Genomic DNA, 72089 nt, shown 5'->3' on the forward strand with positions numbered 1-72089 from the left:
TGAAATATACTCTGTTTAAAAGTAAGCTGCAATTATTATGAGACGGGGAAAGCTTTATGTCCAAGGTTGGGTTACACCTGGGACTGAAAATGATGTTTTGGAAAAGAAGAGCAAAGAGGACCAACAAAGGGAAGGAAACATAAATTTTCCAAAAAAAAATCTACAAAACAAACAAACAAACAACCCAGAAGTACCCTGGAATAAAAACATGCACTTGAATGTTGTAAGTTATTTCAACAGCCAGCTAGTTTTGCAGGTCAGCATGTATTACCCTGGCTTTTAAGGGTTTGAGAAACATTATCAGTGTTCTGAGCTTAAACTGAAATCCTTGAACTTTCAGTACCTGTGAGCTTGCACCTAAAATTCCAGCTCCTGGCAGGCACTTTACCAGTCACAAGGAGCCAGCATTAATGAGTGCCCTGGCATGAAGCAGAACTTATAGAGAAGCTAACACGTTCTGAGAAAGACGGAGATAAACACAGACAGCAAACCACTATCTTTGAGCCTCTTGTCCTTTAAGTTATGTCGAGATCCAGACTTCTAAGTGTCACTTCGATGGTCTCAAAAACAGGAATCTTGTGTTTGCCACTATTCCAGGTAACCATCTCTCTTTCTGGGAAAAGATTTTCAAAGCTACTACTCTAAGGATCTGATTTGTTATAGATTTGTGGTTTGGGTAACAATGACTCCGACAGTTAGAAGATTCCGTTTAAGAATGTGTTACCAGAATCTTAGGGCATTATATATATTGGTTAAACATACAGATAACAAAATGGTTTATGACCTTAGTCCTATGTCTTCTTTATTTAGTTCTATTGCTATTGAAATATGATGTGATCAATATTTTTTTAACTTTGTTATGCTGTAAAATTTTTAAAAATCAGAAGTGTTATTGACATAAAATGCTGTGGCAGGATTAATTTAAGGTATGTTTACTGTTGCCCAAAGCCATACTTGAGGCTCAACAGTTTTTCAGTGCCGAACAGCACAGACAGAACCATCTTAGAGTCTATTTTGATTCCTCTGCTCTAGTATCTCATTCTGACTAATCTCTGCATTTCTGTATCTGTGTTTCTTGAATGCAACGTATCTGAAATATTTAGGTATGAAATATATTAAGACTTCACTCCCCATTTCTTGATAACTGCAAAGTCTGACATTGGAACTGAGGTAGTAATAATGTAACACTGTGTACTTCTTGCTAGGGTTTCAAGGAAGTGACTTGAAAGTGAAATGCTGGCTTTATTTGTTTATCTGTGAAGCTGGATCCTAAATGATTTTATCTGCTCATAAATAAACTTTCTTTATGGACAAAATTTGAACGTTCATTTTCCTCTCAGTTAGTATGCAAGTCTATTTGCAGCATTCTAGCAAAAGAGAGTGCAACTCATTTTCTGTGCTTATAAATTGTTCATTACCACGTTCTCTGATGGCCAATTCATGACTCCATCTGCAACTCCACAAATCTCTTTGCCCAGACAAACTTGGTGGAATAAATATGAGGTGCTGAAGAAGATGAGTTTGGGATTAAGGGGAAAAAAAACGTATCTCACGCAAAATTTCCAAGTCTATGATTTTAAATTTTGTAACTTCTTACTTGTATTGATATTTGTATGTAGGGTCCAGGAAAATAAATACTTCACAGACCTCATCAACACAATGTTTAGGGCTACATATAAATAATATTCAACAAGTTTTCTCATTGTACATGAAAATGGTCTCAGTTCAAGAGAAAGACAAACCTATAAGCAAGTCCTCTAGATAGGAGTACTTTCTTTCCTGTGACGTGAGTTATTGTAACCTATAAGGCTCAACACAGAGGATAAGAAAATTGTGTTAGAATACTTACGGTTTGGGTCTTTTAAAACAAAGCAATCAAGGTTATTAGTTTTCCCCTCTTCTTTGATAAAGAGAAAAATGTAAATCTCAACAGGAATGTCAATGGATCTTAGGTTGACCTTAGCCTTAGAGCAGGTTAAAATCACTCCCTCCTTCGGTCTTGTATTTAATATCCACTAACGCTAAGGGAATGGACTTCAGTTTTCACGTAGGGAACTTGATTCCTTTACGTGAAAATAATATTCACAAGTAATGAAACTCCTTCCTCTAGCTAAAATGTGAAAACAAAGAAAAATGCAAGGTGCACAAAAGCTCTTTAGATAAAGCAAAATCTGCCTATAGAAAAAGTGTTTTCACACCCACCTATGGCGGTGTGTAGGATAGGAATCTGGCTCCCAGTATATATCTCCTGTCACTGCTGAGCTGGAGAATCTACCCAGAGATTTTTTTCAATTACAATTCTTTGCACCAATAGACTCTGCTGCGGAGCTTTTAATTAAAACAGAAAAACAAGCAAAATGATATAAACACACATTGTCTCTAGGCACTGTATTAGAGGATTAGACATGAAATGTTTTGATTTCATTGTTCTAAACATGTGTTTCAGTTGGTGCTATCGGACTCACCATGTGAAGAAAATGAAATGTAAGTAAATAGCAAGAGGCTCCATGGTTCTATTCAGCATTTTCAAAATTCAAAGAATAAAAATGTCTCAAGTCATTTGAGAAGCCCCAACTGAGTTTCAAATGATCATTATAATCATGCAAGAAAAATAAAAAGTAAATTGCTTTTAAATGCAAATGGCTCAATTTTTCTAAAAGCAGAAAATATGCACTTTCATTGTGATCAGCTTTGTTAAATGAATAAGGGACCTAGTTGATTTCTAGGTATTTTTGCTCACTGAATTCTCCACACTTGAAGTTTTAAGTGTCCTTTAAGTTCATGAAAGAATCATGACTTCCTCTATGACTCCATCCACATGTGTAACTCACAGGGATGATGGGAGACAGTTTTCTGGGTAATTTGGTTTCAAATATAAGCCAACTACCAAAGATCTAACCTGTATTATGTGTACCTTTCAAAGTGCCCTTGATATGCTATGTGAATAATTGACACTATTTTCTCACTTTTCGTACTGTAGGCTTAATTCTTCTCAGAGTTCTATTCGGGAGATGGGGAGAAGGTGCCATTAATAAAGCTGCTGCTGATTACCGATAACTGTAATGTACTGAGACTTCGTGCAAGTGTCAGAAAGCACTTCTGCCAAGCCCTGTCTTCTCCTGGGAGCAGCCCTCACCGCCAGCTAGCTGTTTTTATCATTGACTGTTACCCTCAAGGCCGGGGTCTCTGGGCATTGTCTCCAGATTATGAGGCCATGCTGGCTGGGGTGCTTTCCTTGGCCCTGGAATCCTTCACCTATTTCTGATGGATCATCCCATTATTGATCATGTGCTCATTAAATGTGTGCCACTCTTTCAGCTACTGCATGGCGGCTCTCCATTGCTGTTTCTTTGCCTTGATTTTGGACTTGCATTTTCCTCTGTCTTCTGGTGTTGGTGACATAATGGACTTTTGACTATTGGTGTGCTTACCTAACTTTGGACCTCATGGCTGTCTCATCTTGCCCTTTCGTCTTCTGCCTTTGACCCAGAATAATAGAATAAAGAAATTCATAATTGGAAAGGATCAGAAATGTTGAATCTAATTCGCCAATCAACATGACAGGAGAATATGGTATTGAGGAACTTTATAGGCTAACTTTAGAGTCACTGAGGCTACTGGCCTTTTTTTTTGGGTGAAGAAATTGAGGCCCAAAGAGAGATAGTAACAAATTAATTGCAGGACTTAAATTAGTACTTAGGTACAAACTTTTTGGCTACATCATTTTGCATGTAAATGTCTGTTATATTAGTCATTATTTAATATCATTGCTTTTGAATAAAAACAAGAAACCACCTCAAATATAATGCAAATTAACAGAAAATTAAGACACAGAAGGCAAGAAAGTGGCTGATTTTGTGGAGAGCTCATATAAGGTAAGGAAATGTATTGAAGGTAGACACAATATTTCAAATATTTTGCCAACCCAGGAAGGTGTTTGTGAGATCTATTATTAGTTCTAGTTACATTTTTTTTCCAGCACAAGACTAATTTTTTTCTGCTCTAACCCGATCAATTTATTTATTTATTTATTTATTTTAGCATCTTTATTGGAGTATAATTGCTTTACAATGGTGTGATAGTTTCTGCTGTATAACAAAGTGAATCAGCTATTCATATACATATATTCCCATACCTCCTCCCTCTTGTGTCTCCCTCCCACCCTCCCTATCCTACCCCTCTAGGTGGTCACAAAGCACCGAGCTGATCTCCCTGTGCTATGCGGCTGCCGATCAATTTATTTTTATAACTGCATCTTTAGTATAAACATTGCATTGTTAGACTTTTGTGTATAATTTAGATATTATAAGTAATTTAGTGTATGAAATCAAACACGTCAGAGTCCCTCTGAAAAATTACACCTTTAATCTTTTCCCTTTCCCAGAAATAACCACGTACACTGATGTACATGTATGTACATAAATAGGGTATTTTACAAAACATAAATAAAATCATAAGCATATGGGATTCTGTAAATTAATTGCATTAATACATTGCTGATGATAGTCTACCATATTACCTGGCTTGGGGAAGTTAAGTATTTTGTTCAAGATTAAACAAGTAAAAGGCAGAGCTTGCATCTGGGCCTATGACTGATTCCTGAGCCAGGGATTTTCACTACAAATCCACACTGCACGTCCAATATTTAGAGAAAATTACACACCTGGTGAAATACCTAGGGGTACACAATCCAACCATCCTTTTGGGTACTGTACAATTTACCCACCCCAGATTAATTAGGTCAGGCCACTGGTCTCTGGATGATATGATTTGGCACCTGTCCCTCCCCCAAATTATTGTAGCTGAATTGCATTCCGGCTTCTGTTAAGAGTAATTTTTACAGAAAGGACCCATGAAATTTATTATTGCATTTATTCTAAGAGTACTGTGAGAAACATTGTTCCTGTTGTTAAAGACAACCTCTTTATGAAGCCCCATAGTTTGAATTTGTCTCTCATTTCTATAGCTGGAATAGTTGTGCATTTGGTGAATAATGCTGCCTGTTTTTATTCATTTTAGAGGATGCTATATAACCAATTCTCTCTTTCATCCTATTAATTGCTAGAAAGCTTAGATTTACTACATTCAGTTTACAAACTGATCTCACTTTTGGCTTATTTGTCTGCTACTCTCTGTGCTCTCATTTCTAATTTTTTTTTGTATTTTTAATATTTTCTTAAAGCATTTTGGAACACAGAATATTGAATCCATTCAGGCAGTAGTCCACATAGTAATATGAGGCTAGAGATGAATTTTACTCTCCCCAGTTACAATGCTGCATGGTGGTAAGAGACATGAACTCCACAGCCAGACCATTTGGGTTTAAAGCCTGCCTCTGCCACTTCCACCGTCTTATCATGAACAAGTTACTTAATCTCTTTATGACTGAATTGTCTCAACTGTAAAGTGAGGATTATAATAGTATGACCCCACTTTATAGCATTTTAAGTTTGAAAGTGAGTTAATTCATATGAAGTTATACAACTGGTTTAGAAGAATGCCCAGCACAGGAAATTATGGATAATTCTAGTAGAGAAGCCAATGAAACAACTTTGCACTCTTCTTCTATTTATCCAAGTAATGAATTTGCAGTTAATCTTAGGTCCACAGATTCTCAGCACTGAGAAAAAAAAAATTAAGATCAACTAGTTTAACCATCCCTATAGAGCAGGAATTATCTCCATACGTCAAAGTAGGGCACTGGTTGTTCTGGAAGGGACGGAAATTATCTCCTACGTCACCTACTTCTAGAGAGCTCTGATGATTGGAAATGTCTTCCTTAAACGTTATAGTCAGCTCTCACTTCTCCTGGATTTCTTTTTTATCTTTTTGGCATCCCCATCCCAATTTGATCAAGCATAAGTAAATCTCTGGGTAAATAACTTTTTCTACACTGAAGATCTTGCACCTAAAATTTAAATATTTAAAATACTGATATTGTTCAGACACTTTTAATTTTTTTTAAGAACTCAAAAAATTTCTGTTTAAAAATTGAACTTGTAAAAGACATGGAAACAATGGTGAGGAAGGAGGCACATGGAGTCAGAAGACCTCTATTCTAGTTTAAGTTCTTTGGTCAGGTAGTGACCTCCCATTTCCTTTCCCACTGTGAGTGTCTGTTGCACAGTGTGCAAAATCCTAAAGGTGAAATAAATGATCCCAAAGGAGCCTGCAGTTGTGAAATTGTATGACCACTTTGCATTTCTCCAGCTAACTGCTTCCTGGCCATTTTATTGCATATCAGTAACTTCACCAGTGTGTGCACAGGGTCAGAAAAAGGAAGTAAAGTAAATAAGTTTGGATAATTGTTAGCACTTGAAAAAAATATTGAGTGGCTCAATAAGAGCCACTTAATAATTGACACTTATTGAGTGTCAAAAAGAAATGACATAAGGTAGTTAATATTTAGAATTGACATTTTAATAAGTATATGGTCTATTTTTAAATGTAAAGGAGAGAAGCAGAGATTTATATGTGGAGGAAGATAAAGCAATCCATACTTTTTTCTGGTCATAAGCTTAGATTTCAAGACTCAAAACCAAGAACCTTGAGCTGTTTTATTGAGCCAGGACACCAGGAGTATTTCTCTACATACATCTTTAAAGTGGGATACTACATTTTAAAGATTTTTTGTATTTATAATATACTATGTGAAAATTTTATGACTACAAAAGTGATGTATGTACATTATAAAAATTCAAAGAATATAGAAATACTGAAAATATAAAGTGCCTCACAATACCATCTTCAAGAGAAGCAAGCATTGTTAGTAATTTGGTATATATGTATACATACTAACTGTATAATACCTATGTAGTGAAATCATTGTATTTACATAAAAGAAAATATACAAAGTAGAATTGAGCTCTCTGTATTATTTTGTTTAATTATAAATATAAATCTATATTCTCTTTGATGAATGGATAATATTCCTTTATAAGGATGTTCCATTAATTATCTTTATAATCCTTTATTGATGATCACTTGTTTTAGGATGTTTTTGAAATTTATACTTCAGTTGCCATTTTCCCCCCTGCCATTTATACCTATATACTTGGCTAAACCCTCTAGGTGCACACACACAAAAAAATCTTGTCGTCGGGGTGACTGACGTTTGTCTTAAATGTTTGTGGTAAAATTTTTGAGTTGATACTTCACATATGTTAAAAAGTCATTTCTGACTAGTATAATAATAAACGTGACACACTGCTTCCTTAGAGATGCTGAGAGCAATAAATTAGCTGACATTTAAAAATGCTTTCAAGCTGAAAAGTACTAAGTATTATTTTAACAATGGCCGAAGAAGACATGATTAAGTACAGCTCTATCTCAGAAGTTTATCAGGCTGTGATGAACGGTTTTCCACTATTTAATGCTAGAATACTTGAACAGCGGCCCATACACTAAGGTGTGAAAAAAGTCCATCAGCAAACATACATTTAGTGCCCGTGTCTGATATAGTGAGGGACTCTGGAATGAATAGCGCTTGAGTGTCTACCCCTGGGGAGTTAAACCTCCTGAAAATTACACTGTGAACTTTGTTTTTGTGTCACCTTTTTAACCTAAACCCAGGAATGACTGAGTTGTGCCTAGATACAAAAATGGTTTAACCATCCTAATGGAAGATCAACTTCTAACTCCTTGGTAAATGGTATGTGTGACCACACACACCCATTTTACTTTTATTCTAATTTTTTTCTCCAACCAGTCTACAGGCCTGGTTTAGTAATATCTTCCTTACCAAGATATTAAAGGATAATAGAGATTATGAAATTTCCCTGGAGAATTTGCATTTTGAAAAACTCTAGGTCTCTGAATAAACAGAATACTGCAATGGTTATCTGCCTAATGCCTAACACCTATGACATGTTAGCCCTGAAAATTAGTCACTACCTTCTCAATGCACAACAGTATTCATAACTCTAGAATCAAGCCTATTACAGTGCAATTATCTGCTTACATATCTGACAGTCTCACATTTACCTGTATTCTCAGTGCCTTAAATGAAGTGGACATTCAGTAAACATTTGTGTAATTATGGGGGGTGCAGTGGGTAGGTGATTGTTGAGGAAATAAGTGTGGTCAGAACAAATACTACAGTCCAGAAGAATAATCCTTGTCCCTCTAGAGGTCCAGCACTAACTGCTCTTCCTTTATTACCAGGTGCACAAACTATAAAGATCAGTACACAAATGGCTGGTATATCTGGTAAGGACACCCTCAATTTGTGTTATAAAACCTTTAGTGGTATATGACACTCCTTTTCCTAAATAATTGAGATAGAATATGAAATCATAGAGCATAAGAAAACTTTAGGGACCATGTGGATCAACAGAAACATCACTTTCAGGTTGTTGGCTAGTGTTTACTTAAACACTTCCTATGACAGGAAACTTACTTTTTTTTTTTTATTTTGCGGTACGCGGGCCTCGCACTGTTGTGGCCTCTCCCGTTGCGGAGCACAGGCTCCGGACGCGCAGGCTCAGCGGCCATGTCTCACGGGCCCAGCCGCTTCGCAGCATGTGGGATCTTCCTGGACCGAGGCACGAACCCATGTCCCCTGCATCGGCAGGCGGACTCTCAACCACTGTGCCACCAGGGAAGCCCGGGAGCTTACTATTTTTAAGAATAATAGTTTATTCCCAAGTTGGATATTTTTAAAGGTAAAATCATTGTTCTTTATCTTGAAATCTCCCAAAATGACTCCTCCACTGATTTTAGTTCTGACCCTAAAAGCCATTCAGAATATGACAAAAAAGGATTGTTATAACTTCCTAAACCTTGGCTTCTGTATTTTCAAAACTAAACATTACCAGTTCTCTCAATTAGATGGTTAGCTCCTCAAAGACAGAGACCCTGTCTTGTCAACCTGTGAATCCCCAGCTCCAACATCTAAAATCTATTTGGTCACTTACATTCTAGTAGAATGAATGAATGGATGGCTGAATGGAAGGAATAATGGATGAATGAGTTAAGGAATCAAGATGATGCTCTTTTGAACCACTCTCCAATTTCTAAAGAGAAAACAGTTAAGATTACCTGGCAAGACTGACCCCCTGTAAGCTCAGTGAACATTCCAGAGTCAGTGAAAATGTATGAGTGGTGGTGGGAGATTGCTTAAGGAATTTGGCCTCCCAGATTGCTTGTATCCAGTCTTGTTGAGTTTTTGCCCCTTTCTGGGAAGTAGCAGGGGCTCTTAACTTCCCAGAATGCTCCACCTCACTCCTCCCTTTCTTCTTCTTGCATAAGGTTCTTGCTGCTGATTTTCCTGGTGGCTCTTCTCTGTGGAGCAGTGCTCTTCTGCCTCCAGTGCTGGCTGAGGAAACTCCAAAATGGTCCCCGAAGATGCACCATGGCTGTTTTTGCTGTTGGAGACTTGGACCCTGTTTATGGTAAGCTGTCTACACACTTCTAGACTTCCTCTCTGGAAACCTTATAGTTTTGTGTGGGTTGAAAATCTAATCTATGAAAAGCAGATTTGTAAACATAGAACGAGACATGGTTTATTGAAGACTCAAAGGCATGCACTGGGGAGAGAGTCTAAATGAGAAAACTTCAGAAGAAAAAGACCCCAAAAGAAAAAAAAAAAATGTGTCCTGGGGAAGTGACTCAGAGTTGAGTATGGGGATAGAACCTAAACATGTCATTCAGTCAACAAGCAGAAGGGAAAAGATACACAGGGCTGGACACTCCAAGTGAATGGTAAGGTTTAGGGTACAGAAGAGAAGAGCATCTCTGGGATTTTAATATCCATCTATCCTACCCCGTGTTCATAGTCTCATTTACAAAGCTCTCCATGTCTCACTTACCTGCAGTAATATTGAACAACAATTTATAGATTGTCTGCTGCCACTGCAGAGCCTGAAATACTGGAATTAGACAGGCAAGTGTCAATACTCATGTCCTTTCTCCCCAGACATATTGGCAGCATCCTGATCTTGTCTGCTCCCAAACCCCACCCTCCAAACCATGCCTTTCCTATTATTTTCCAGTCTCCATTAAGAGGTATGAAATGGAGGAAAGTATGGTCTTGAGTTATGTGTAATTGCTAGCCTCAGCTGTAAATAGAAAAATGACAATTTTCTGATTTCTGGGAAGTGACAATTGCTAGTTTATTTCTTCATGTTAAGCAGTGTCCTCATCCAGAGACCGTCTGTTATGAAACTTTCCTGTTAAGGCACTGCATTGTATACTACAGTTGCCTCAAGAGTGCTTGGTAGAGATTAACAGCTGCCCTTCAGAAACTTGGATCAGCATAAGATTTTCAACAGAGCAGGAGATGTCCTGGAAAATCTAACAGCTAAATAGGAAGTGGGGTAAAAATAAACTAAAATGTTTTAATATCAAAATTCAGTACTTTTTTTTTTTTTTTTTTTGCGGTACGCGGGCCTCTCACCGCTGTGGCCCCTCCCGCTGCGGAGCACAGGCTCCGGACGCGCAGGCTCAGCAGCTATGGCTCACGGGCCCAGCCGCTCCGCGGCATGTGGGATCTTCCCAGACCGGGGCACGAACCCGTGTCCCCTGCATGGGCAGGCGGACTCTCAACCACTGCGCCACCAGGGAAGCCCATCTGTGTTGTAACATTAGTAAGGATAATGATTAAATCATTATTTAACCATTAAGATAGGAAAGTTTGGGAAATACTATTGTAAATAAAAGAAAATGCATCATACTCTTAGCATAATACAGTTCTTGCTATATAGTAATAATGCTAATACTATTATCACTACTAATAATAGTGACAATCAATTTTAATGTGCGTCAGGCTTTGTTTTAAGCACTTTACATTCATTTAGCCTTGTTTTTATAAATGCAGATACCATCACTAGATTTTTATGGCACAACAGCAAACTGAGGTGTAAAAAAATTGTGTAATAACCTAGGAGTAGATTATTCAATTAAATAAATAACCCCTTAAGAAAAGTGTTGAACCAGGAGGTGAGATTTATATTCTAAATATGGTCCCACCCTTCACATATTATAATAATATTTGAATTATTATATTATGGAAATTCATGATTCTAAATAAATAGAATGCACTCCAAAGCAATAATTTTGAGTAATCTACATATGGATTCCAGTGAGGCAGCTATTGCCTGATATGTAACTACTCTTGGAATCATTTTGATAACTGTGGCATGTTCTTTGGAATCTTCTCAATGGTATTGAATCTTAACCCTTTAAGAAAGAGGTCAGCACATTTTTTATATCAAAGGCCAAAATGTTTGACTTTGCAAGTGTGTGGGGATGACTCACTTCTGCAATTATAGTAGAAAAAGCAGCCAGAGACAATATGCAAATGAATGGACATGTTTGTGCTATTTCAATTTAATATACAAAAACAGTCAAAGAGCCAGATTTAGTTTAAGGGTGTAGTTTCTTTTTTAAAGGTGAATTTATGGTTGTTATTATTGTTTTGGGAAGAAGAAGCCAAATCATTCCCAGAAAGGTAAAGACCCTTGTGAATAAAAGAAAAAATATAAAGAGAGAAATGGTTATAAAATATTACTGTTGATTTCCTGTGTGACTCAAAAACAGTCTTTCAAGCCAATACTAATAGAAGACTTCCCAAAGAACTGTTGGAATAAGTGCATGATCTCTCAAGGTGATCAGTTTCAGGAAGAAAATGTTTGTTTTTTGATATATAATGGCTTGTAGTGTGCATAATCTAAAGTCAAGAGCTTTGATTTCAAAATTTTAAATTTGAGAATTTAAAAATTGAAAACTTTTCACAACTTGATACTTTTACTATTCATCATAGAGATGTTGAAATTAATTAATTGCGTGAGTTGCAGTTTACAGAGCATACATATAAAATAATGAAGTTCAGAGGTAATACTTTAACGTTTCTAGTGATATTTGCGTATCTCATGATGGAAGCATTAGCTAAAATGCCATTAGTGTTTACAGGAATCTTGTCTTCTGATCTTCCAAAAGGGATATTTCTTCTAGTTTCAGCTGTTAAGTTGTAGGTGCTTCTTTATGGCTTAGTCAGTGATGGTCTAATCTGTTCATGAGAGCAAATTTTCTTGCTGTAATGACTAAACTACCGTGGCAGAGAGTGATATGGTTGTAAATTTTTTCTCAAGGGAACAAACAATTTTCTGTTGCTCCAGTGATCCAAGAAATGCCAGATTTTATTAGGCCGTTCATGTGCTTCTGTTTTATGCTGACTAGAAAGATTATGCCTCCACCTTTCTCTTTCCAGGGACAGAAACAGCTGTGAATCCAACTGGAATTGGAATGCACCTTCAAACTCAAAATCCTGAATTGTATCATGTTCCATGTTTTGGTGCTTTAGGCCCCCCACCTCCATATGAAAAAAATTGTAAAATCAAGCCGATTTTAGATCTGGATGATTAATTGAAACTCTTAGAAATATTTTTAATTCCAAAACATAAAATTTAAGAACAGTTCTTTCATTTAGTGGGAATTCCTAGAGATCAATTAATGTAGTCTAAAAAAGGACAAATAGACAAAAGCATGAATGTAGGAAAAGAATTTGGAGCATGGAGATGTCACCGTAGTAAATTAGTGGACTCTTGGTATGTCACTGTTGCTTTATACTTTTATGCTCCTAATCAAGTTTCTCCATGTACTCAGATAGGCAGTACTTAACTCAAGGAGTGGCTTCCATTAAGTTTAGGATTTTGCTGTCGTACACATCACAAATTTTTCTGCCTCAATCTCTATTTTAATTTGACCTCTTCCCTAGTATGGAGTCAATAAAATTATCATAATTTAACAGTGACCCAAACAGAGATGCATACATGTCCAGACCCAGAACCAGAAAGAGAATATTTGAATTAGGGTGAGGGGAGAGAGTAGGAAGAAGGACCATTTGGAGTTGAAGGGTGAAGGATGAATGAAGAGGAAGATTAAAAGTTCAAGGAGTTGTATGTCACAGCCTGAGAAGGGAGAAAGTGTTGATTGAAGCTGAAGGAGACTACTTAAGCTGTGAGGCACGTGTAATCCCACAGTGTGGAGAAGCAGAGGCTCCCATTTTATATGAGTGAGTGCAGACTTCAGAGCCCAAGACCGGTGCCTCAAGACTTGGCATTTCTTAGCAAACCATGGTAAGAACCCTTGGCATAGATATCAGTATTCCCATTGAGGACTCTAACTACAGAAGTAGCAGTGAGATATCATCATGTGACATTTTTGCAGTGGCCATGAGCAAGGGGTCCAGGAAAAGACATCCGTGGCAGACGCCATATGGTCTTCGTTGAACAGAATGGTTGACATCTTCACTTGTTAGTCTAATATACCTTTCAAATTTAACTTTGACCAAGCTTATCTCCTAATATCTTCACAAACATGTTTATCCAAACCTTTCCTATCTTAATTGATGGTAATAGCAAGCTTCCAGGTGCTCAGACCAAATAACTTGAGCCTTCAGTTTTCCGTTTATGTGACTTCCTACATCAGGAAATGCCTTAGCTTGGCTCTACCTTCAGAATAGTTCTAGATTCTAAACATTTCTTATGCCATCTCTGGTGTGAGCCATGTACTGTCAGTTCTTCCCTGAATTACTGTAATAGCATCTAAACGGGTCTGTTTGCTCCCAGCTTTGCCCTCCTATATTCTATTTCCAACACAGTAACTAGAGTAGGACTCTTATAGCATAAGGAGGATCATGTTCCTTAACTAAACTCCAATGACAACATATCTCACTCAGAAAATGACAAAAGTCCTTGACACATGGCCCTAGAGGATCCATATGCCTCTCAGTTCTCCTTTCTAGTGACTCTCACACTTACTCATTTGCTCCAGGAACCCTGCCCTCAAACCTGCCAGGCTGTACCCAACCCCCATTTGACCTTTCCAGCCTTAGCGCTTTCTGTTCCTTTTGCCTGCAAAACTCTTCTCCCGGATATCAACATTGCTTCACGCCTTCACCTCCTGTAAGTCTTTGTTTGAAAGTCACTTTTTCAGTGAGGTCTGCCCTGATTACCCTACTTTAAATTGCAATTTCTCCCAACCCTAGCACTTTCACCTCCTTGTCTCAGGTACACTACTCCTTTTCGCATAACATCTGTTGTCTTCTACTTATCATCTTCTACTATACTGCATAGTAAAATTCGATTTATAATCTGCTGTCAGCCTTCCCTTGCTAGAACATAAATCCATGAAGGAGGGATCTTTGTATTATACACTAATTTATATCCCAAGCCCCTAAAACAGCCTGGCACTTATTATGTATTCAAACAATTTTATAAGTAAAGCTCACTAGTTCTCAAAAGTTCCAAAAATAACTGGATGGGAATTTGATGAGAATGAAGCCTTACAAAAGTGACTGTGACTAAGAGCCAGGGACAGCTGACAGTGCTGTATAACTTTAAGTTATACATGGTAGATTGAACATATCCATTCTCTTCTTAAACCCACGAAGATTATAGTAAAGGAGTAAAAGGGCTTTTTAATTCACAAGAACAAAGAGAGTGGCAAGAAGATGATGAAGAAAATTAGCAACAAGTTTTAGTACATGGAAAGATGTCTAAGATAGATAAAGATAGATAAATCATATCTGACTGGGGTTTCAAGTTTCTCCGCTATGCTAAAGGACCTATGGAAAGAAACTGAGAATAATCAAGCAAATTCCTGCTGAACCAATGCAGAAATGCCCAAGAGTTAGAGGCAAGAGAGGTGAAGAGAATTTTGGGAATGATGATGAACTTCATCTACAGGAAGATAGCATTGAAGCAGCCCAGAGAAAAGCCAGTTCCAATCAGAACATGACAGTGAATAGCTATAAGAGAATAAGAGGTAAGATTAAGGAAAAATCTGTAATGAAAATGTGGTGATAAACTAACGATTGGTAAATGGAAAGTGAAGAAACTGAAAAAACAAGGTGATTATAAATCTATGAAAAACAAAAGTTGGATTAACCGCCCAAATGGTTAAGTTGTGAATAATGTAAATAATTGATGTTGAATTATAAAATGAGGGTTATTCATATTGACAGTGTAGGCAGAGGAGGAAAGTTTGGATGAGGTTAGGGTTAGAAATTAAATCCTAATCTCAGATTGTGTGGAATCAATGAATAATATCTAAATTTTTTTAAAAATCAAGAAATAGTAGTAAAGTACATCATGTGGAAATGAATATCTGAAACAAAATGCCAAAGAGTTGAAAATTATTTCCTCAAGAAATAGTATTTGGAGATAATGCTGTGTGGGAACAGGTAGAGCAGAGATGTGTTGATTTTCATCATGAGCCTATAGTACTATCTGACTTTTAAAACTAAATGCAAGTGTTACTTTAATAAAAATGAAGTTAAACAAATAAAGGTTTGGCAGATTTATACTTTGCAGTTGCAAACAAACAGAGGAAATCATATCACAAGGAAAAATGTTAAACATAAGTGTCTTTAGGTGGTGGGGCTACAGGTGATTTTATTTTTTATTCACTTTTTTAGATTTTTCTAATTGCTCAGTAACATGTGTACATTACTTTTATAATTGAAAATCTCAGCAAAATTCTGTTTTAAAAAAGCACAAAACACTGCCTTAATTTAATAGATGAGAAAAATGGGCTTTGGAAATATAACTGACCACGCAAGGTACATAGCTAAGTAGTGTGAGACAAAACTAGAGACTATTTGATCTTTTAATTCCTGTCGCAAGTATTTTTTCACTATGATCTTTTATCTTCAAAAGTGGTTACAGAAATAAACATCAGAGAATGTGGGTTATAATTACATTTATTTCAAATAAGTAACTCTAACGAAAGAGATTTTGGTCATATCCTATAAGCTACGTATGTTAAAATCCATTCCAGTTACAGAACAGGCAGCGGTTATAATTAACACATAGAAAAATATAAGCACATCTGGAAACAGGGTTAGTGATTCAGCAGCTGGAGTTTGATGAAGACATTAGTGAAAGTCAGGGTTGAAGCCGTCAGAATTCATTTTTAAGTGACTTGCATTTTAGGTGCCAGTGCAAGTCTAACCAAAGTTCATGCTTGGTGTGTGGTTGGTTGGTTTACCTTTGGGGGCTGGGGAAGAAGTGTGGAGAATAGGCTGTAAGCGGGTGGGTAGGGTTGACAGAAAATAGTTTGTTTTCAGATAAATTTTCTGACAAAGATTTTTTGTCGAATATCACAGGTCACATTTTAATTTAATGTCTTAAAATACTTACTGAATGACTGCTGTGTGTCAAATATTGTACAAGGTTCTGGATGTATTTCTCTGATAAACTTTGTTAGTATTATTTTTCATGATACTAGAGTTTCTACTACTTTAATCTGACCTCCAGACAGAGACTTGAAAGTTCCGTAGCAAGTGCCCTTTATGGTCCACTGAAAACTACTGCAAATAACAAAATGATAAAACTAATTTGGGTTATAAGATTATCATGATATTTAAAATAGAAATTAAAAAAAAAGAAACCTGTGTTCCTTTCTGTCATCTCATTTCTGAAAATCTTTGCCTGCATCTTAGTTCATCAGTAAGTCATTAAAATTCAATTTAACCTGGCATCTCAGATTTTAATTTTGATAGGACTAGATTTTCTTTTTCTTCCCATGTTAAAGAGCATTCATTTTTTAAAAGGAGGTTTGTCTTACTGCTGAAGGGTGTAGCTTTTTCTTTGAATGTCCAGCAGAGGGCATGAAAGCCTATCCATGATTCTAGCCCCAATGGCTAGATTTGATTTAATGGCTAAAGGGAAACCATGAAGCTAGGTTTTTGACACACTCTAGCAGAATGGAATAATAACGAGGTTCACATTTGCAAAGAGCCATTTAGTACTTTAGCTCTTGTTGCTCACAATGAAGCTGAGCGCCAGGTGAGACGCCTGCCATCAGAGAGTCTAGAAAATTTGAAATACACTTGTACTTCTGAGGGTGACATTTGTAAGTTTGAGTTGCCTAAAAAGGCAAGGTAATTTGTGTATATGCTCCTTATGTGGTCTGTGACACCTACAGCACTGACCCTATAGGTCTAGTCTATTACTTTTCTACCTGACCATGAGTTCCCCTTTAATTTTCAGTTTTGTAGTTCCAATTCGTTTCATTTGTGTTAGGAGCACAACTTTTATAAAAGACAACTATAAAATTCAGTATCTTTCATGGAAATGAAGTAGAGCTAGGATAAGACTGAATAGCATTCAGCTGGACAATGAAATGAAACTCAACCAGAATATTATATTTAAGGCAAAATGTGAAATACTTCAGGTTTGAATAAGAGAAAATGACACCATGAAAATGTGTTGGCTATAAGGCTCCACTTTCAATAGAGAAAGATTTTTTTAATCAGAACAAAGAAAGGAAACAGAGTATACATTCCAAAGGAATCTTTCACTTTTAAATCCATTTTGCTTTGTGATTTTGTACAAAATAAAAATACAAGCTTTTTTCTTCCTGCTTAATACTAGGTCTTGGAAAAATAGTATATATTTTTTTGTTATATTACTAAATGTAGTTCTGGGAAAATGAAATGAAAGTAATGTCCTTTTACAAAATGATATAATTTGGTGATAAACAAAATGTAATTTATATTTGTGCATTTGGAAATAGTTATTTTTCCCCTTCTAAAATTATGCCAGCCTAGATCTATCTGATTCATGAAACAAGTAATGTATATCAATCAAGATGTCAGATTTTTATATTAGTAAGATGAAAAATGGTATTGCTCAGAAGCACTGAAATTATCAAAGAATTCAGGTGTCTTAGTTTCATTCTCATGTTTATTGAGGAAAAGTTTCCTCTTTGGAAAATCTGTTTATGGAATGCAGTAAGCAAAACTTAGAGAATTTCCCTTTCACTAGTAATTAATATAATTTTGTATCTCTTTATATTTAATAAATTGTCAACTTTAACTTTTTTCATCGAATATGAAACCTGAATTCATCTGTCAATTCAGATTATTCTCTCATTTATGTATCTAAATCTGGATAAATTTATACTGTTAAAGAGCCTTAGGTACCACTGACTAATTGCCTTTTAGATTTAGAAGGTCTGGAGCTATTATTTTTTCATGAAGAGTATTGAGAGACACAAAATAAGAAAGCCTAGGGACTGATTTTAAACAATCAGTGGACGATTGCATGCTTACCTGATACCATGTGGAATGTTTGTCACCTGTGACATGGCCAACAAAATAGATTGATGCTATATGAGTAGAGTTGGATGAAGGGTTGGGAGGCCAATCTCTCAAGGATACCAAAACAATACTGAGGTTCTAAGGTCTTTCTGGAGATAAGGGTTTTTTTTAAGGAGAGTTTGTGGTTGAAAGGAATGCTTTGATAAGCTGTGTAAGCCAGTCAAAGGACACACTCAAGTAACAATAGATGGTCACTAAAAAGGGTAAGTCTGTGTAACCCCAGGAACTCTGCTTTGCTGTTTAAGGTTTAAGTGTTTGGGACCAAAACTAAACTGTGTAAGGCTTCAGAGGAGAGTTTTTCTACTTTATAAATACAGTTTTACTATAAATTTATTAGCATAAGGAGAGGATTCCACTAAGAAGAAAACAAGAATTGACATATGCTCAGAACAACCAGTACTGGAACATTAACTCCATGTGATTAAGCCTCCACTGTGTTTTTAGCCTCCAATTTTTATTTTCCAATAATGCATTTTATTCTTAGTTTCCTTCACCTTTATTTTGTCTGTTTTAGACAAGGTTTGCTAACTGCTTCAGTTGCTGCTATATTAACCAAATTAGCTTATTTTGTTTTCATTTACTAAACTTGAAGCTTTTCCCTTCACCAGTAAAATAAAGCCTCCCTCTGATTTCCTCCTCTAATCAATACTTCTTGCTCCATAGTTTTAGAAAACAAAGGCACTGTATTATATAGTTTAAATTTAGTAAAAGGAAAAGACATTTTTCAGACACTTGGAACAAAATAGACATTGGGAAGAATGATATTAAGGATTTGTTGTTTATGTTGTTGACTGTGATAATGGTATTGTAGTTACATTGTTAAAAAGTCTTTATCTGTTTTATATATATATATATAATAAGGTATTTATGAGTGAAATGATTTGATTTCTGAGATCTATTTTAAATAACCAAATAAATAAATACTCTTATTTTCTTAGTTTTTGGCTCTGGAGAAAGCCTATAGGTTGAGTTTGAGCATGTGCCCATTTTTCACTTGCTAACTCTAATTCTAGCCTGTGGCTCTACTTTTTGCCTGAGCAATGAAACTTAATAAACTACTGAACCTTTTGCTTAACATATATTTTATTTTAAGGATATTACGTTGATTAGCCCATTGTATACCAAAATTCAGTCAGCCAAATATGGACTTACCCATTTTTGATAACCCAAAAAGCATTTTTACTTATTTTTATTTAATGTATTTTAAAATCAACTCAGTTTCAAACTTAAATGTATTTAAATGAAAAGTTCTTATTGTATTCTAAGTGGAAAACATGTTTTTTCATATCTACATAAAAATAAATAGACGGCTGTAAAGTAAAAATATTCAATGTACCACCTAAAAATATTTCAAATGCCATGGGTAGGAAGTATAACACACTTTGAGAAAATAAATACATGTTTTGAAATTGGGAATAGATCATAGCAGGGTAGTAAAAACAATAAAAAAATAATTTCCATCTGCAGAAATACATATTCAAACAATTAGTGATTATTTTTTAAAGTTTATCAACTGTACTCAATTTAGTTAAATAAATGCAAATCAAAACAATAATATGATATCATTTTTTTAACCCATAAAAGTGGTAACAATATTAAGTGTTGCTAATATCTTATGTTGGCAAGGATATGAGGAAACAAGCCTTTTTCTATACCGCTGGGAGAAGTGTGAATTAGCATAACATTTTTTGGAACCCAATTTGGCTATGTGTATCAAAAATGTTAATACATATTCTCATAGATTCAGCATTTCTACTTTTAGACACAGTTGGAAAGTAATTCTATGGTTGTAATCCTATAAGAAGGCAAAGATGCTTTTAAAAGAATATTCATTGCCACAGTGCTTATGATACAAAAAGCGGAGGAAGCAATGGAGATGTGTAAGGGGACAAATTAGACAAGTAATGGTACATATGAACAAAGAACTATGCAGCCATTAAAAAGAATAAGGTGATATGGAAAATGCCGATAAGTATAGTTAACTATTAATTTTATTTTTAAAGGGAAGATAAAGAGTATGGTGTATACATTTTCAAAGGATCCATATATGCCATAAAATTTATTTTCTTTGTAAAGACATAAGAAATACGTGATAGGTACATCTCTTGGGAGAGAGGTGGTGGGGGGAAACCATGGAGGTGGGTAAGAAAGACATTGTTTACTATTTACATTTCTGTACTGTTAATTTGTGAAAAATCTTATGCACGTATAATTTTCCTCTATGTTAACAAACACTCTCTGAGTACAGGGATAAATGGTGTTTTTGTTTGTTTGTTTTATTCTTTATTCTTTTCTGTTTTAAAAAAGTAAAGTTTACTTCAATAAAATTTTAAATGACAAATCACCAGCTTTTTTGAATGGAAACATAGAGTAACCAATATAGGACTGGGTATTATATTGTTTTCCAATTAATTACAGCATATCAAGGGCCAACATTATTCACTGGAGAGCAACTACTTCGTAGCTCAAAAGCTGCAGAACCTGCTCTAGGAATGCTTTTTCCACATAATCCCCAGTTTATCTCCTTAAAATGAAAGTGGAACTATTCTCTCCAGCATGAGGATGTTGACATAAAGAAACAAAACCAAAAAGGTAAAAGAACTGATTTGAAAGAAGATGAAAGTGTAAAGGAGAAGATATGGTAGGAATATTAATTTGGGAATGAAACTTATCTCTGTGATAGTGAAGCCTGTCTTCAATAAGACTTTGGTCCTTGGGTGATGCCTCAAAGTGGCTGACTGTAGGAGGGAAACCAGGATAGTTATCCTACAGAATAAAACTAGCACCTTATGACCTTGGCTTGCATTTCTAATGGTGGCATTGAGGGCTTTTTAGCAAACATCTTCATCTCCATTTTCCTACTTGGAAAGAAGGAAATACTATCTTCCTAGGGTTTTCATTTTAAAGTTAATTTGTGAGTATATCGAAACCTCCTTATCCCAGTTATGCTCTGAGGACATTGAACTACATGTAATTTTCAGCACATTACTTGCCGTCTCTTGATTCTATTTCTTTGTGCATATTTTCCTCTTTACACAGAATTCTTTCCCCTAATTTGTTTTCTTTGAAAATGCCTGTCATCTTTCTTCATGCAACTGAAATTTCCCTCCTCTATGAAGCCTTCCCTGACTCCACAGGCAGATGCAGAGATTGCTTTTCCCATGACATTCCATACATACCCACAATATAGCAATTATTTTATTGTACTCTAAGTTTCTTCTTTTTTTATGCCTCTGTCCTCTCTGCGTCTTTGGTTGCTTGAAAACATAGAGATGGTCTTTCAATAAAACTGCACAAATGTATGCATTAATAATGGAAGGAATAATCCAATGAACAAATAACTGCATACAATGGATACAAATAAAATGCTTAGTTTCTCCAGGCTAGGGTATTATCATCATTCACTCACTCATTTATTCAAAAATATGTATTGAAGGTCTACTATGCATCAGGCACTGTGCCAGTTGCTGGGAACAGAGCAGTACACAAAGTATAAAATGTTTTACCCTTTTAGAGCTTGCAAACTTGCAGGAGGTCACGCACTCATAAGTGAAGTGCAATGGGGGTAATGAAAGCAGAGCCCTCAGGTGTTAGGGAACCTAGTCTAGTGGAAGTCAGGGAGGCCTCCCTTGAAGAAGTGATGTGTTACTAGAGATAGGAAGGATGATAGGGATAAGAACTGGAAAAGGAAGAAGCTGTTCCAGAGCCAGAGGCAAGAGAAGCATGGGGCTTCTGAGGCAGAGAAAGAAATGCAGTCTGGTTGGAGGGTGGAGCAAAGGAGAGAGTGCTAAAAGAAGTAGGAGAGGTACCCAAGGACCAAGTCATGACTGACCTTTAAAAATTATGTTTAAAAAAAAAAAATGATGTTAAAGGGCTTCCCTGGTGGCGCAGTGGTTGAGAGTCCTCCCGCCGATACAGGGGACACGAGTTCGTGCCCCAGTCCGGGAAGATCCCACATGCCGCGGAGTGGCTGGGCCCGTGAGTCATGGCCGCTGAGCCTGCGCGTCCGGAGCCTGTGCTGCGCAACGGGAGAGGCCACAGCAGCGAGAGGCCCGCGTACCGCAAAAAAAAAAAAAAAAAAAAAATCATGTTAAAATTTTTGTTACTTTATCCTAGAAACAATAGGAAGACATTTAAGCAAAGGGGTAACATGATTGGATATGTATTTTTAAAAGCTCTATCTGGCTGTAGTGTAAACATGGATTGGAAGAAGGAAAAGAAGAAGCTGCCACCATCATCAAAGAGAGAAAAGATAACAATTTGGACTAGGATGGAGATAATGACTTGAACCAAAACAATGATTTACAGGGCTTTTAAGGACATTTAATGTTCATCTGGCTGTAGAAATGAAGGTAATAAGAGAGACAAAGACAACACTCTTATTTTTCTATTAAGCAAAAAATACCTGGTATCTAGCCCACAGGACAACATAAATGTTTTTGAATGAATTAACAACAGATTCTCATAGAATATTAAGAATATTTTTACAGAATATTATACAGTAATAGTAACACTGTGTTTAATGAATAATACTGTGTCTAGTGGTGTGTGACAGCACTTACATTTAAAAAATCCTCCATTTTACTTCTTTTTTTTCTGAATATTTGAATTTTATTTTATTTTTTTATACAGCAGGTTCTTATTAGTTATCCATTTTATACATATTAGTGTATATATGCCAATCCCAATCTCCCAATTCAACCCACCACCACCACGCCACTTCTCTATTTTACTTCTATCATGTTATTCTCAAAAGTAATTGAAACAGTAAGCACATTTATAGAATGAGGGGGTTAAACAAGATGACCTCAAAAATTCATTCTAGGACTAAATCTCTACTTCTAAATCATTATTGTAGTGATTCCTTTCTAACATTAAACTTTTTCTTTTATGTTTTAAAAAACAATTTGAAGGAAAATTGCCATATTCCCAATGATCACTCTGTGCATGTGTGTGTGTGTGTGTGTTTGTGTGAATTTCTAGTTCTATGCAGAGAATTAGTTAAGATACCCTGTAATACTTAGATTTCCATTCCTATGATTACTTCTCTCTAACATGAGAGTTGAATGAGGGCAGGGTGATATGAATAATTAAACCAATAGGTGTCACTATGGAAGGCTAATTTTCAAATAGAATAATAATCTAGATGACATCCTATTATTTTTTACATATTTTGCGTTATTGTAAAGTTTTCTGGAATACCCTCACCTTTTCCTTATTTTTTTTATATTTTTATATACATTTTTATGAAGAAAAACTGAAAAGAATCAGTGATTTTAAAATTATTAGTTTGAGTAATTGTCAAATTAAAAATAAATCTTAGAACTATATTTTCAGGACCTCATTTCAGTTGTCTGGAAACAAATTCTAACCAAATGTATTAATATTTTTATAAGTAATTTGTTAAAGCCAATTGACCTACTCATTGGAGTTATGTATAAGATGTTTTTCCTGGACTCTTTAATCTTCCAATAAAATGCTGGCTATGGATACTATTTATTTTGTTCTTTAAGTTTATTCAAAAACACTTGGATTCATATTTAAATTAAGTAGCAAACTTGATCCCCAAGGTGAATAAGTGACAGAGATTCCTATTGTACTAAAAAAGAAACAGTTGTTCATGATTTCAAACAAAATGGGAGATTGAATCTTTATGAATCCCAGGCACCCATGAAATATAACCTATGTTTAGAGGACTTAAACTCTGGAGACCAAAGAAAAACTCTTCAACATTGTACTTCAATTGCTCTACTTGATTTTACTCCCGGTAAGTATTGTGTATGTAGGGGTGTGTGTGTGTGTGTGTGTGTGTGTGTGCGTGTGCGTGCGCGTGTGCATGCACAATCAATTGTGAATTATATATTGATCATTCTGATATCAGTATATCTGAAAACTGTAAAGTTTATGGTACTATGAACAAGGAAATTATATGGTGAAGGGCATAATTGGAAATCTGTACAGTTGTATTATCCTATCTCCTTTTATGGAAATTATCTTTACCCAGATATTTTTCTAAAACTGGTTTTCACCCTTGGGTCGGTTAAGTGGGATGATGCAAGCTGCAGAGGAATCATCTAGGAAGTATATTAAAAATAAATCTGAAATTCCAGCATAGTATTATTTTTGATCTGGGTGATGATTACATAGTATGTTCACTTTGTAAAAATTTATCAAATTATACACTTATTCTCTGTGTACTTTTCTGTATATATGTTATACTTAAATACAAGAAAGAAAATACATAAAAGAATATACAAGGGATCACTAAAATAGTTTAGAAGAAAACAGAAGAGAATATCATCACGATTTTGGGCATACAAAAATTTCTTAACCAGGATACAAAGAAATTATCATCATAAAGGGAAAAAATGATGAACTGGACTACATTAAAAATAACTCGTCATTAGAAAATTTCATTAATAAAGTGGGAAAGCAGCCCACAGGCTAGGAGAAGATATTTGTAACATATATATCTGATAAAGGACTCAGATCAAGAATATATAAAGAGGGCTTCCCTGGTGGCGCAGTGGTTGAGAGTCCGCCTGCCGATGCGGGGGACACGGGTTCGTGCCCCGGTCTGGGAAGATCCCACATGCCGTAGAGCGGCTGGGCCCGTGAGCCATGGCCGCTGAGCCTGCGCGTCCAGAGCCTGTGCTCCGCAATGGGAAAGGCCACAACAGTGAGAGGCCCGTGTACCCAAAAAAAAAAAAAAAAAAAGAATATATAAAGAACTCCTTAAAGAAAAAAGAAAATAGAATGATTGGCAAAGAAATTGAACATATAATTCACTAAATCGAATATTCAAATAGATAATAACCATAGTAAAATGTGTTTGGCTTCATTAGTTATTAGGAAGATGAGTTAAAAACTACAAATTTTTATTTTTTGACCCCCTACATACCTACTAGAATGGCTAAAATGAAAGAAGATGGATAATATTAGGCATTGACAAGGATGTGGAACATCATGTACTGCTGTGAGTGTGTAAATTGGTACAAGCACTTTGGAACATGTTTTGGCAATATCCACTACCCCTGAACCCAAGCGCACCTGTGATGGAGCAATTCCACTCCGAGGTATCAGAGAAGGGAAAGTATAGCTCTCCCCAAATCATATACAAGAATGTTTAAGCATAATGATTTACTGTATAGCACAGGAAATTATACCCAATATCTTGTAATAACCTATAATGGAATATAATCTTCAAAAATACTGAATCACTATGCTGTATACCTTAAACTAACACGATATTGTAAATCAACTACACGTCAATAAAAAACAGAAACAAAGGAAGTTCATAGCAGCACTCTTTGTAATAGCTAAAAACTGGAAACGTACCAAATGTCCATTACCAGTAAAATGGATTAAACATTTTGTTGTGGTATATTCTGCAATAGAATACTGTACTGCAATGAAAATAAGTGAACTAAACTACATGAAACCATATAGATGAATTTTGAATCTTAGGACATAATGTTGGGTAAGAAGTTAGATTCAAAGAATTAAATATGCAGTAGTTCGAAAACAGACAAAACTCATCTATGGTTTTGGAAGTCAGGATAGTGGTTACCCACAGAACGGTGAGGGTAAGGACAAGAAGGTGGGGCAGAGGGAGCTTCTGGGAAAGGAAGAAAAATGTCTATTTATTGACATGAATACAGATTATGCAGGTATATTCACTCTGTGAAAATTCATCTAGCTGTAAACATGTACTTTTCTGGATGTACCTCAACATTACGATTACGGAAGAAAAATTTTTTAAAGTACTGTATCAAGAAAACACAGGAGCCGGTTTAAAAAAGCCCAGGCAGACCAAAGATGAACAATTTAAGTATCATAATAATAATAGTTATTATGGATTAAAGCACATTGAATCAATGGTAATCTGTAGGTTCATAATGACACTCAAATATAAAGAAATATTGAAAAATAATATGCATCACTCTTTGAGCTAAAAGAAAGACAGTACCTCCTTACTTTCCCAGGATTTAATTATTAATGGGCCACACTTTTACTCTCAAATTGTCCCTGTTTGGCTGATAAATTACATATTATCTCACTAATAAGTCAGCTCCTTATTTTGTATTGTGGATTGATAAATGAAAGGGAAGAACTTTAAGCATTTATCCTGCCTTTTCAGGGTAACTAAATAGACTCAAATGAAGAGACCAAGGCTTATTTTACAGAAGAGTTTTTACTACAGATGAAGATAAAATAGAATTAGAAAACCATCTTTCTACAAATTATAACAAATGTACTGACTCCAATAAAGATTATCAATTGTTAAAAGTATTATTTTAAAATTATTATTATGGTTGATGGAGAATAGGATATTCCTATGGTTTCCAAAATAACACCACAATAATCACTTGTTTTTGTCACTAAAGGAAAAGTATGTACAACTGAAGAATGGAGAGATCAGATTAGCATCACCCTAATCCAGCGAACAACTTTATCATAATTAAGGCTAAATCAACAAGATATTAGGTCTCCAGATATGCTTCACATCACCTACGGTTTATTTTAGATACTACTTAACTTGATTCCATCATAGACTTTTGATTTAAATTTCAATTTACTGAAAATACAAGGTATAGAGAAACAAGCTAAGTGACATCACCAGACAAATCCAGAAGGTGGAATAAGCTGTAGGAAAACTGGTTCAGTTTTGTTCTGTCTTTTTTTTTTAATAAATCAGGGATGGTGAAAAAAATGTAGCTTGATTAAAAGAGACTTAAGGAGCATAATAATCAGAGGAAATGAAAACACTGGTTTAAACAAACCAGTAGTATGGTGCATTTTGAGAAACGGGTAAATTTAAACATGGATTGGTTATCAATAAGATGAAAATTTATTGCTATGAAAAGACAATGATAATTAATGGAGGGAAATTAGGTTACAAAGCCACAGATATGGAATGGTCTCTAAAAGAAGAATATATAGTCTTTGCGTGTATGTGTATAAACAGAATATCTGGAAGAATGTGCAGATGTTCAATAGGGTTTTAGAAGTAGTGGTATAGGTGGAGAGAACATGGTCCCATGGTATTTAAACAAGATACATTTTTGGTTGTTTTTGCTTTCCAACTTTCTACAATGCACATATATAACTTTTATAATAACAAAAGGCTAATTTCAGTTAAAGATTTGATATTAGAAAGTCATGATTAATCAAGGGATAGGTAAATAAGATTGTTCCGTTTTATACATTTTTATTTTTTCCTATTGCAATTAACAGGACGTGACTAAATTATAGTACTCAGAATTTTGTGGGTTATTTTAACGATTCAACCTAATAACCAGATATGAGTATACTTTGGGCTTATGTTATTTTTTTCTTTCTGAGCATGTTGAGCTGCCTCTATGTCAGTTATTGCTTCTTCACAATTTGATATTTATTTTGCTGTTCACTGTACAACAAATATATTTTGTAGTTGCTATACAAAATATATTCTTTGTTATGCTTTATTTTGGAAAGCTTCATTAGATTACAGTGGATTAGGAATGAACATTCCCAAGGGGATTTTTTTTAAAAATACTAATATTCTTCCCAGGATATGCAAAATGTTTTTATTGAGAAAAATATTCAAAACATTAATAGATTTCGATTATCACCATCATTAAATGAAATGAAACCTTTAAGGAGGGAAAAATTTGTATCTCTAAAATCTCATTAATTATTTAATTAATTTTACCCTGACTTTCCCCAGAAGTATTTCAAGAGACTTATTAGAATATATAAAACATGACAGACAATATATCATAAAATAAATATGGGAATAAAAAATTTAAAAGTTAATGTTGAGAAAAAAGAACAACACAAAATAAGCTTTAAAATGCTTAGAATAATACCCATATAACTAGTAAACATAATCTACAATTACTTTTGTTAAATGTCAGTTACAGTTAATAACATCCATGAAATAAAAGTGAATCAGTTGCTCTTAATTCTAAGATTATATTATAAATTCTCCTGAGATACTAGTAAAGAGATATCGTATGAAGTCATGGACATCATTCTCAACAATGTATGTACCAGTTTCCATCATCTCGTTTTCACATTATTTTTAGCTTTTTAAATTGGAAACACTTCTTTTGGGAGCTTCAGACGTTCACAACTAAATTTCCATTTTCCAAAGAACTAATTTGTAGTTCAGTTGATAGTCTGTTAAGGTACTGTATGGCTATTAATGCTATTCATGTGAGTTTCAAGGAACCAGAAAACCTGAGGTTAAATTTTATAACTTTAAAAAGAACTCTACAATTAAAAAAATTGAAATATGTTTATATTATGGATATGAACAAAATCCCTTTAGCAGTTATTCATTGATTTCTTTAAGTGTGTATATAATTCTATTTTTTCAAAAAGCACATATTTTGTGAGGAAAATTGTTTTTTTTCAAAGAGAATTGTTGAGCCTTTATTGCTTTCAAGCAACAAATATTTTTTACATTTTATCATATGTCAGCTATTTTGCTGGGTGCTGAGGATCCAGTGGTGAGAGGACACCTGAATTGGTGAATTCTAATATGGTACATTCTTGAGATACATTTGGATGCCCAATCAATGCTAAGTGAACTCCCCGGTTTAGCTATTAACTGCTGTAGTTTAATATTTGACAATCTATAGGCAAACTTGGAGTAGTGATTAAAAAAATACACAGATCTTTAATGTGGTTAATGAGGAAGAAGGTCAGCACTGACTCTGGTATTAATTTAGCATTTGCTTTTGACATTTAGAGTTTGGAGGGGGACCTTTTTATCTTTAACTCCCACCAGTGGCTGGTACATGAAGCTGTTATTTTCTTTTTCTATTTTAACAGGATCAGAGCAATGGTAAGTCTTGATATACTCGTTAGAATTCGGAAGAATCATCTTCTTCAAAGTTATCAAATAACTCACTCAATTGAGAATACAAAAATGTGCCAAAAACCAGGGAAAGAGCTAAGAGTTTGTCAATCCTTTCAAAGATTAGAATCTCAGCAGCCATATCACAACGAACAGTTTTATATCACAGCAACCTTATCTTAAAATACAGGGAAAGTGTACGTGTGTATATGTGTGAGAGAGAGATGGTAAAAGAATGTGGAAGAATATAAGAATAATTGAGAAGGAGAAGTGAGAGGAGAATCAAACTTTTTGATTAAGCTAAGCAATTAATTTAGTTGAACAGGAAGTCTAGATAACTGTTCCTGGATTGGCCGGCTATTTTATTAACTTGAACATATTGATTGGTTAGTTAAACAACATATACACACTGACTGATATGTGTCACTTCACACCCTAGTGTCTACAGCATACATTTTGGCAGTCTGTGTCCGAGGGGCTACATATGACTGGGCCATGGAAACAGCTGTAGTTGAATAGCATTTCCTCCTGGAATAAGGATAGTTCCTCTCAGGTCCAACATCTGTTTGGAAGAGATAAACATGGCGATATAAAAATAATTATGGCTCAGTAAAGTTTGGGGGAAAATGTAATTTTATATACTCTTACCCAAAAGAGGCAATAATATAAATATTATAAGAAGGAATCATCTAAGAACCTAGAAGAAACTCTAAGATTTTCAACTTGAAAGTTATTTTTAGATTTAAAATTCAATCAAGTAATTTCCTTTTCTTTTCTTTCTTATGAGAAGAGGGATTTCCTTATTTTTTTTCAGTGACATTTTGAGAAACCCAATAGTAACACAACACACTTTTTAACAACAAGTATGCATTTGACTTGGCTCTCTGTTTACTTCTCTGTAGATATAAATTGTAGATATAAATTTAGTTGATTGGGTGAAGTGAGATATATAAGATTATGACACATCAAAATAACCATTATATATTTGAATGTTAGATACAGTTGTAGCTGTAGTATTCTTTTTTTTTCTTTTCAACAACTATACCACTAACAGGATAGTAAGGTTCTAGTATTGCAAATCAGTTGTCCTTGAACAACTGAAATTTCTAATGGTAATAGGTAGGGATCAAGTTATCAACATTAGTTTGAGCTGGTGAGTTGTGTTTCCATTGGGTTGGGAGGAATGATACTGGAGGCAAGGAAGTGTGCTATTTTATTTTTTTCTTACCTTTGAAGAGGTATAAGCAGCATGTGAGGACAGCACCAGCCAAGAAGCAACCCAGAGACCCAGCCATTCCAAGCCAACAGGACCAACCAAATTTATATTGGATGCCAAGAAATATATTGTGCAAAACCAGAGAAGAACGTTCCACATAAACATCAACAGCATACCACACAGAGCCAATGATTCCCGGGGCACCTGAAGGAGATGAAAATTGCTAAAAATAATGCAGGCCTTTTAAAAATTTAAATCCAAGGAGATTTAAGAGTATTCTACTGTATTGTATTTAAGAGTATTCTATGGCTCCCCAGCCCCATGACTGAAGTTATGTCAGCTACATAATCAGCACCCATATGGAAACTATGTTTTTAAAGTCCTTCATTTTAGTACTTTGAGGTTAAAAACAAATAACTAAAGTAGAAATTGAAAATTTATCTAACACTCTCACACCATATTAGGATAGACTAAGAAATTTTGTCCATCTTAAATAAAATTTAATTCTCACAGATTAGTCTTTCTGAAAATTGATTGTCTTGAAACAATGCCACTAGAGTCCTCTTGCTTTTAAGGTATAAATTGCATGCCAGGGCTCAGAGGTAAGAAAAAAGAGTGGCGAGTTGTCAGACAAAAGGCTATATGAAAATGGTGCTTCTGAAATCTGTAACCCCCAAGAAACTCTCACATTTTTTCTCTAGTAAGTCTGTCTGTGATATCTATTGAAGTCACAATTTAATTGCATTCTTTTCCCAATTGTTTAATGCAAGAAGTTTAAGAAGGACCAGATCATGAACACATAGTAACCATTAAAATACAGGGTGTAAATTACCACACCTTTCCCATAATACTGTAACCCATAGGTTTAGGATGAAAACTTTTTTTCGAAACTTAGAAAGAGATTTTGGTATATATACATATACATATATATGTGTGCATATATATACATATGCATATATATATATATATATATATACACACACACACATATATATATACACACATATATATGTGTGTGTGTGAAACGGAGCAGGACCTTATGGTCCTTCCTCCCCCACGTCCTCCGCCTGCCTTTTGTCTGTGGAAAAACTTTAGCCAAAGAATAAGTTTAATCAGAGATGTGAGAAAATGCAGAAGAACAAAAAGCAGTCAGACAGGACAAAACAATGATAGTTTAGTCAGTAAGCAAAGTCAAGGACCTTTAGTTCCTTCTCAAGGGCTATGGATAGTACTCTGAGCCATATCCTGTGGGCTGTTTTATAGATACTGAAACCCCTACCAGGTGGAAGAAGTTAACTATATGATGAGCAGACTGTAGCCATGACATAAGCTGCCACAGTTCTGAGAACTGGCCTCAAAGAAATGGGAACAAACTGACCATGGAACTGAAGATTAACTGTACTTAAAACAATCAAGATGATGCTGGTCAGACCACCAATGACCGATTTCAAGATGGCTGTCAGAGCTGACTGTATTGTTTCTACATGTAGCCCCTTCCCTCCACCTATGAAAGCTCTTGCTCCCTGATTGTCGGGGCGTGGGGGGCGGAGGTCAGCCTTTGGACAGGTGTCTGCCCTCCCCACTGGTTGCCTGCATCCAAAATAAAGCAAACTTTCCTTTCCACCATCTTTACCTCTTTATTGGCTTTTGAGCGGCGAGCAAAAAGACCCCACTTTTAGTTATGTGTATATATCTATGTGTGTGCATGTATATATGTGTGTGTGTATATATATATAAATATATACATGGCATACTAATTTCAAATGAGGATTCCAAGGCTTTGGCCATCTCTGGCGATTTAATTTAGTACCTCTTTAGCCGTTCCTGCAGGGATTTTCTTCAGTGACTTATTTTTCTTTAAATTTAGTTCATTTTGCTATTTTATAAAAAATGGAGTAGATTAGTGATATCTCAAAAAGCATTCTAGAATAAAATTGCAAAGCATTAAATGATGTTTAAATTTGTTACATGAATACATTGTTACATACAAAAGCTTTATGTTATCACTAGGCTGGATATGGGAATGAATATCTTTAAAAGGAAAACAAAGTGCTAAATTCTTGTGATTTTTTAGTACAACCTAAGGATCCTTAGGGCCTTGTGTGAAAATATCAGGGAGGCCCCACTCTTGACTATGTGATGGGTGAGACTTTCAGCTATGGGCTTACTCTGCCCACATTGGGATCTTTACAACAATTAGGAGTAGATATTATTGCTGAGGCTTCACGCTAATTTGTAGACCAAGAAAAGGAGACAGATTAACTGGCCTAAGTCACACATTTTATATATGTATATATATATATATATATATATATATATATATACCTGCAAGCATTTGCTAACTTTTTGCTGCTACCATAAAAGAAGATGGTTTTCTCTCTGGAGGGTGGACTCATTGGTTTTCAATCTTCCTACACTTTGATTTCTTTCACAGTGTACTTCCTCCCAACTTATGTTACAATCCAAAAAAGACATGATGATAAAGGAAGACTAAATTGAATTTGATGACAGACCTCAGTAAAATATCAATTTTGCTGTTTCACTAATAAACACCATATAAAGTGATTCTTGATTTATTGTTTATTACTCATGCTTGATTTATGTCTTCAGAACTCCATTTATTCACCAGCTTCTTAAGTAGAGATAATAGCATAATCTGTTTATTGTTACAGTTATGATCATATGAGTTGGCACATGAGAAAAGTCTAACACAGGACTTGGTACAATTTAGCTCATTGCCAAGAAGAACTGGTAAGGGCGTGTACAGGCAAGAAGGTGGCGGCTGGAGGCTTATTTTAGGATTTAACTTCAGGAATAATCACAATTTTTTTTTTAATTTAAAGCTTTATATAACTTTTTAAATAGTTAAAAAATAGTTTGAGGACTTCAATAAACCCTGACCAGGGATATTAACAAAAGATTAATTATCTGATTCCAAAACTAAGGAAAGCAGGGTTGGTGGATGTGCTCCTTATTCCTTCAATCTAGAAAAGCAAGTCAAATATTATCCTAAAATGAACTACTTCAGAACAGCACCCTTCTTCATCCCAAGACCTTAGTTGGGTATCTTTATCCCCATCACTAGTCCAGACCAATACCTGCTATAAGTAATGTGGTTCCAGCAACAAAGCAGATGCGGACTTTGATGTATGGCTCATCAGGGAGGAACTTCACACAGTCAAGACCAAGGAGCAGGATAATAAATCCAAATCCAGCTAAAATATCTGCAGTAATGATCAGCGCCCGAGTTACCACCAGCTTCACTAGAAGATCAGAGCATGTAGTTTCAGCATAGTCAGAGGAAGGAGACATGTGAATACACAGAGGTACACCAAAAAACAGACAGCCATGTACATTAACACATGTCCACCGAATAAAATCAGACTTCAAATATGCATGAACTTGAAAATAAATACCCTTAATTTTTCATAAAATGCAAAAATAGTACGAGACTATCAACAGTATTATTTGGTTAAGGACTGCTTATTATAGTCTTGTTGGCCATCTAGCAAAATGCCTGGCATATGGTGGGGACTAAATAACTATTTCCTTTTTGCCTCCTGTTTTGGAATGAGTCTCATTCACAAGTATTAGCTTAATGCTGAATTGAAAGTAGAGTATCTCTTCTTCTGAAGACAACCAATAAGTATTCAATAAATAAATAATCACTACATTTGTTTGAAGTTTTATTGAAAAAATGTAACAGATTGGTTAAAATAGGGGAGCAGAATAATATACTTCAAGACATCTCTTGCCAGTTCAGGTAGGAGCCATCAGCAGATCTTTAGAAGAAGGAGCTTCCATTATTAAACAGAAGACTATTTATTTTCTTTTGTTCCTTCAGGTGGTGACCCTTCTTGGCCAACACTCTGCATTAACCCTTCAACCTTGCATTGTCAACGAAGCATATTTTAAAGCTATGGCCAATGAGAATATGTGGTAGAAAGTCCAGGAAAGAGAAGATCAGGTAAATAGAAGTAGAATAGTAGCAGTCATCTGCAATGGGAGCATCATCAACTGTGAAAGCCTCCTCACCTGTGAGTCCCAGTGACACTAAATTAAAACTAGAATAATGTTGTCACAAATGGAGGGTTAATTATCTGAAGTCAGAACTATTGTTACTTTAGCTGGCTACTGGAGAGGAGTAATAAAATTTATTCCTTTGATGGTATCATAATTATGTTTTATTTTCATAGTGACCTGGAGTTTCCTTGTATTGAAATAATTTTTCCTCAATGATGAGACAACTTTAGGGGTTATTTAATTATAGATGGCTTGTGAAAATGTGGCCAATTTTCCTCATTTCAAATATAAAATCTTTTTATAATCCATCAAAGAGAGGAAATCAATGCATAAAATCAGTTTCTACCTTATTAATAGGTGAATATTTAAGATCTCAAAATGTGACATTATTTTTTTAAATTTAGGCCAAATCTAAAGTTCATTTTGTTTTCTTCAAAATTAAGGAAAGAGAAAACTATGTAACTCATTAGGTGATATGAGTTTTTATATTTTAACAGACCTCCTTGATCCTCAAATGTTATATATAAGTGGGCTTCCTATTCAGCACCCCAAACTAAGTGGTCCCACATTTTGGAGTGCCTCCCTTGAAATTTTCTAAGTCCTCTTCTGGAATCTGGGATCAACAGGGCCAGGGTTGCTATCTGGATGGGGTGCCCTGAAATCATTTTTGGCCCTGGTTTTCCCCTCTCTGACCCTTGCTCCCATACAAAGTGTGTCTCAGATGCTCTGTGGAACTACAGGACTCATGCCTATGGTGTCATCCAGGGGCCACATGGCTAGCCCAGTTCCAAGAGGGCAGCTCTGCAAGAGATTGCTAATGCTGGCCAGCCAAGAATTTCCTTTTGGAGATTATCTGAGATTTGGCTGCCAGAATAATGTTAAATATTCTGATTTGGGGGGTGGAGAAGGGCTCAAATTAACAGTATCAACAGGAGCCCTAAAAAAATGCATCTCGGGGCTTCCCTGGTGGCACAGTGGTTGAGAGTCCGCCTGCCAATGCAGGGGACACGGGTTCATGTCCCGGTCCGGGAAGATCCCGCATGCCGCGGAGCAGCTGGGCCCGTGAGCCATGGCCGCTGAGCCTGCGCGTCCGGAGCCTGTGCTCCGCAACGGGAGAGGCCACAACAGTGAGAGGCCCGAGTACCACAAAAAAATAAATAAATAAAAATGCATCTGGGTCTAAATAAGTATACAAGGTAATGAGAAAGGTGATCTAATTGTGATTGTATAAAAGACAACAAAGACCAAAAATAAAATCTACTCTCTTACAGGTAACATCCTAACTTAGAGGGTACAGTTATATTATTTTCTTAGAACACATTTTCATCTCTCTAGTCTTTAAGCATATGATAGAATTTTTTAAAGAAAATTAATGGATTTTTAGCATATTATTTGAAAGTAATAGGTAAAAATATATCAAAAGACAAATGTGAGATAGTATAGGCAAAAGATAAAGGACCATTTAAAAATATAAACAGTGGTTTTCTCTGTGTAGTAGGCTTGTGAATAATTTTATTTTCTTCTTACATAAATGTATATAACAAATATTTAAAAGTTTGAAATATTTCATCTTTCTATTTTCTTCTCAACTCTAGCCATAGCACTGCATTTCTGGAATAGCCTAGGGTCCACGTGAACATGAATGCCCATTCCTATTGACCAAATCGTGCTTCTTTGTAGATAGAACTAGGTTAGTGCAAGAAGGGAAAAAAAGAGGAAAACATAAAAGGCCTTTTTCTAAAAAATGAAATAAAAGCTTTATGAATTAAAAAATGCTTCAGGCACTCAAATCCTAAATGGCAGAGAAAGATATTTGTAGAGCACAGCTCCTTTTAAGTGTTTTTCCCTGCACCGAAATAGCTGTTCAGGGGAAAAGTCACATTCTAAGGGTTTACTTTTCATTTATCTTAAGAAAAGAAGTTGTGATATTGTACCACCACCCATCATTTGATTTGAAAGAGACTAAAACCAATTTGCTTTAATAACAGCACCAGTATTTCTTGGCACGATTGGATGTTCTAATAAGTAAATAAACAAACAAACACAAATAAATAAATAAATGGTATGGAGAAGAGTTGAGAGAATCAGTAATAAGGTTTTTCGATCTATGAAATCTTTTATTCATAGAAACATGGGCCTTGTTAACACCTAATTATAATTTAAAGCTAAAGGTAAGGAAGATCTAGGAGATGGCTTTTTACTTCTGCTAAGAATGTGTCACATATTTTAATGTTTTCATTCCCTGATCCCACAGTCTGTGTCTCTCTTTGCCTATCTGTCTCCCTATCTGTTTTTCTGTCTCTGTCTCTGCCCCTCTATATCCACTATCTCTCTTTCTTAGCAAGTCATCCATTGAAATACTGTAAAGTTTCTATCTGACCTAAGTCATAGCTAAAAGACATCTCCGAAATGCTTTTCATCTAACTGGTCAATTCTAATCATAAAATTACTGCACCCTGAAGATTTCATTTCAATTTAAAAAGTGTTTACTATAAGCCTGCTGTGTATAAGACACTCTACCAGACCCTTTGTGGGATAGCAGAACTGAACAAGATAATATTTTTACCCTAAAGGAATTTATAAATACATGGGAAAAGATAAAATATGCTAAAAATGTTTCAATTCATATTTTAGAAATAAACTAAATTTCTAATTGAAACATTTAAAACTGGACAGAACCTTAAAATTGAATCGTAAAAAACAAAAACACATAATGGAAACCTGAGTTCAATTTCCTTTGGTCTTCCCTCCCTGACAAGGGTGATGTCTAAGGCATACGTACAGGGGTGTTCAGCAAGTATAGAATCGTACTCATCACAGGTGCGAATCCCATCAAAAGCATTTGTGACACACTCCCACCAGAGGCCTCGGCATTTTGTGCTCACCTAGATGTTGGAGAAGACACCATGTGAAACAACTCAGGCAGACACACTTCAATTCACCTTGATCAAAGGAAGAACTTGGCTGTTGTGAGTTTGATAGCAAAGTACGGTGGTTACAAGCATGATCAGAATTTCATTTACAACAAACACAATGCATTTTACAGTATTTTCCCTTAAGCACTAACAATTCAAGGCTTTCCCCACCAGGAAGTAAAATCACTTCCTGATTTGGGGGTGGGGGCGGTAAGAAGTCATGCCTAAAATGGATAAAATCAGAATTAAACATATGCAAATGCCTATGGCTGGTTCTATCATCGAGTCAATTTAATAGGGCAACAATTCATTTCACTACCATATGCTGACATTTACTTATCCAAAAAAAAAAAAATCAATATAACAATAGGTGATAACTGCTGACATCTTGAGTCTATTAGGAATGTACATTAATTTTTCTTCATCATGAACAATGAGTCCCATGAAGAAACATGTTATTATATATGAAGTTCATAAATTTAAAATAATGGTCAAAGAAAGTTATACATAAAGACCATACTACTTCTTCCTCGCTCCACTGACGGACTACCAATGTTTAAGCTATGAGATGGATGTAAACAAACTGAACATTAATTTCATACAACCTTGCAGTCATAAATCACTTTTACTTAGAAATGCTGTACAGATGATTCTAAGTATCCACTTAGAGCTAAAAGGTCCAAGTGTCCTGAGCCTTCTCATATTTTACCTATAAGCTGCAAGTCAAAATAGATTTCCTAGAATTGTAAACATGCCAACAGAAAATGTGTTCAAGTATTCTTGACAGAGCTCATACATATGGAACAGAACTAATATGATTGTTTATTCTGATTTGATTACAGATTCCCATTACCTTGGCAATCTGGGAATAGCTTAGTAAGATTTAACCACAAATTATCTTGGAAAAAGAAAGCTTAAAGTTTTCCTTAAAGAAAGAAGAAATAACAGAGCAGAGTGGGAAGAGAAATGCAAAGGCAGGGAGATTATAACGGGTGCGGAGAAGAAAGGAAGGAACATGAAACATTTGATTTGCAAAAGAAAATTATATCAGAGAATATTTGCGCTATGAAACTCTTTGACCCATGTTCTGCGTTGAAGTTGTGTTTTGCACCAAATAAAACTCTACTGCTGGCTACTCCATCACAATTTTGAATGCTGTACTTCTATTTTCACTTTGTATGTAAAATGCTTATAATTGGTAATAATTAATAACTCTATATTGAATCTATACTCTGAAGCAGTTACTGTTTAAGTGTATTATCACCTCACTTATTAATTAGAGGATCCTGTGCTCTATCATTATTACTGTCCATTTTACAAATAAGGAAAAGGAGGCACAGGAAAGTTAAGTGATAACCCCAGAAAGTGTAGTTAAATGGAGGAGATAGGATTCAAACACAGCAGCCTGTGTGTACGCTCTTAAGCACTGCAGTATACTTAAAACCTATTTTTTTTAATTCCAATTTTACTTCAGGTGAAAGTACTCCAGAATTGGAAACTGGAAGATAGTTTTGGATGAAGTAGTAAGCCCTAACTTTAATCTCATCCTATGGCCATCATTCTATGAAACCTCACTTTGGCTTGCTCTTCCTAAGATTAAATCTAGTAGTGATGTTTTAGAATGTTGGAATATTATCTGACCTGAGGCACCATAGAGACCAAAATATTGATAAAGAAAATCCATCTTGCGAAACCTAATATATCAATTTCTAAAGAAGGATGTGACTATCTAAACTTACATGCACATGAAATTTAAGCTATAACTGAAGAAACACAGACTTTAAATTGACACTCTTATTAGCTGTGTTGCATCCCTGGCAAGGCCTTACTTTTCTTGAGCCTCAATCTCCTTATCTTTATAAAGGAGCTAACGCTAGGGTGACTATAAGAATTAAAAATTACAAACACACACAACATAGATGATTTGCTCAATAAATGATAATACTAGTAAAATACTTAAACAGTATAGTAACCTGAGTAGTGACTAAGTTCAGCATTACTAACTAACCATATGAAAGTGGAGAAAGGTAGATGTAATGGGTAGAATGGCAGCCCCCCAAAAGATGTATCCATGTTCTAATCCCCAGAACCTGTGAATGCGACCTTATTTGGAAAAAGGGACTTTGCATATGTAGTTAAATTAAGGGTTTTGAGAAAAGTAGATCCTCTTGGATTACCAGGGTGGGCCCTAAATCTAATGACAAGTGTCCTTATAAGAAGAGACACAGAGAGGAGAGACAGACAGAAGAGAAGGAGGCAATGTGCCCACAGACACAGACACTGGAGTGACGTGGGCCCACATCAAGGAATGCCTATGTCACCAGAAGCTGGAAGAGGCGAGGAATGCATTCTCCTCTAGAGCCTTCAGAGGCGGTGTAGCCCTGCCAAAACTTTGATTTCAAAATCCTGGCCTTCAGAACTGTAAGAGAAAAATGTCACTTGTGTTAAGCCACCAAATTGTGGCAATGTGTTATGGCAGCCCTAAGAAATGGATAGTAGAGACAATTTGTACTGAACTATTATACCACAACAGAAGACATGCCTTCTCATAGCCTATTACCCTTCAGTCTGTCAATTAACAGGAACACACTGGATCCAGTTCATTCCAATTTGAGCTAGGTTATATGGACCTGAAGTCCTATTCTATAATCAGAGAGTGACTGTCCCCAATTTCCTGCTGTCTAACTCAGCCACTGAAACAAACAAATAAAACCTACTATAGTCATTCTCATTATATGTGAGGTTATTTAGGAAATGAGCTGAGCTATACATGTGAGGATATTTAAACTAAAAAGAGTATTTTTTTCTTGCCAAAATAATCCAGTAATGGTGTCATTTTCAAGGCTATTGATCATTTACCTGCAATGACCATATTTAGAAAAGCAATGAGCTCATTAAAGGAAACAAGGAATCCAATTTCATTAGGTATTAATGCTTAGGGGCACAATATTAGATTGCTTGGTATTCACACTCAGTTAAGGTACGTGAGAATAGCGGCTGTAATTAACTAAACTTCTGTGTTAATATAGCACTTACTGGAGACACCCTTAAAGGTGCCTTTGTGCACAAAATACAAGGTTAAAAGACTGTTCGTTATTTATCACATTTAGGAAAGCCCTCCTTGCCTATAATTTAGAATCTTCACTTATCCTCCTATTGTACAATGGTTTATTAAGAACTCTCTAAAACAAACAAATCTACATTCTTTAAAGTTTTAAGGCAAGGTTCTTACAAAGCAGACTCATGCTTAAAATATTACAGTTAACCTTACTTAACAGGTAAAAACAATATTAACTAATAATTTCATCTCACAGCGTTGTCCAAAATAGACGATTACAAATTTAATCTTTGTGCTCTTAACATGTGATTCATATATTAATAAATAACATATAAAATAATACTCAGGGAATTTTTATATCATTTCAATAAATATCTGTTGGTGCTGAAGTGGGAAGAAGTCAGTTTATCCAATGTGTGGCAATAAAAGTGCAAGTCACAAACATGAGGCCAACCTAAATTTCTTAATATTAATTACCTGCCAACAGTGAAACAGTGAGATTTTACAGAAGAGTACAGATTTCTGGCTTCCCTTGGAAACTTGGTCAGTCTGGCCACCTGGACTCCCTGGCTGCACATAGCAGCAATTAGCAGGAGCTGAGTGGATCTTCAAATTTCTCCCTGTCATTTAAATCTCACCTCAAAGATATCCCTTCTTCCATGAGATTCTCCCAGTCTCTCCAGCTGGAGTTAATCTCTTCTTGGAGCCCACAGTAACTAGTCCATATTTCTATAGCATTTATAATATTGCATTATCTTTTTATGTGCATTTATGTGCATCCGTCTCCCAAGTCTGCCTTTCAAACTATGTTCACTAAATGTCTGTCATGTGTCAGTCAACCGGCTAAGTGCTGGGGATACAGCAATGATCAAGATAGGTATGGCACCTTGCTTCAAGGAGCTTACAAATCCGCCTTCTCAGTATATAATAGATGCTCAAAAGATGTTTACTGAGGGAAAATATTTGTCAATTTTTCTAATTCATACACATTAACTCTCATTTCTCACTTGGCATAGAAAATAGTTACTGATATACTGTACACACAGTTGAGGCTTAATATGTCCTTTTGACTTGACTGAACAGGCTAGAATGTCTAAATCCAGGAGTTAAAGAAATATTATTGAGACCAGAGAGTTTATGCTGATTTGGTGTCAGCCTGGACCCTATCTACTCAACTGGCTCTGGAAAGTGTTTACCACAATACTAAGGATGAGCAGGATACCACATAGAAAAATAGTTTCAGGAAACTTTTGGGAAGAGGGACTGATGGTCCCTCTTCCTAGTTGAGTTTATAATGGCATAAATTAATTCCTTAATCCTGGAATTTCTTATTCTAACCTCTTTAGCAGTTTCCAATTAAGGTTTCTCTTTTCTCTATCCTAGCCTTTGCCAGTTTCCCTTTTCTTATCCCTCTGAAAATATTTACAAGTGGCAACACACAATTTTGCCTGCATTGTCTTATCTTCTGCAGTTTTGAGTGTGCCTGTCATGCCTCCATATATTTTATATATCTTTTGAGAAGAGAGAAACTTAAAAATACTTTAATTAATTGGCATTTTCTCCTCCTGTTACATAGGAGAAATTTACATATATATATATATATATTTGGTTGGCCAAAAACTGTCTTCGGTTTTTCAGTAAAAAGAAAACCACATTTTTCATTTTCACCAAGAACTTTATTGAACAATATATTCACCGTTTTGTTCCACTACTTTCTGCCACTTTTCAGGTAACTTCAAAATTCAATCTTCCCCAAACTTTTTATCTTTCTGAGAAAAGAACTTTTCCAAATGCCTTTTACAATCTTCCAGGCAGTTGAAATTTTTTCATTAAGAGAATTTTGTAGAGACCAAAATAAATGGAAATCCGAAGGTGCAATGTCTGTTGAATATGGTGGATGAATGAAGAACTTCCCAGCCAACCTATAACAGTTTTTGCCTGGTCATCAAACAAACATGCTGTCTTGTGTTATCCTGATGGAAGATGATGCGTTTTCTGTTGACGAGTTCCGGATGCTTTTCATCGAGTGCTGCTTTCATTTGGTCTAATTGGGAGCAGTACTTGTTGGAATTAATCGTTTGGTTTTCCAGAAGCAGCTCATAATAGAGGACTCCCTTCCAATCCCACCATATACACAACATCACCTTCTTCGGATGAAGACCGGCCTTTGGTGTGGTTGGTGGTGGTTCATTTCACCTGCCCCATGATCTCTTCTGTTCCACATTATTGTACAGTATCCGCTTTTCATCACCCGTCACAATTTGTTTTAAAAACGAACGTTTTCATTATGTTTAAGTAGAGAATCTCATGCGGAAATATGGTCAAGAAGGTTTTTCTCGCTTACCTTATGTGAAAACCAAACATCAAAGCGATTCACATAACCAAGTTGGTGCAAATGATTTTCAGTGCTTGATTTGGATATTTTGAGTATGTCTGCTATCTCCCATGTGGTACAACGTTGATTGTTCTCAATTAATGTCTCGATTTGATCGCTATCAACTTTAATTGCTCTACCCAACCATGGAGCACCGTCCAGAGAGAAATCTCCAGCACGAAACTTGGCAAACAACTTTTGACACCTTCAACCAGTCACAGCACCTTCTCCATATGCTGCACAAATATTTTCTTGCATTTAGGTTGCATTTTTACCTTTCTTGAAATAATAAAGCATAATATGCTGAAAACGTTGCTTTTTTTCTTCCGCCTTCAATATTAAAATGGCTACACAAAAATTCACCAATTTTGATGTCTTTTTAAAATGTACTCTGATATGACAGCTGTCAGAAACAATCTAACAAAATTGTTTTGAATGAATTTAAAAGACAGCTAAGTGTTACTAGAGCCATCTTATGGAAAAAAACGAACTAACCATTTGGCCAACCCAATATATATAGTAATTATACACAGCAGGCTTAGTAAATGTTTTTTCTTGGTTGACCACAATCAAACAAGATTTTTCTTTGTCACTATGCATTATGTTATAAATGCATATGCATTGGGATTTGTGTGTAAATATAATATATATAGGAAGAATAATCATTAGCCAAAAGAAAAATGGGATGTCATGAAGATATATTCTTTTAAAAACCACGTTGCATATGCATAAAATGGAGATTTATAGTTTTCACACCACTTTACCATCCCTGTGCTAGTGCACTTTAATGCTGAAGATGCAACTTACTTGTTTCCAGTACTTAATTGAATATATTTATTGGAGTGCAAAAGTTTTAATAATGCTGTAGTAAATAATGTTTTACTACCAAAACGTGAAACATTTTCACTTTGAACAAAAAGGCATTTGAATTTTTCATACTAAAGTTCTGAACTTTTAATTTTTACATTTTCTTTTCTTTTTCTTACTATCCCAGGGCCTAAAAGAACTCAAGACAGGTATTTATAAGGATGAGAAAACAAGATTAAAATAAATAAAATAGATGTCACCTTTCTATTGGAATAAAAAATTACTCCATTTATGTACCATGAATTTATTTGCTAAAATATATTTGGTTTAACTCTTCTTGCTTAGCTGTGGATCACTGGATAAAGGCACAAATGGCAAGAATGGGATAATGCCAACTTATTAGGTATTAATATAATGTTTGCAGCCTTCATGGTCATATTACCTAATTTACATATATGGACTATATAAATATTTCAATTTTAATATTTATTATTTAATTTAAGTCATACATTTTATCATTTTAGAATGTTTTCATTATGAGAGTATGGAATCACAACTTTGCAAAGATTACTGGCCAGTGGCAGAGATCACAATTTACGTTGAGTGAATTATTACAAAATATTAATTTCCTTTTCTCTCTCTCCTTTTCTTAATTTCTTTCCCTGTTTGAAGCACCAGGAAGAAAAGCTATATTTTCTAGGTAGGAATACACTCTTCACCAACTTTATTATACATCTCAGGGGATTGGCTCTTTTTTCCTATCTGATTAAAAAGAGGGACCAAATCCATATCTTGAAAAAATTTAAACTGCAGCAAGATGAAAGATCTTGCCTAAGAAAAAGTGATGGTATTTCTACAGAGATACTTCTTATTTAGTGTTCAACGTGAGATTTCCAAATATCACTTCACATTATATTTCACTCATTTATTCACTCTTTTAGTAAGTATGTCAAGTATCATAATAGGTACCCATTCACTTCATATTAACAAATGCATCCTGAGTTCCCATTATGTGGAAGGGGGTGCTAGGAGCTGTAGGGGACCATGAGTCAAATTAAAGAATATTTCTAGGCTCAAATGTCTGCTAAAGGAGTTTAAAATCAGTTGGAAAGCAAAACAAGTATATATAATCAGAGTACATGCTAGCTCTAATAACTTCAATATTTATGTATGAAAGAATTGTAGCATCATTAATTAAAATAGAAATCCCAGGGGAGAACCTGGTAATGAAGATAAAATAAATCCAAATGTGGATTACCTTTCATTTGAGGTCATAAAATTTTAATCATAACAGTGCTTGGTACATGACAAATTCTCAGTAAATAATTAACAAAAGTTGAACTGAAAAATGAAATAAACTTGTGAAAACATTTTTTCTTTCTGACAATTGAGAGACCAGTAACTCTGTGAAGAAGCTACTTTCCTATTTTACTGTGGATAATGAAGAATTACACATTTTATGATGTAATTAACATATTTTTGTTATTAATTCATAATTTATTTTCTTTTAAAATGTATTTAGTATATAACTTATGCTATTTTGTCTCTATTCTCTGCCTTATTCCCCTGGTTAGACAAAAAGGGAACAGTCATAAGTGTAGAAATGGAAAAAACCATAGCTCAGAGAAGTAAACAAAATGTGTCCAAGAGAATCAATAGAGAAAATAGGAACAAAACTGAAATCGCATATTTCTCCCTTCAGTGAACATTGTACAAAATGTCATCTCCTCCTCCAGAACAAAAACAAAACAATAAACTGCAAATAGACGGTAATATATCTAACATTTATTGACTGATTTGTATTTGCCTGGTACTGCGGTCAACTAGATCCACAGGCTCATTTAGCCCTCACAAGACACTTACCATGTGCATATTGTTACTCTCCCTTTATAGAAGAGGAAATGCAGTTTTACACAACTTAAACATCTGTCTAAATTCACACAGCTACTGCCTGGCAGGGTGGGATTTAATCTTAGGTCCCTGTAACATCAAGTCCAACCTGTAAACATCCACACTGAAAAGCATTCCCTTCCTGGCCCCCTCAAGGCGCTGTGCAAACATCTAAGTAAGAAAAAAATAGTGTCATGGTCCAGGGATGTTGCTGCTTAATGACTTCTGTATAGAGACTAACTTTCCTCCATTTCAGCTCTAGGTGAGTGGTTCCATCCTTCCTCCAATTACCCCAAAACAGTAAAGTGGATTTCAAATTTTACTTCTCCTTCTCCATCAGCCTTCTTTCCCCACATGCAATCAATTATTAATCCCATCAATGTGAGTTCTTTAGTTTCCCATATCTTCATGTCTTTTTAAAAATTTTTTATTGAATTATAGTTGATTTACAATGTTGTGTTAGTTTCAGATGTACAGCAAAGTGAATCAGTTATACATATACATATATCTACTCTTTTCAGATTGTTTTCCCATATAGACCATTACAGAGTATTGAGTAGAGTTCCCTGTGCTATACAGTAGGTTCCTATTAGTTATCTATTTTATATATAGTAGTGTGTATATGTCAATCCCAGTCTCCCAATTTATCCCTCCCTGCTTATCCCCTGGTAACCATAAGTTTGTTTTCTACATCTGTGACTCTACTTCCGTTTTGTAAACAAGTTCATTTGTACCCTTTTTATGCTTGCTGCCACGCTAGTTCAGACCATCAATGCTTTCCTCCTGTTTTATGGGGAAAGCTGCCTAGTTGATCTCCCTATAATTCATTTTACCCTTTCTAATCATTCCCCACATTAGCCAGAATGATTGCTCGTTCTAAAACACACATATGTGTTTTCTTACAGTGAACCACCCTTGTCTATGGTATAAGATCTATATTTTACATGAACACAAGCCCTCGATGATCCAGCCCTTATATTCTCCTCCCTATGTTGGAAACTTTTTCCGATATGTCCAAAGTGATAAACATACAGCACTCTCATACCTAGATCTCTGCCTATATCATGTCCTGTGCATGCAATACTCTCTGCTTTTTCTTCCCCCTTCACTTGTTCTTCAAGCCTAGTTTAGATATTTCTTCTGGGTAACCTTCACTGATTATACACGACTAAGTGAGCTGGCCACTCAGAGTTATCTGTAATCTTAGCACTGGTCATATCATACTATCAGTTTACCTGTCTGTCTCTGCCAATATGCTGGGAGAAACCTAAGGAAGATCCAAGTTTCATCCTCCTTCATAACCTGTACCCACCACAGTACCAAGTAGACAGTAGGTATCAAAGAGCATTTGTGGAATGAAAGATTATAGAAAGAAAAGAAAAAAAAGGGGAGCACAAAAGAGAGATAAAGAGATGAAGGAGAAGGGTGGGAGTAGAAAAAGAAGAATAAAAGAGAAGTAGGGCATGAAAGGTTTTTTAAAAGGGAGGAAAAGGGAGTGGGGGGAGAAGGAAGGGAGAAGAGGAAGAAGAAGAAAGAGGAAGGAGGCAGGGAGGAAGGGAGAAAAAAAGTAAGGAGAGAAGTAGAGTGGGAAATAGGAAGAAAGAGCATATAAAGTTAACAGAAAAATGAAGACTATTCACAGTAGATTTCCTAGTGGAAATTTCTAGGGAGGTTCTAGATGCCATCAGTCCTCCAGCGGCTGGCCATCTCTCTGGAAGACATAGTCAAGTCTCTAGACATAGTCATAGTCAAGGAGTTCTGAAAGTCATAGTCACGGAGTTCATAAAGAATGTAGGACTAAAAAGGGCCTTAAAACAACTGAGTTCAACTTCATTTTATAATTGAGGAAACTGAGCTGAAGACACGAGCTGTGACTGCTCCACAGAAGACAGTTAAGATGCGAACACAGGCTGGAATAATTTCAAAACCCAGGTTCTCTTCACACACCAGTCTTCCCCAAGACACACATGAATCAAGAATGACAGGAGAAGCATGGTAGCTCAGGACCCCTGGTCCCTGACTTGGGGCTGTGCACAATTCCGTGTGCTATTTCTTTTTCCTAATGTTTTTACTTTACTTAACCTCTTCAGGACAGGTATAAATGAGGCCCCATACTATTTTGTAGTATTTTGAGTATTCTCTAGTAAGTCAAAAGGATACCTGAGCTCTCCTTCTTGCTCCCTGTTACTCACCTTTAGCCTGTAGTTTTGCTATTTGTCCTCTCTCTTGGAAGACCTCTGCTGCCATTTCTAACTTTTGAAATCCTTGGCATCTTTTTTGACGCTTTGTTCAAATGTCTTTTCCTCCCTGAGGCCTGTCTCGATGCTCCTGACAGGAAATAATCATTCTCTCTTCTTTGCTTTGTTCATTTCTTTCTCAAATATGAATTGGCCTACACCCTTTATTAGAGTTTCATGTGCATCTTTGTTCCTCCCTAAACGTGCGCTCATGAAAGGCAGGAATGGTTCTTGCTTTAGCTTTGACTCCCCTTGGAGGATTTGCACGGCACCTTTGAAATGACATACATTTCATGTTTGTTATGTTGAACTGAACTACAGAATCCATTTTCCAACACTGATGCCTACATCACTGTCAAAGATTAACAAAGCAAAAAATTCATTATATTCCTTTTTGTTTAAATTTTCTATGGGTATGCTTTTTTTTTTAAAGCCCTTTTATTGTGTCAATTTTTGTCCAGTAGTTGTTTAAAGTGAGTTGTTAATATGGACCAACAACGATATATGCACAAGGAAGGAAGCAAAGAGACAAAACAGTAAAATTGAGTCAGTTAGTATCAGAACCTTGACATTTATGGATAATATTATGACTTTATATGCTAGCCAACTGAAGGAGTAATTGTTATGCGAGTTCCATGTCCCTTTAAAAATACTGACAAATAAAGAGACTGTTGGAGAGAAGGGGGCCTCATTTGTTAAAGGGTGTTTTTTTTTAATTTTAGAATATTATTTATTTTTTTATACAGCAGGTTCTTATTAGTTATCCATTTTATACATATTAGTGTATACATGTCAATGCCAATCTCCCAATTCATCCCACCCCCACTCCCCGCCGCTTTCCCCCCTTGGTGTCCATACATTTGTTCTCTACATCTGTGTCTCTATTTCTGCCCTGCAAACCGGTTCATCTGAACCATTTTTCTAGGTTCCACATATATGCATTAATATACAATATTTGTTTTTCTCTTTCTGACTAACTTACTCTGTATGACAGTCTCTAGATCCATCCGTGTCTCTACAAATGACTAAAGGGTTCTTCTTTTAATGGGGAGGATTATTGGGGAAGATTTATTGCAATACATCTCAAGTATGGGAAATATGAAAGAAGCTAAGAACTACTAAACTATAGTCTGAGGTTAGCAAGGATTTACTCAAGGTGAATAAACTAGACTACTCATTCCTCTCATTTTACCTAGAAGTGTTCTTGCACAGAACAGAGGGAAGGTTGGTTGTATGTACTGAGATGAAAGCAAGAAGGCACTTTAAATGCCAGAACTCCCAATCCGTCTCAGCAAGGTCTGACCCTTTCTAAACTTTCATTTCTTATCAAGTGAAGTTAGCAGTTCCATCAGCTTAAGGAGAAAGATTTTCAAATTGTTTTGGAAAATATTTTAAGAATGCTTTTAGATGAGATTTTGCATGTTTTTAAAAACATAATTTTAAGTGAGCTCAAGTCCAACATATTTCTGTATTCATCACCTACTACTGGCAGCCCATACTCTAGCAAGCTAATGGTAGAAGAACATTTCTATCTGCACTTTTCTGAGTACTGTTCAAAGGACAGTTTTGGTTTGTTTTTTTCATTCACCACTTATGTGCATGGCCAGATAATGCACCACTAGATTAACATATAGCAGACATCCTTTATAGTATTTCAGTTCTATCACAATTTTCAGAAAAATAATTTTCTAGTGCTAAAGAAGCACTTAAAACTCTCTTGGTTTTGAAATACCATGTAAGAGTCAGAGGAAATTTAAAAGCAAGAAAAAAATAAAACGCAAAAATAATACACAGAAAAACAAAAGATTATTACTTTCCATTCGAAACTCCAACTTGGAAGTTTAATAAATAAAATTAGAAGAAAAAATATAAAAACTTGCCCTCAGGTATCTTTCTTAAACTTCATAAACGTATAGCATTTGCTAGAGTAAATTGTTCCATTCAGGATGTACATAGGAGAACATAGTGAGTTGCTGTATATTCTCAGTGAGTTCCTGATATATTGTTTCTTTTTCTCACCTACGCTTTTTGAAACCTTACAAATGAATAGTTGCTGAGTCTGAAGAATTGATTTTTACTTAGTTTGACCTCTCTCAGATTCCTATAGCCACAGAAAATAATTCTAAATTTGAAAACTACTTCTTTCAGAGCTTCTCCAGTGAGAAAAATAAAATTTTCAAATATGAACCACTCACTCATCTTGTACATGAAGAGTAGGTTCCCAAGAGCAACTCATTTTTAAAAGAGGGTTTCTTAAACCCATATCTGTCTCCTGTACTTTGGGACACACTAGAAAAACTTGGTTTCCCAGAGAATGTTTTCTCCTACTAGGAAACTCCTTACAATGACATTTTTTCCATTGCAAGGTAATTGGGTAGGTTTTATATGACTTGAGTTTGATCACTTGATCAACATTTAGATGATCACTCCTTAAGAAAGTCTATCATACTACTTTTAATGCTGTCTTCAAGATTAACAAATTTCTGCTTGTGAGAAAGGATGTTAATGGAACGTTATTCAATTTGGTATATGCAGCAATGGAAGAGGTGAATTTCTAGAAAGCTTATATAATTACACTTGTGTAAATTTACCTTTATGAAAAAGGGCTTATTCAGTTACCTCATCTGTAAAATGGGATAACAACAATACCTACCTCATAGATGAGCTGTGAGAATTAAATAAGCTAATAATGTAAAGACTCAGTAAGTAGTAAGTAAGAAGCAAGTCCAACCATGTTGGCTATTATTACTATCTTAGTCTTAGTGAATGTAATGGGCCAGTGGGGCTTAGAGAAAAGTTGGACAGGCTTGGGTCAGTAAAAGAAGCTGCTGACTTCTTACCTCCAGGGAGTCATCTGCATTCACCATCCAACAGTCTGTCCAGGTGGCCACAACCAAGAACCCAGTAGAGAAAAATGCAAAGAAGCAGGCGACATACTGAAAAAGATCCCTCATCTTAACGAACAGCCTGTCTGCAAGGGACACATGGGCAGCTGCCAGCCCTGGACCCATGCAGGTAGCTGGAATGCTGTCAGTCTTCTGTGCTTCTGGTACCTGGGGATGTTGAAAATGCTGGTCTTTTCCTTTTCCTTACTCCCCACTGCAGGCGTCTTAAGCTGCGGTAAGAGTAATACAAACAGGCTGTAACCCACAGAGGGGTCCTGGAGGTCATTATCTGAAGCAACGAGCCTCCAATCAGAAGCCAGGTCAGTGAAAGTACTGAGAATGTTTTGGGTGGGGGAGAAAAGGAGCCCCGGTAATGTTTTCTGCCCAGACCGTGGGCTAATGTGAGATGATGGTCACCAGAGGCACGTGTCAGCGCCAAGATGGAGAGAAGGAAGAAGGGTCACACCCCATGCTGACGCCTGTAAACTGATCCTTCTCAGGCCCTCCAGAGAAAGTGAGCTATTCTCCTCCTCCCCTCAGTAAGGGGGCTATATGGTTGACTGAGTGCTTTTATTATTAGGACTATTTTAATATTCGCTGACTACCTTAGACAGACAGGCCACTGGTGAAACTATGCTAACAAGGGCTTGCTCAAGGGAGTTTGCATTCCAAAGTGCTGGACAGAACAGCCCATAAAGGGTTTCCAAGCACCTGGGCCCCAGGTAGAGCCATGGCTCCTAACCTTTCGACATCATTCAGTAGGAAAGAGTTGCGCATTTTAACCCAAAGAGCTCTGGGTATAAATCCTTGCTCTGAAGCTTACAGGCTGAAGGCACTTGGGCTGTGGTTTCTGTAAAATGGGGATATTAATACAAACAGACATCATGAAATGTTTGGGAAAATTAAACGATACTGTGTCTGTAAATCACTTAGACAGTGTCTGACAAAAGTAGCTAAATAGTAAATATTAACATGACCAAGAATTCCCTATATGATTACTTTTCCCCCATGAACCAATGTTTGAAAATATGCTTGACAAAGAAGCTGTTTATTCTAGAATAAAAGGATTTTTTTAAGTCTGTGATATAGCAGGGGCAACTAGAGTTTTACCTGCACCCGAATGGGTAGACTTATTGAGTATAAATATTCCATAACCAGTAGAATTTTTAAAAAATACTTAAAAGAGCATACATCCCCTCATTTAATATTATCAGATAGACCTCTCTACACTAAAATACAGATTTTTAAGTGATAATAAAAAATATTTTACATGGTTCTTAATGCAAGAGAGGGAATGAGAAAGGTGGGGGAGAGAGAGAGATTGAGAGAGAAAGAGACAGAGGAACAAGGGAAAAGGATTAGAAATAGGTCATTACTCTGGGAAGAATCATCTCCTAAGAAAGTTATTTTAGTGACAGCTCAGGAAGGGTTTACTTTTTTCCACTTAATAATGATTCAGTCATAATATTTAGGGTAAAAGACTAAAATCAGTACTGATAAAACATCCTTCAAGTCTATATTAAAATAATAAACTTTTGTGACTAAAATTTGCTATTTTCTAATTGATTTGTGTTCAAAAGTATAAACTGTAAATATAAATGTAAAATCATTTGTAAAACCATATGTGGAATATGTCTATTTACTGCCATCAATAAAGTATATATGTTATCAGTAGTTATCATTAGTTTGTGAGCGGCATTACAATTGCTTTTAGTTTTATTTATTTATTTTTTGACTTATTTCACCTAACAATTGGGGGAAAGAACACTTAGTTTTTAAAGTACCCATTCAAAGAATGGAATTACCTATGGTGTAAGGCAGCTACAACGCACACAGGCTGCTTCGATGAGTCACAAGTGAATCTGTCCCTGTGCCCTAAAATCTAAAATGCTCATGCTCTGTTGATCTGGGAGGGAAACCAATTCCAAAAGCACATGCCCATTACAGGAAAAGTCCTGGACTTGGCTGCTGGCTTGCCACCCAGGGACCTTCCACAATGTACTTTTCCTGCTAACAGTGCACCCCAGGGCAATGGTTCTTAAACTTGAGTGCACAATGGAATCTCCAAAGCCACTTGTTATAAATGCAGACTTGGGAGCTCCACCCTCAGAGATCTGGATTCGGGAAATTGGGAACGGAAGTCAAGAGTTCACATTTTGTAAATGTCTTGTATAAAATTCTGATTCTGAACCAGATGACCATGTTTTGAGAGACTAAGAAGAAGAGAAGAAAAATCAGCATTAAAATCAGCATATTACTTTACAGACTCATACACTATGGCTCATAGACAAAGCTGTGGGAGGGGGACACCAGAATTACATCTTTGGTACCAAAGTCTTCCCTAATTAGTACCATAACAGGTCCCAAATCCAAATATCAGGACTTAATGAAGAAGGTGAAGTAAAGGAAAAAAACACTGGGCTCCATGCATGCACTATGCATGCGAACACACACCAGTACACATATATCTCTGGAAATCAGAGATTCCTTCACAGGAAATATATAGGCTGTACCTTAATTTATTTCATTCCCCAAATTGTACTGGACGTCTTATGTGGTTAAGGATTGGGAGACCATTAATGTGACTATAGAGTTGTTCCTGAATCAAAGTATAGTACTTTTAGAGAATCACGTAAGACAAGCATGCTTAAGGGTCAGTTTCTGTGGGTGAGGCCATAATATGATAGGAGATCCAAGAAAGGAGAGACATGCAGACTAACCGATGAGTAAGAAGGACTCCATGGGTGGAGTGTGAATGCACTTCAAAGGAGGAGACAAACGTGTTGGGAGCTGTGAGCACGGAGGTGCACATGCAGAGTAAACCATTCACGAGTCTAGGAAACAAACTTATGGTTACCAAAGGGGAGAGTGGGATGGGGGACGGGTCAAATAGGCATTTGGGATTAAAAAATACACACTATTATATATAAAATAGGTAAACAACAAGGACCAACTATATAGCACAGGGAACTATACTCAGTATCTTATAATAACTATGATGGAAAAGAATCTGAAAAAAGAAATTATATATATGCATATATATGTGTGTATATATATATATAACTGAATCACTTTGCTGTACACTTGAAACTAAACATTGTAAATTAACTATGCTTCAATAAAACAAAAGCAAAAAAAATTCATGAGCCTATGTAATTAAATCAATTCTTCTTTCTGCCCATGCTCTAGATTCCAATACTTAGCTTTATCTACTCAATCCTAGTTTAGTTCCATTCCACTCAGTACACATATACATATAGCCTACTCTGACCGGCACTATGCTAGGTCCTGGAGACACAGAGAAAATAGAATATGGAAGACCTGGTCCCTGTCCTTGAGAAGCTACAGTGAGTGGACCAGAGCCCGGCACATGAAAGGAAGTGAGAGTTCCGTTCAGGCAACGCTGAGTACAGTCTTAAGTGATAGTACGACTTCCAATAGTAGTACACGGGCACATTGGCTAAAAACATGCAGGGATTCCCATTATAGTATAAACACAAAGGACAATCATCCCTCTGCGTGTGACCCAGTAGTGTTTATAAAATATTTTCACATACATTATCTCATCTAAGCTCCATGAAGACAGACAGCTTTATTTTATTCATCAATGCACCCCAAATGCTTAAAATTCTGCCTGGCCTATAGTAGGCTCTCAACAACTAGGTGATGAATTTCATTTAACCCTCAAAGCCCCCATATTCGACAGAAGAGATAGCAAAGGTGAGCTTGCTCTTTCTGAATCATCCAGGGTCCCCCAGGATAAATACTATGCTGGCAGAAGTGGCTCAATCATCTTTGCAGCTCCAGAGCTTTTCGTTCTGCAGGATCCCTAAGACATCGTGGTCGATTCATTAGCACTGTGTTCCCACTCACCCAGTATGTGCATTACTCCTGGTTGAAGATTTAGAGCCACCTGGTGATGAAGTGAGTGGTGCCCTTGGTCCAGCACCCTAAGTGTCAGTCTCTGCTCAGCTGGAAATACTGCAGTTGTCCCTTTGGCCTGCAGGTGGAAGTAGCTCTGCATTTTCAGTTGAGAAAAACAGCAAGTTGTTTTTGTGCTAACTGTTGTTTCTGTTAGGGTCACACACTGTTCCTTCTATGTCCATTATACGTCCTTAGGAGGAATAAGCTGATTTATACCACATCTTACGAATAATCTTCTCACTCCTTTTTAATTGCCCAGTGCTCACTGGAAAAAAGTACATAATAAAATCATTTGTTGTTGTCAAAGGCCATACTGCCTATAACTAAGGGCAAAATAAACCAGTGGTTAAAATGTTTGGACCTCAGAGTCAGGCAGACCCAAGTTCAGACTAAGCCACTTAACATACGTGAGCTCTTGGGAACACTATTTGCTACTTAACTAATAGCTGGCTCAATACAATGAAAATGACAAATTCTGTCTAAGAGGGCTGTGAAAAACAAATAACATTTGTAGAGGTCTTAATACAGTGCCTGGAACATAATAAACAATCAATAAATTATAGCTATTATTATTTTTATGTTACAATCTTGCTCTTCTACGTATGTGCCATATATATATATATCAATATATATATACACGTGTGTACAGGTATGTATACGTGGTGTATGCATATATGTACGTACACATAGACGTCATAGATACTTAGTAAAACAACTTAATTGAACACAGAGGAAACAAAAGGTGTAACCGTGAAGAAATTTCATTTTTCTCTCCCATGATCCTTTCAATGCATTCGTTTTGGGCCACTTCTTCCCCTGCCTCTAGGATGAAACCTAGGGTAGGTCCCATGGCATTTCTGTCATTCTTAGGTAATATAAATTCTTTTGGTCATTTCAAGGCACAAAGACACAGCCTCATTCCAGTTATGTAAACATGTGTACTCCAGTACAGAGGCGAAGCCCTTTGCAGCCAATCCTCCTTCGTGCAGGCCTCCCTCATAGCAACGTGCCTGCCATGGTCTCTGCCCTTTAGATTTCTTGGGCCCGAGACAGACAGCAGTCCATTATGTCTCTCCAGGTCCAGGGAACAAATACCAGGCTTTCAGTGTAGACGAGTTGGAACTCCTTTCTCTGGGCTTAAAGTAAGGTATTAGAACTATCATTCTCCTCTATGGTGCCAGGGAAGCGGGACTCAATACATGTCGGTCTCCAAAAAGCTCTCCTAATATTCATCTCTTTTCTTGGAGATAACTTTGTCTTTTTCTGTCAACGGATGGGGAAGAGTGGGCAGGGTGGAGATAGCTGGCCCACTAAGAGTTGCAAAACTGGTTCTAAGACACCTCTTTTGCAACTCCAGCTTGGGATCCCTCATCTCATTTTGGAGTGTGGTATTTACTGTCTAGCGACTTCAGTCAAAACTGGGACTAAAAAAAAATAAAAATAAAAAAATAGGGCTTCCCTGGTGGCGCAGTGGTTGAGAGTCCACCTGCCGATGCAGGGGACACGGGTTCGTATCCCGGTCTGGGAAGATCCCACATGCCGCGGAGTGGCTGGGCCCATGAGCCATGGCCGCTGAGCCTGTGCGTCCGGAGCCTGTGCTCCGCAATGGGAGAGGCCACAACAGTGAGAGGCCCGCACAAAAAAATAAAAATAAAATAATAAATAAAATAAAAATAAAAAACCAAAAACCTTGGACTAAAATGGTTCCAATTGAAAAACCTCTACACATACTCATTTAGTGTTAGACTGAAACTCTAGTGCTCATCCTGGCTAGACCACACCTGGAGTCATTGAGTTTACTCCTGAGTACATCATTTAAGAAAGACTGGAGCCCACCTAGAGGAGAAGGTTCCAGTTAGTGAAGTCAGTGAGGAGATTGGCAGCTATCTCATATTAAGTATAACTGAAGGAAGTTGGGAAGAAGAGGGTATTTTAAATCTAAATAAAGGAGATAGTAAACACAACAGTGGGTTTTAAATAATGGAAGGGTTGTCAAATGGGAAAGGAATAATAATCCTTAATAATAATCTTGCTAGGAGGCTTCAGAAAACATAACTAGAAAATATTGTAAAAGCGCAGAAAGGCAAAGTTGTTTTCAATTCAGGAAGAATTTCCAAAAATCAGAACTGACTGAAAGGGAAATGATCTGGTCTGATGGGTTTCTTGATACTGGAGACATTCAAACAGAGAAAGGATTACCATTGGCAGAGGGTTCGTGAATCAGTTCATGATGGGATAATTGTACTCTGATTTGGAGAATGCTTGGAGGGCATGGGGTCCAGGAAAACTTGTGCACTTAAGTTATCTCTTACCTTACACAGAATTTGAGTCTTTCTTAAGCAAACCTTAACGATGACTCAGTGAATCATTCGTCAAAAATCACACCTCAACTTCAGCAGTAATGCATGTATCATTACTCATTCTGTAACTTACTTCACCTTGAAAAACAAGATTTTCATCATGGTACAGTATGATTAAGCTATCAAGGGTGCTCTAGGGGAACTGCAATGTAATAAACCTGGTATCGAAGGTTAGCATTTTATTCTCTTTGAGGTAACAGGTAACTCATGAAACCATTCTAACATGAAACTTTTCTCTTCAATGGCCTGCACCGTTTCACATATATCCTTATGTTCATTGTTAAATTGGTGTTAATTAAATCTATCAGAATCAGGGTTTATTTCACAAGTTGAACTTTCTTCATTTGACTCAAGCGCATTCACTTGACAGTTGTGATTTTTTTCCTCACCATTTTGCATTTCCTTCTTGTTTTCTCTCTGCATATTTAAGCATTCACTTAGGGAGTCAGTTTCAGTTCTTCTTTGTAAATTATGAAGGCTATATGAATGGTGAATGTTCAGTGTATACTTAGTCCACGTTGAGCAGGAAAATATTGAAATTGTCAGGAAATTGTAGGAGATGTTCTTATAAACTATCAGGTTGTGTCCTTATCATTGCCCTTGTGCTCACCTTTACAATCCAGTTGGCTTAACTGATGTATTCTTAACTCAGCTCTTTTGGAATGAATATTGCACAAAGTCCCTATCTAAGACAATAGATGACTAATTTGGGGTTTCATTCAATACACTGGTGCTAGATGACATCAGTAATAAAAATAATGGTATAAAGGGCCTAGAGGCAGAAGGACAAAGTATATGATGAATAAGCCCTGAGTGCTCTGCTGTGCAGAGAGTTAGGTATATGTTTAGGACGGTAGAGGAAAAGAAAGCTGGAGTGGCAAGTTATAGTCACATTGCAGAAGATCCTCAACCCTAGATTAAGGAGCGTGGATTAACGTGCTATCTGTTGAGAGCCACTGAAAGTTTTAGACAAGAGAGTGAGAGTGGTCAAGTAGAAGACAGGTCAGGTAGCCTCCCTTTTTACTACTACTTATAAAATTAATTCCTAACTGCCCTAATCCTTAGCCTTTAAACCAGAAGATCTGCTACCAACCAGGTGTGGGGAAGCTAATAAAAACAAGTTCTAGTCAACTAATTATATTTTAGGAAACTATTTCCGGTCCTCCCTCTTCACTCTGTCCCGTGCACTTTGCTGCACATCACCCTGTACCACTGCCCTGTCTTCCTGAATCCAGAGCCTTTGTAGTTTATCTGTCATTTAAATCCCAGCACTGACCCCTTGGACTTGGGAAGTTGACGTATTCCCTAGCTTTTACCTTTGGTGCTCCCTAGGGCATAGCTCATGCTCACCCTCCTGGCCAATCTGAATAACCTCCATTGCATCCTCTGCAGCTCTGGTCCTGGGGACCCTACTTTGTATCAGTTAATTTGCAAGATCTATTTCCTTCTGCCCACCAAGGGGAAGCAACTCCAAGCCTTGATTGTCCCTCTGATTCCTTGGCAGGTGAGCTAAAATTTTACTAATTTATAAAAAATCCACCAGCCTAATTTTTGTAAATCTTCATAATTTTTTCCAGCAGTATTTTCACAGTCAACTTTGAGCTGGAAAAGCAGGAGGGAATGAGAAGAGAACAGAAAATCAAAGGTCTTGACTATTGAGGGGAGAGGAGGCAAGGATGGGTCATTTTGCCACTCTCTCTCTGTATCCTCACTGATGCCCCATGTAGGTGACCATTGCCTGAACCACGAATACCCTGTCCTTTCCTGAATTATACCTTTGTTCATGCTGCTTTGTCATCAGGAATGACCCCCAATAAAACCCAAAGCCCACTTATCCCAAACCTATATATCCTTAAAGATGTCTTTTTCATAAAGCCTCTTACTAATAATGCTGGATGAAAATTATCTTTCTAATGTTTCCTCTATACATCTTGTGATAGTTAACTTTCTGTGTCAAACTGATTGAGCTGGAGCGTGACCAGATATTTGGTCAAGATGACCAGGTATTTCTGTGAGGGTGTTTTGGGTGAGATTAACATGTAAATTAGTACTCTAAGTTAAGCAGATTGCCCTCCCTAATGTGAGTGGGCCTCGTCCAATCCACTGAAGGCCTGAGTAGAACAAAAGTTCTGACCTTTCCCCGAATAAGAGAGAATTCTTCCCGCTGGACTGCCTTAGAACTGGCATTTGGCTTTTTTCCTCCCTTCAGCCTTGAATTGAAACTGAACTTGCGTCTAGAGCCTGCCAACCTTAAAATGAGAGCTACACCATTGGCCTTCCTGGTTTTCAGACCTGTGCACTTTGTATCTAGTTCTCCTGGGTCACCCGGGTCTTGCCTACTCACCATGCAGATCTTGGGATTTGATTTGCCCACCTCCATAATCGAGTGTGTGTGTGTGTGTGTGTGTGCGTGTGTGTGTGTGCGTGTGTGTTCATTTCTCTGGAGAACCCTAATACACATCTAATAAGAAGATTATGTATCACCTCTCTTTGCTCATTCAGTCCTTCTCAACAGAGTTTCCTTTCTAGACATTATGCAGTTTCTTTCTTAACCTCTGGTTACTTCTGTCTCTTAACATATGTTTATGCTATCTCTTCTGGATGGAATGCTTTTTATTTTTCTCACCATTTATTATAACCCTAATCATCAACCAAGGGATGAATATTAACTTTACAAAGCCTTATATGATATCTCTAGCTCACTCACCTCTCTGTCTGACATGTAATCAATAACCACATAGTTTAGCATGCCATCATTTCAAGTTTTCTACACACTATTTTGATGTCTCCAGATGATGTTTAAGAAACAAACAAACAAAATTCACCAAGTAGAAAGTATGTGTCAGGCACAGGGTTAGTTACTTCATATCCAAATATTAATAAAACACCATTCAAGAAGTTTGCAGTTGATTGGGAGAAGAGATGAAGAGGTAGATAGATAGATGATAGATAGATAGATAGGTAGATCTTGTATTGAAGTATATGTTTTTGAAAAATGTTTTAGGAGCGTAAATGATGGAGTGATTGATATCTCTAGGCAATCATTACAAAAAGCTTTGTGGAAAAGAAAATGGCTGATTTGGTTCTTAAGTGATAATAATTCGTTAAACATAAAGGAAGGGAACAGACAAGGGAAACATCTTGAGCAAAGAGAGAGGTGTGTGAATGTGCATCACATTATTGAGAAATGAGTTTGTGACAAGTACCAATAAGCAAGCAGGAATCCTTTTTTATTTTATTTCATTTTTTGCCTGTACTTTAAATGCTCCACAATATCGAGTACAGTGATGGCATCATTGTAGAAGTTCACGTGCTGGGGATGTTTATTTGTTTGTTTAAAATTTTAAGCCCCATAGAAATAGGAGCTATGTGAATAGCTTTATTGAATGCTAGGTTTCAATAAATACATGTTGAGTGAATGAATAAATGAATGAATAAGTTCCATGTGCCAGGCATCATGCTAGGCACTAGAAATACATCAAAGAACAAAATATTCTAGTGGAGGAAAGATATTCAATAGTATTTACGCTCTTAATAGATAGTTGATGTCTTTCTGTGAGATAAAGCTATAAATTTAGCATGAGTATTCTAAAGAGGTCCTTCAAAGGTGGCCCAGTTATAATATAGCTTATTTGGAATGTATCTTATGTTTTAGATGCAGGGTATTTTAATAGAAAATATTGGGCTGGAATTCCATATACTTGGTTTCAGTCCAAGCTACACTTTAGATTTTCTTAGCTTGTATTACATGAAAATAAAGGACCTTTAATCCTACTGTATAGCACAGGGAACTATATTCAATATCCTGTGATAAACCATAATGGAAAAGAATATGAAAAAGAATGTATACATATGTAAAACAGAATCACTTTGCTATACAACAGAAATTAACACAATATTGTAAAACAAAATAAATAAAATAATAAAATAAATGTTAAAAAGGTCCTTTAACAACTGTCCAGTAATTTGATCATTTTAGATAGCCAATCTATATAACTGAGGCTTAAAACAAAAAAATCAAGTATATTTCTCTACTTATGCATCAAATGAGCAGAAAGGTCTATATACAAGTGCTTAAAGAATTTATGAAAAAACTCTGTATCAACATTCCTAATTTTAATCATATTTAATTGGAGTTTATAGGCATTTTCATTTGTATTATTTCATTTTGTATTAAAGACACAATTGGAAAGGCATCATATCACATATACAGAAGAGGAAAATAAGGATCATTTGTTTAATTACTTACCCAACCTGATGGAGCTGGAAGGTGGCAAAATCAGGGTTTGGATCCAAGGCAACCTAAGTGGAGCAGAGGCAAGCATCCAGTGGAATCTATAAAAGACAATGGAGGTAAGTCAGGGAAATGGAAGTCCTCCAGAGGACAGCAGACCCACTTAAACCTGGCAAGTGTTCAGGGACAGTTTCACTCCACCTGTTACCTGTCCAACATTCTGACTCCTTAATCCTAAAGCAGGAGTCAGATGTAAGATCCGTCCTAACCACCACTGAATGGGAAAGAATCAGGACCTGGCTCTCATGATATTTGGATTACCATCCTGGTAGGACGAAAGCTCTCTGCTGAAACTATGAAGCATGTCATTTTACTTGTCTGAATTTATCAGTGAAATAGTTTCAACCAATCTGCCCTCAGGGAGGCAGTGACATCACTCATGAAGGGTAGAAAGCTCCATTGTACTTCATGTCCTGTTTTATGCACGTGTATAAACACTGTGAAGTTCTAACCCCCTTCAGGAAAACTTTCTCCTCCCACTCTTGCCTCTTCTCACTCTTGTCTCCCAAACCTACCTGCTGAGATGCTCTTCCATCTTCCAGGATCTTCTCAAATGTTATCATTGTTTCAGTGCATTGCAAGGCTCCTATTTTTATGTAATCTCTCCTTTGAGTCAATATTAAGTCTTAGCTTGTATAACATTTATTGAGGGCTTATTACATGCTATGGCCTAAGCTAATTGATTTTTGAGTGTTATCTTTTTACATTCTCCCAACAATCATAAGAGGTAGTTCTATTATAAACATATACTTTATGGATAAGGAAACAGACGATTAGGGTGATATTGTAAATTATCCCAGTTTTCACAACTAGCAAATAATGGAGCCAGGATCCAAACCCAGGTCTGACTGACTCCAGGGAAGGTGGTCCTGATATCGCTATGCACTATAGACTTCCACATTGCATTGTCACCATACCTTTTTCTACTAGGTCACTGGAAACCCATGGTTAAAATTGGAAAGCTACCTTGGATTAACAGATGGGGAAACTGAGGCTCCAGTAAAATATCTTATCCTAGGTGACTCAGTAGCTACTGAGATTGATTAGACCCCAAACCCCTCCACTTCACACTTTACATAGTGCCTGAGAGATTCATAAGGCCATGGAGGGCACCTCCTCGTCCTCTTATCACCTGCAGCATTGCACAGATATCTTGTTTATAGCAAGTGCTTAAGAATTCAATTCATTGTAATTTTTTGTGATCAGAGATCATTAATTAGAACACACTGAGATATTACAGCATATCATGATTATTAATTACACACATAGAATACACACTAGTAACTATAATTTACTTGCATATCTAAGGAGTCGTTAAAACAGAAGAGCAAAGAGTTGGTTTTGGTTTTGTTTTTTTAACCTGGGACCAACTAAATTCTGCTAAGCTAAACTGATTTACAGAGATAAAACTAACTAAAATTGATAAAGCCCAAAATGGAGCCCAAGAGTGGAAACCCTTATGATAGAAGGAGACCAATCACGTGATTCCTCCATTTTAGTGAAATGTTCCAACTACAAAATTCAAACATTAGTGAAAAAAAATTCTTTGGGGATCAAATGCATTAGGAGTAATTCCTTCATACCTCCTTTACCACATTGCTCCCCGTTACCCTTTTAAAGATTCCCATCACTCTATGGATAAAATACAAAGTGTTTAACATAGCATGCAAGATCTTTCTCAATCTGACCCTTCTCTGCTTCTCTAGATTCACCTGTTATGACTTCTAACATGCAGCGATGTTCCTTTGAACCAATGACCATCTCTCCAGCATCTGGAAAAAGCTTTTCCCTCTGCCTGGAAGATCCTTGCCCTTCCCCTCTCCTCACCACTTAACTAACTCCTCTGCCTCTTTCTGGACTCAGGTTTCATTACCTCATAACTGGTTGACTCTAAAACCTGTTTGCTCAACAGAATCACCTGGGGAGTGGTTACCAAGAAGTAGATACCTGCAGAGATTGTGATTTTGAAACATCATAAATTCTTAAAATATCTCCCAGAGATTCGGGGAATTCACTGCCATAGACAACTTCCCTTTTACATCAGACCGTTATTGTCTGTGTCTCTCCTCCCTATCAGGTTAAGAGCTCTTTATCAGCAGAGACATGCCTTCCATTTCTCTAATGCTAGCCAGCATTAGATCAGTAATAAACACTGGGTGACTAAATGAAGTGGGCAAATCATCAGCATCTTTGCTCAAATTGTTTCCTCTGGCTATACATGAGCATATCTACACCATTATTTTCTGATAACCTTTTCAGATTCTCTTAGCTAATTTCTCCTTGCTGTATATTACTATGGCAGATATTTTTATTTCTTTTTCTCTTGTAACACTTTATAGCCTGTTTTATATTTATGTATTTGTGCATGGCTCCCTCTGAATTCTGAGCCCCCGATGTCAGAGACTAAGTCTTTTTCAATTTTGTGACTCTTTAAGCAATCATCAACATACGCTATCCATACTTGTTGAATTAAACCAAAATTTTAATTTCTTTAGGTTTCTAATCTTTCATAGTCCAAGAGGAAATAAAATCATTATGGTCACATAACATATAACATGCAGAAATACATCCAATAATCTTAAGTTGATCTCATATGCAAAGCTTTTGATTCCCAAGCTTTATGAGCACCACACTCATATCAATGTGATATCTATATATGTATGCATATATATATATGTGTGTGTGTGTGTGTATAACACACACACACACACATCTCCAACAAGAAGAGAGATGAGGTTTCAGACCTTTGGAGTAGGACATAATCTGTACAAGAGTGCAACGACACAACATTCTTTTTTTTAACATCTTTATTGGAGTATAATTGCTTTACAATGGTGTGTTAGTTTCTGCTGTATAACAAAGTGAATCAGCTACATGTATACATATATCCCCATATCCCCTCCCTCTTGCGTCTCCCTCCCACCCTCCCTATTCCACCACTCTAGGTGGTCACAAAGCACCGAGCTGTTCTCCCTGTGCTATGTGGCTGCTTCCGACTACCTATCTGTTTTACATTTGGTAGTATATATATGTCCATGCCACTCTCTCACTTCATCCCAGCTTACCCTTCCCCCTCCCCACGTCCTCTAGTCCATTCTCTACATCTGTTTCTTTATTCCTGTCCTGCCCCTAGGTTCTTCAGAACCATTTTTTTTTTTAAGATTCCATATATATGTGTTAGCACACGGTATTTGTTTTTCCCTTTATGACTTACTTCACTCTGCATGACAGACTCTAGGTCCATCCACCTCACTACCAAGAACTGGTTTCTTTTTAAGGCTGAGTAATCTTCCATTGTATATATGTGCCACATCTTCTTTATCCATTCATCTGTCGATGGACACTTAGGTTGCTTCCATGTCCTGGCTACTGTAAACAGTGCTGCAAAGAACATTGTGGTACATGACTCTTTTTGAATTATGGTTGTCTCTGGGTATACACCCAGTAGTGGGATTGCTGGGTCATATGGTAGTTCTATTTTTAGTATTTTAAGGAACATCCATACTGTTCTCCATAGTGGCTGTATCATTTTACATACCCAACAACAGCGCAAAAGGATTCCCTTTTCTCCACACCCTCTCCAGAATTTACTGTTTGTAGATTTTTTGATCGTGGCCATTCTGACAGGTGTGAGGTGATACCTCATTGTAGTTTTGATTTGCATTTCTCTAATGATTAGTGATGTTGAGCATCCTTTCATGTGTTTGTTGGCAATCTGTATATCTTCTTTGAAGAAATGTCTGTTTAGGTCTTCTGCCCATTTTTGGATTGGGTTGTTTGTTTTATTGATATTGAACAGTATGAGCTGTTTGTATATTGTGGATATTAAACCTTCGTCAGTTGCTTCATTTGCAAATATTTTCTCCCATTCTGAGGGTTGTCTTTTTACCTTGTTTATGGCTTCCTTTGCTGTGCAAAAGCATTTAAGTTTCATTAGGTCCCATCTGTTATTTTTGTTTTTATTTCCATTTCTCTAAAAGGTGGGTCAAAAAGGATCTTGCTGTGGTTTATGTCATAGAGTGTTCTGCCTGTGTTTTCCTCTAAGAGTTTTATAGTGTCTGGCTTTATATTTAGGTCTTTAATCCATTTTGAGTTTATTTTTGTGTATGGTGTTAAGAAGTGTTCTAATTTCTTTCTTTTACGTGTAGCTGTCCCGTTTTCCCAGCACCACTTATTGAAGAGGCTGTCTTTTCTCCATTGTATATTCTTGCCTCCTTTATCAAAAATAAGGTGACCATATGTGTGTGGGTTTGTCTCTGGGCTTTCTATCCTGTTCCATTGATCTATCTTTCTGTTTTTGTGCCAGTACCATACTGTCTTGATTACTGTAGCTTTGTAGTATAATCTGAAGTCTGGGAGCCTGATTCCTCCAGCTCCGTTTTTCTTTCTCAAGATTGCTTTTGCTATTCGGGGTCTTTTTTGTTTCCATACAAATTGTGAAATTTTTTGTTCTAGTTCTGTGAAAAATGCCATTGGTAGTTTGATAAGGATTGCATTGTATCTGTAGATTGCTTTGGGTAGTATAGTTATTTTCAAAATGTTGATTCTTCCAATCCAAGAATGTGGTATATCTCTCCATCTGTTTGTATCATCTTTAATTTCTTTCATCACTGTCTTAAAGTTTTCTGCATACAGGTCTTTTGTCTCCTTAGGTAGGTTTATTCCTAGGTATTTTATTATTTTTGTTGCAATGGTAAATGGGAGTGTTTCCTTAATTTCTCTTTCAGATTTTTCATCATTAGTGTATAGGAATGCAAGAGATTTCTGTGCATTAATTTTGTATCCTGCTACTTTACCAGATACATTGATTAGCTCTAGTAGTTTTCTGGTAGCATCTTTAGGATACTCTATGTATACTGTCATGTCATCTGAAAACAGTAACAGTTTTACTTCTTTTTTACGAATTTGGATTCCTTTTATTTCTATTTCTTCTCTGATTGCTGTGGCTAAAACTTCCAAAACTATGTTCAATAATAGTGGTGAGAGTGAGCAACCTCGTCTTGTTCCTGATCTTAGTGGAAATGTTTTCATTTTTCACCGTTGAGAGCAATGTTGGCTGTGGGTTTGTCATATATGACCTTTATTATATTGAAGTAAGTTCTCTTTATGCCTTCTTTCTGGAGAGTCTTTATCATAAATGGGAGTTGAATTTTGTCAAAAGCTTTTTCTGCATCTATTGAGATTATCATATGGTTTTTCTCCTTCAATTTGTTAATATGGTTTATCACATTGATTTATTTGCATATATTGAAGAATCCTTGCATTCCTGGGATAAACCCCACTTGATCATCTGTATGATACTTTTAATGTGCTGTTGGATTCTGTTTGCTAGTAGTTCATTGAGGATTTTTGCAAGTATGTTCATCAGTGTATTAGCCTGTAGTTTTCTTTTTCTGTGACATCTTCGTATTGTTTTTGTGTCAGGGTGATGGTGGCCTCATAGAATGACTTGGGGAGAGTTTCCCCTCTGCTATATTTTGGAAGAATTTGAGAAGGTTAGGTGTAAACTCTTCTGTAAATGTTTGATAGAATTCGCCTGTGAAGCCATCTGGTCCTGGGCTTTTGTTTGTTGGAAGATTTTTAATCACAGTTTCAATTTCAGTGCATGTGATTGGTCTGTTTATATTTTCTATTTTTTCCTGGTTCAGTCTTTGAAGGCTGTGCTTTTTTGTTGTTGTTGTGCTTTTCTAAGAATTTGTCTATTTCTTCCAGGTTGTCCATTTTATTGGCATATAGTTGCTTGTAGCAATCTCTCATGATCCTTTGAATTTTTGCACTGTCAGCTATTACTTCTCCTTTTTCATTTCTAATTCTGTTGATTTGAGCCTTCTCCCTTTTTTTCTTGATGAGTCTGGTTAAGGGTTTATCAATTTTGTTTATCTTCTCAAAGAACCAGCCTTTAGTTTTATTGATGTTTGTTATCATTTCCTTCAGTTATTATTCATTTATTTCTGATCTTATCTTTATGATTTCTTTCCTTCTGCTAACTTTAGGGGGTTTTTTGATCTTCTTTCTCTAATTGCTTTAAATGTAAGGTTAGGTTGTTTATTTGAGAGTTTTCTTGTTTCTTGAGGTAAGATTGTATTGCTATAAACTTCCCTCTTATAACTGCTTTTTCTGCATCCCGTAGTTTTTGGGTCATCCTGTTTTCATTGTCATTCGTTTCTAGGTATTTTTTGATTTCCTCTATGATTTCTTCAGTGATCCCTTGGTTATTTAGCTGTGTATTGTTTAGCCTCCATGTGTTTGTATTTTTTACACTTTTTTCTGTAATTTATATCTAGTCTCATAGCATTGCAGTCAGAAAAGATAATTGATACTATTTCAATTTTCTTAAATTTACCAAGGTTTGATTTGTGACCCAAGATATGATCTATCCTGGGGAATGTTCCATGAGCACTTGAGAATAAAGTGTATTCTGTTGTTTTGGGATGGAATGTCCTATAAATATCAATTAAGTCCATGTTGTTTAATGTGTCATTTAAAGCTTGTGTTTCCTTATTTATTTTCATTTTGGATGACCTGTCCATTGGTGAAAGTGGGGTGTTAAACTCCCCTACTATGATTGTATTACTGTCTATTTCCCCTTTGTTTGTTGTTAGCATTTGCCTTATATATTGAGGTGCTCCTATGTTGGATGCATAAATTTTTACAATTTTTATATCTTCTTCTAGGATTGATCCCTTGATCATTATGTAGTGTCCTTCTTTGTCTCCTGAAATAGTCTTTATTTTAAAGTCTATTTTGTGTGATATGAGAACTGCTACTCCAGCTTTCTTTTGATTCCCATTTGCATGGAATGTCTTTTTTCCATCCCCTCACTTTCAATCTGTATGTGTTCCTAAGTCTGAAGTGGGTCTCTTGTAGACAGCATATATATGGGTCTTGTTTTTGTATCCATTCAGCCAGTTTATGTCTTTTGGTTGGAGCATTTAATCCTTTTACATTTAAGGTAATTATCGACATGTATGTTCCTTTTCCCATTTTCTTAATTGTTTTGGTTTTGTTCTTGTAGATCTTTTCCTTTTCTTGTGTTTCCTGCCTAGAGAAATTCCTTTAGGATTTGTTGTAAACCTGGTTTGGTGGTGCTGAATTCTCTTAGCTTTTGCTTGTCTGTAAAGGTTTTAATTTCTCCATCAAATCTGAATGAGATCCTTGCTTGGTAGAGTAATATTGGTTGTAGGTTTTTCCCTTTCATCACGTTAATTATGTCCTGCCACACCTTTCTAGCTTGCAGAGTTTCTGCTGAAAGATCAGCTGTTAACCTTATGGGGATTCCCTTGTGTGTTGTTTTTCCCTTGCTGCTTTTAAAATATTTTCTTTGTATTTAATTTTTGTTAGTTTGATTAATGCATGCCTTGGCATGTTTCTTCTTGGATTTACCCTGTCTGGGACTCTCTGCACTTCCTGGACTTATTTATTTCCTTTCCCATAATAGGGAAGTTTGCAACTATATTCTCTTCAAATATTTTCTTAGTTCCTTTCTTTTTCTCCTCTTCTTCTGGGACCCCTATAATCCGAATGTTGGTGCATTTAATGTTGTCTCAGAGGTCTCTGAGACTGTCCTCAATTCTTTTCATTCTTTTTTCTTTATTCTGCTCTGCAATAGTTATTTCCACTATTTTATCTTCCAGGTCACTTATCTGTTCTTCTGCCTCAATTATTCTGATATTGATTTCTTCTAGAGAATTTTTTATTTCATTTATTGTGTTGTTCATCATTGTTTGTTTGCTCTTTAGTTCTTCTAAGCCCTTGTTAAACGTTTCTTGAATTTTCTCCATTCTATTTCCAAGATTTTGGATCATCTTTACTATCATTATTCTCAATTCTTTTTCAGGTAGACTGCCTATTTCCTCTTCATTTGTTTGGTCTCATGGTATTTTACTTTGCTCTTTCATCTGCTGCGTATTTCTCTGTCTTCTCATTTTGCTTAACTTATTGTGTTTGGGGTCTCCTTTTTGCAGCCTGCAGGTTTGTAGTTCCTGCTTTTCTGTTGTTTTTGTTGTCTGCCTCCAGTTGATAAGGTTGGTTCAGTGGGTTATGTAGGCTTCCTGATGGAAGAGACTGGTGCCTGTGTTCTGGTGAATGAGGCTGGACCTTGTCTTTCTGATGTGTGTCCGGTGGTGTGTTTTGGGCTGTTTGTGAATTTATTTTGATTTTAGGCAGCCTCCCTGCTAATGGATGGGGTTGTGTTCCTGTCTTGGTTGTTGTTTGGCATGGGGTGTCCAGCACTGGAGCTTGTTGGTCTCTGAGTGGAGCTGGGTCTTTGTGTTGAGACAGAGATCTCTGGGAGAGCTCCTGCCAATTGATATTATGTGGGGCTGGGAGGTCTCTGGTGGTCCAATGTCCTGAACTCGGCTCTCCCACCTCAGAGTCACATGCCTGACACCCGGCCAGAGCACCAAGACCCTGTCAGCCACACGGCTCAGAAGAAAAGCAAGAAAAACTAAAAGAAAGAAAATAAATAAAATAAAGTTGTTAAAATAAAAAATTACAAAACTATATTATTAAAATTAAAAATTAATTTTAAAAAATGGAATAGACCAACCAAACCAATAAACAAATCCACCAATGACAACAAATGCTAAAAACTATACTCAGATAAACATAAAAATCAGAAAGTAGTCTGTTGCATACAGCAAACCCCAAGTCTACCCTTGCTCCCAAAGTCCACTGCCTGAATTTTGGGATGATTCATTGCCTATTCATGTATTCCACAGATGCAGGGTACATCAAGTTGATTGTGGGGATTTAATCCGCTGCTCCTGAGGCTGCTTGGAGGCATTTCCCTTTCTCTTCTTTGTTCGCACAGCTCCCAGGGTTCAGCTTTGGATTTGGCCCTGCCTCTGCGTGTAGGTCACCTGAGGGCATCTGTTCTTCTCTCAGACAGGACGGGGTTAAAGGAGCAGATGATTCGGGGGCTCTGGCTCACTCAGGCCAGGGGAAGGGAGGGGTACAGATGCGGGGCAAGCCTGCGGTGGCAGAGGCCAACGTGATGTTGCACCAGCCTGAGGTGCGCCCTGTGTTTTCCCTGGGAAGTTGTCCCTGGATCAAGGGACCCTGGCAGTGGTGGGCTGCACAGGCTCCTGGGAGGGGAGGTGTGGATAGTGACCTGTGCTTGCACACAGGCTTCTTGGTGGCTGCAGCAGCAACCTTAGCGTCTCATGCCCGTCTCTGGGGTCCATGCTGATAGACGTGGCTCGCGCCCATCCCTGGAGCTCATTTAGGCAGTTCTCTGAACCCCCTCTCCTCGTGCACCCTGAAACAATGGTCTCTTGCCTCTTAGGCAGGTCCAGACTTTTTCCCGGACTCCCTCCCGGCTAGCTGTCATGCACTAGCCCCCTCAGGCTGTGTTCTCGCAGCCAACCCCAGTCCTCTCCCTGGGATCTGACCTCTGAAACCCAAGCCTCAGCTCCCAGCCCCCGCTCGCCCCGGCGGGTGAGCAGACAAGCTTCTCGGGCTGGTGAGTGCTGGTCGGCACCGATCCTCTGCGCGGAAATCTCTCCAGTTTGCCCTCCGCACCCCTGTTGCTGCGCTCTCCTCTACGGCTCTGAAGATTCCCCCCTCCGCCATCCACGTCTCCACCCGCGAAGGGACTTCCTAGTGTGTGGAAACCTTTCCTTCTTCACGGCTCCCTCCCACTAGTGCAGGTCCCATCCCTATCCTTTTGTCTCTGTTTATTCTTTTTTCTTTTGCCCTACCCAGGTACGTGGGGAGTTTCTTGCCTTTTGGGAAGTCTGAGGTCTTCTGCCAGTGTTCAGTAGGCGTTCTATAGGAGTTGTTCCACATGTAGGTGTATTTCTGATGTATTTGTGGGGAGGTAGGTGATCTCCATGTCTCACTCCTCCGCCATCTTGAAGCTGTTCCAAAGAGACAAGATGCTTAATAATAAATGAAACTGTAATAGACGGTTTTGGAAAAATTTATTCTGAAGGCAGTGTGGATTAGTTTGCAAATTGTGCCTCAACCAGCCAACCCCAATGTTCCTTCAGTTCCAATCTATGCCAAGCAGGACCTGTCAGTAAAACAGTAAGTGAGAATGGTTGTGATGCTTGACAAAGTGAAGGAGGTGGTTACTGGACTTACTGTTGCAATGTGAAAATCTGAAATCAAGATACTGAGACAACGGAGACATAAATTTGGAACTAGGTAACTAATCAAGTATTTTTTAAATGAAAGAGCTAAGCTAAGCAAAGAGTGAAGAATGGACAAGGTTTAGAGAAGGAACATGACCCGGGGAAGGTAACATTTGAGTTGGAGAAGCTGAATTGTCTAAAAATAGAAAAACTATGAATCACTTACTTTAGATTAACTCACAAATACCTTGTTGGGTAGAGGGTAGACTCTTGAAGGGAATCAACTGCAAATGTTGAACAAACAAAGAATGAATGAATGAATGCATGAAAGAATATCTGGCTCAATTTATGTTCATAATTTCAAGTAGTACCATTACACTCTGTTCTTTAAAACTTCTGCCGTCCTCTTTAAGCAGACACGTCTAACTCTCTCAACTGTAACTGGGTTACAACACAAAACAAACTGGTTTCTTCCTTAATGAGCCACACCCATGTCTGAAGCATTTTCTCTTACTCGCATTATGTGGGTCTCTCTTCAGCTGAGGTCCTGCATGCCTAAGGGTTTTCTCTGGTCTGACCCAACCCAGATCTATAATGAGGCTATACTCATAACCCTGACATTCCAAAGAGACCACAGTTGAAGCAAAATTACATGCTAAGTCTTCAAAACAAAATACAATAACCTAAATCCCCTTGGTCAGTTAATATTTGCAAAAATGCTGTCAGTAAGTTTTTAAGCAAACACCATTTATTTGATCTTCCGGAATTATATGTGAAAGGAAAAGGTAGGACTGCTTACCATTTACCTTAAAGTGTAATTCACTAAACTGGAGTTTGGACATTCCTTCTGAATATATAAAAATAACAGGGGTAGGTGTAGGAAGGAGAAAAACAGAAATATAGTACTTCAAAATAACACACAAGAGATCTTTGAAAGTTTTGTAAACATATACCTCTTTTTATAAAGAAACATGTTTCAGATATAAATCCATAGATCTATAAATCTAATGTCATTTAAACTTATTTAACTGTTCGCTACTCTGCTACTTTGAATTTGAAGATACCACATACAATGATA

General features: G+C 36.6%; 2 protein-coding genes across 3 annotated transcripts; one reads left to right on the forward strand and one right to left on the reverse strand.

Annotated features, from left to right (window-relative positions):
* Positions 1-345: 345 nt before the first annotated feature.
* TMEM207 (transmembrane protein 207) lies at positions 346-17349 on the forward strand. 2 transcript variants are annotated; one of them, XM_029214869.1, is made up of 6 exons: positions 346-597; positions 2447-2484; positions 2981-3022; positions 8164-8208; positions 9250-9392; positions 12209-17349. In XM_029214869.1, exons 1-6 carry the CDS (start codon positions 523-525, stop codon positions 12361-12363), a joined length of 498 nt encoding a protein of 165 aa, XP_029070702.1. In that variant the 5' UTR covers positions 346-522; the 3' UTR covers positions 12364-17349. The 2 variants fall into 2 exon arrangements, with proteins under 2 accessions (XP_029070702.1, XP_029070703.1); XM_029214870.1 differs by lacking the exon at positions 2981-3022.
* A 10562-nt stretch (positions 17350-27911) lies between these two features.
* On the reverse strand, positions 27912-50892 carry CLDN16 (claudin 16). Its single transcript, XM_029214868.1, has 5 exons — positions 50313-50892; positions 36974-37076; positions 33267-33431; positions 30181-30372; positions 27912-29514 (listed from the first exon to the last, which is right to left on the reverse strand). The coding sequence occupies exons 1-5, from the start codon at positions 50481-50483 to the stop codon at positions 29381-29383; spliced, it is 765 nt and encodes a 254-aa protein (XP_029070701.1). The 5' UTR covers positions 50484-50892; the 3' UTR covers positions 27912-29380.
* Positions 50893-72089: the final 21197 nt, after the last annotated feature.

Source organism: Monodon monoceros, unplaced genomic scaffold, assembly GCF_005190385.1.
Source record: "Monodon monoceros isolate NGI ecotype Baffin Bay Population unplaced genomic scaffold, NGI_Narwhal_1 Super_Scaffold_11, whole genome shotgun sequence".
NCBI lineage: Eukaryota > Metazoa > Chordata > Mammalia > Artiodactyla > Monodontidae > Monodon > Monodon monoceros.

Excerpts from the sequence above, each read along its gene's own strand:
- TMEM207 (XM_029214869.1), top strand. The coding sequence starts at position 523 with ATGTCGAGATCCAGACTTCTAAGTGTCACTTCGATGGTCTCAAAAACA. Across the intron at positions 3,023-8,163 it reads ATTCGGGAGATGGGGAGAAG|GTGCACAAACTATAAAGATC; the intron begins GTGCCATTAATA and ends CTTTATTACCAG. Across the intron at positions 9,393-12,208 it reads AGACTTGGACCCTGTTTATG|GGACAGAAACAGCTGTGAAT; the intron begins GTAAGCTGTCTA and ends TTCTCTTTCCAG.
- CLDN16 (XM_029214868.1), bottom strand. The coding sequence starts at position 50,483 with ATGGGTCCAGGGCTGGCAGCTGCCCATGTGTCCCTTGCAGACAGGCTG. Across the intron at positions 37,077-50,312 it reads ATGCAGATGACTCCCTGGAG|GTGAGCACAAAATGCCGAGG; the intron begins GTAAGAAGTCAG and ends TCCAACATCTAG. Across the intron at positions 29,515-30,180 it reads CTGCTTATACCTCTTCAAAG|ATGTTGGACCTGAGAGGAAC; the intron begins GTAAGAAAAAAA and ends TCTTCCAAACAG.